Raw genomic sequence first — 72089 nt, forward strand, 5'->3', positions numbered from 1 at the left:
TATGACATTGATATTTTTCACATTCCATTACCTTCAATCACCAAATCTGTAATCAGCCAAGCATTTATGGGAAACCTGAGGCGTTTTCCATCACCATCAACCAAGCATCAGTTGAACAGTATTCGAAGGGTCAGACGGCTTCCCGTGCGGTGGTATTCTAACTACATCCTGGTTGCAGACGCCGGAAGCCCGAAATACCAGAATCCTGACAGGGCAGGTAAGTATACTAATCCTACCCTCCCTTAGGGGTGCCTAACCCTGTCCCCCAGGGGGGTGCCTAAACCTAACCCCCTAGTATTCTTACATCCCTTGTGGAAAAATGGTGCTCAGTGTCATGCCGCTTACAGTCTATACTGGGGACACATGGTGGACTAATGCCAGAAACATTACTAGAAATCTCTGGGCCCTATTGCAAAATTGTGATGGGATTCCCAATGCACCATTATTAAATCATACCCATCATGACATATGCCCCTTCCTAGTCTGAATCAACATAGGGCAAAATGCTTTGCATTAATACAATCTGTCACGTTAGTTTGAAGAATTATACATGCAATCATTATTTGCTCATTATTGTCCACATATTTACATTACATTGACCATAAATTTGATTTGGTGCTGGATCACCAACCTTAGGCACCCCTGCAAGAGTCCCAAGGAACCACCTTTTAAAAAAACAGAGCTATTTAGAGGGGGAATATTAGTGGCATACCAGAACCCAGAATTATCATCTATCTAACATTGTAATTGTCATGTTCCATAGTAGGTGGCTGCTGCCTATGGCAGACATGTGCTCCCAGTGTGTGTGTGTGAGACGCTCTCTAGGTCCAGGACTTACACGGAGGGGCGTGTTCTGCCGCTGTGGCCCCGCCCCCGGGAACAGATCTTATATGTCTCAGTGTGTGCTCCCTCCCCGGCCAGTAATATCAGACAGCCGGAGACGGTGTATGAGAGCCGCGCTGTGGGCTGCGCCTGCTGCCGGGACAGGAATGACTTTCAGACGCCTCAAGAAGCTGCATCTCAAGGAGGACTATGCTTTAACTCCGGAGCAGGCGATATACCGGGAGAGGAACAAAGCGGACCCGTACATGTCCCTGAACACCTACCGGACTGATGACATGTACAAGGCGCTGGTGGTCTCAGGCGGGACCCTTCCCAGAACAAAAAAGGTAAAGAAAGCAAATGACCAATGGCTGAATGCAGGAGCATAATGCGGCACAATAGTGGACATGGGGGCAAGTGCTGAAGGGTTACACGAAGGGGTCAGCACAATCAGTATTGTATACCTCCAGGATCATCCCCCCTGCAGTGTTACTGCACTAATGGGCTTATGGCAGGAACGTGTCTAGATCGCCTCCCCCTGCTCTCATAGCCTAGAAATATATATATATATATATATATATATATATATATATATATATATATATATATATTATAATTAAATGTGCACACGGTAACTAGCAGTTTGTTCCCATTGTTGTGTCTGCACTATGCCCCTGAGCCCTGTCTACCTAGTGGGTGATGTGTACCTGCTCTGTATATATCGCAGTGCATTGCAGATCACTCTGCACCTAGTTATCATACATACACTAGTTTCTGGTCATTCTCTATCAGAAGAAGGTTGGTGTTTGTATCTCCATCTATTGGATGTCTGACATGTACTTATCAAATTGAAACTAGAGGGACAATGTTTCTTATAGATCATGGCTCCTTTGCTAGTTCCTAGAATGTACTGTACTTAAGGTCTATTTTAACCATTATATAGGTTTCTTGACTTATTCCTGTAACATGTTAGACCTCATTCATCACAGTTATGTTTTGTGGTTCTCATGATACTTTTCCCCTCTCCTCTCTTTGCCCTGGGGAGAGTGTGCAGACTATCATTGTTTATCACTTAAGGTGAGATATGAGGGTCAGGATGGCTACTAGCCTGCCAAACATCACAACTACAAGGTCAGCTGTGTGTTTCATAGGATACTCTAAATGACAGCATTTTTTATTTTTTTTTGTTATGGTGTAATTACATGTACAGAGTTGGATTCGGTACTACTTGCTATAAGAAGTGCTTGACATGTAGTTTACTGTACTTAGGGGCATATTGACTAAGCAGTGGATTAACAAACCCTTGATATATTGCTGACCATATTTAAAAGGGCAATAATAGTAAATGCAAAATCAGACTTGTTTTGTATTAAGTATTTTTGTCCTGTGAAAATGAAGTGTTTTGTAAATATGTCCTGGAGTCCTGAGGGGGACTACGCTTGCCATAATAGCTGAACTGGCATGTACAAAGCATAATTTGTTTTTATGGTGTGTTCTCCAAATGGAAGCCTGAGAAATAATACATCTGTAGAGTATGGCTATCTGTTCCTTTTGGAGTGCAACATGGGCCATAGTTGGTGCTTATCAAGTCCTGAAAACTACCTCTAGGACACACATTAGAATCTGCTTGATTACTAACAGTTGTGCATCTAATTGACTTTCCTGTTCTTTCATGTGGATTGCGTTTGGATAAAGATTTATATGCTAAACGTTGTTTAAACTGTTTAGTTAAAGGCTACTGCCATTTTGCTATGCTTTTAACCTGAAAAGGGACTATGGGGTTTTTATACAGGTCACAGACCTCAGATTACTGGGAGGTGAGCATTATTCCTTATAATTAACAAATCATTTTATGACCAAATAAATAAAACATAATGTTTTAGTTACCTTTGTCAAAAATATTTTGGTATTTCCTTTCATTTTGTAACCTTTATTTTATATTGACTGAATATCAATTAATTTTCCATGCTGCTGCTTTCTTGTGATAGCCTGCGGCATAGGGGAGCTGCTGGGGTGGACAGGTGTTAGGCTGGGTACACACCTAAATGACCGGCAATCGTGCTGATGGTCAGGGCAATTTGCCTTCACCCTGGACATCACATGATTGCAGGTACACACTTAAAAGATTTAATGAGCAACGGAATAATCGCTGTACCATCGGTCATTAAAATGTACAGCTTCACATGCGATATCGTGTGATTGGATGTGTTGCACAGCCAATCACTCGATATCGCTTGCGGGAGCGTGCAAATCAGGCATACACACTGCACAATATGCCCGATTTGGCCAAATCGTGCCAATATCGTCCTGTGTGTATGCACCCTTAGGGGTTCTGTGTAATGTTTGGTTAAGGAGTTGTGTTTGTGTAATGTCTTGCTAATGTAAAGTTCATCAGTATGTAATGTTCCAATATAGCCTTTCACAAATGTGAAGTAGATAATTTGTTTTCAACTCTGGCATAGGTGAGATATATGTCCTAAACTAGCCACCATTACTGAAAGATATGTATCAAACTTTTTAAAGAGGACAGGCGGAGAGGTTACCTATAGCCAAGTGGCCTCTACGATCATTTATCTAGTACAGTTTATAAAATGATGGGTAGAATCTGGTTTCTATGGCTAACCTCTCCACCTATCATCTTTAGAAAGTTTGATACATCTTCCCCTAACTAGTCATGCAGTTGTAGATGTGTTGATCTGATTACTCGGGATGGTGATTACACGGGATGGTATACCACTTTCAGAAAGATGACCTGGGGTATACACGGCTTTATAAATCGGTGGGGGCAGTTCAATTCAGTGTGCTGTTTGCTTAGTCAGCAAATGGTTAAGTCGGAGAATGCCAGTTCTCGTCTGGGTGTTTAGTCGCGAGAACCGGCATTCTCCGCCTAAAGAGCTGGCCGCGCGGCTGTCATTGCCGCGCTAAGCAGTAAAACAACCACGCGGCTGGCACTTTAGACTGATTTCTCCTCTCATCCACAGAGTGTGCGAGAGGAAATCATTAAGTCCGACCAAACAGCAAGGTGAAGTGAATAGCCCCGGGAGCTCCCTCCCGGGTCTATTCAGCATTGCGCTGAATTGAATCGCCCCCAGTGAACCCGGGACTTCAACCCAGGTTGTTTGCATTCACACATAGCAAATTCCTGGGTCAATACGCATTCATGTGTAAAAACCCAGATTTTTGCTCTATGGTTATGTTTCAAATGTTGTAGATGCCCCCTGGTGGGTGTCTATACCAATAGGTGCCCAACGGAGCACTTCAATTGTTTCTCCAGGCACCCATCAGTATTAATCATGGCTACAAGCACCAGGTACCACGCAAAGCGGCTAAATCTTCTAAAGAAGTGGTTTGGGCTCCCAAACAAATATTAGAGTCCCCAAAAAAGGGGCTTTGAACACATTACTTTTCATCCAGCAACAATTGAATCTCCCCCTATGATTCCCGAATGTTTAGGAGCCTTCCACGAGAGTAGGAGTACTGATGAGTGCAGATCTCCTAATGATCTATAGATAAACCTTTTTAGGTACTTTTTTTTTTTTCCTTTTTTTTGCTACGTTTTTATTCCACTTTTGTTTTTTAATATTGAACCTAAAGGTGGCCACGTGTGTGTGTGTGTGTGTGTGTGTATATATAGATCTAGTGCATTGCTTCTTGCGTGTGATGCGACAACAATCAATAAAGCAGGGCAGAGAATGATTGATCTCAGTAATTCCCATATTAAGGGGCCTATGTACTAATAATCGTGGCATTGCTGTGATTAACACTCTGTATCGCTGTGAATCTTTTAATTTTGAATGAAAATAATCTGGCCATGTATTTATTTGAACCCGTAGGGCTAACCACTGTCCCTGCCAGTTACTTCCCTGGCATTTTGTAGGGGTCTTTCACATTTGTGAGACTCCCCCCGGGGGAATCTCACACTGTACATGCGCACAATGTCAGTTTCCTACAGGCCGGAGGCTGCAGGAGAGGTATCGGAAGATATTTCCTGTGAGTAATGCCTCCTAGGCTTAAAACTGTTACTACCTGGGCCAAAGTCTGACAAAGGGGTCAGATCGCAGTCCCCATTCATAATAATGGTGACTGTGACCTGCAGTTCTAATTGCCCTTCTGCAAATCTCCTGCATTAGGCTATTAGTAGATAGCAACAACTCATAAAACTATGTAGAAACTGCAGTTTCTGAATAATTTTATGAAGGGGGAAAAAAACTGCTTGGTAAATAGGCCCCTAAAATGCAGTTGGATGGTAGATATTATTGGGGTTAGGTATATCAGCCGCTGGGTGAAATACCGAAGCTCGATCATGAGAGATCCTGACAGGGGCACGTAAGTACACTGACCCTAACCCTCCCTTGGAGGTGCCTACACTGCCTAACCGTAACTCCCCTATCTTTAGTGCTGAGTCTGGATTTTGACGTCAGGATTTAGACAGACTGCTTCCCGGTTGTCGGTATTTCAACTACATCCCCTATTATTGCTGTGTGTTTCTGGATCTGATTAAATTGGATACAGATCTGTCCGCTTGACAATCTGTTGTGCTTGTGCCTTATCATGGAGTATAAAAGTCTAAATGTGCTCTGATGGAATATAATTATTTCAAGCTGGTTCCAGCATTTGGCACCTAGATAAGAAGCTGTCAGTTATGCAAACATTTTGCTGTTTGCTTAACATGAAACTGGAAAATCGAGTTTCTGTGTGAGTGAAGCAGGCTTCTCCAGGGCTCATTTTATTATCAAACTAGGCTCTAATTATTTACTAATTTGCATGATTTGAAGTCAGCTAAATACTAGCACTAGCATACAGACAAACATCTGTCAGTTTAGTTTCCTAAACCAATTCTGTTACACAATTCCCCTTATATCACGTTTGTGTGACTCTCTAACAGAGTAACTAACTGAAGCAATAAGTGTAATAAGGATTAATGACAGAAATTGTATATAAGCTTAAGCTCCTTGCAGGGAGCCCATGTCTTAACTGCCCATAATGAGTGAACCTTATGTTCTATATAACCTCATTGAACTGGCAGATTTTGCATTGTGCTGTCTTTGCAAAAGTTTTTTGTGAGGCTATTTAAATCCTTAAATGTTCCCGCCCAAAAATATATATATATTATTTTTTTATTTTCCCTGAAAGATTTTCGGTGTGGCTTTTAATTACTACAGTATGTATATGTTTTAGTAAGAGGGGTTTAGCCTTTCAGAATGATGATGGAACGCCAATGGAACAAAAACAGGAAAATATTCTTTGTGTGACCAAGCTGCACAATTGGAATATTAGCCAAGCCATCGAATGTGCCTGTGTGGTTACATTCACATGTGAATTTATGGTTTTATAAAGTTTTTCAGCGACTGGGGGAATGAATTATTTTGCATTTTTCACTTTAGTTTTTTCAGAGGTTAAATGCTAAGAAAATTGGCTGTCAATGCACAACGTATTTAAATGTTTATATTTAGTTGATGGTTTCTTTAGCTCCTTATTCTCAAAGCTAACCTGAGTTAACAAGTGCAATTGTCTTTGTGAGATCAACCTGTTACCCTCATAGGCACCTGGTCAAGCATAGCGTGCTAAGCTGTCCTGTGGCTGGTCAAGCATAAACATCTTGGAAAGTGTCTTCTCATGAAATAAGAGATGTAACAGATGAGCACAGTTCACTTCACTTTCTCCAGTTAATAATTGCAAAGTGTATCTTTTTAAAGCGCGTATGTGACCCTGAATAAGTAGCATTGCTTTATCATTGTGGGGTTCTCTGACTGCCGATTCCGATCATAAAGTGATTGGAATCTCTAAATCAGGTTGTTTGGAAACAGAATCAATATTGTATTTTTAGCACATTTAAAATCTGTTTAGCCTACTATAACTCATGGAAACAGCAGGATGTATCGAATGTGGATTATATTTGTTTTTCCTACACATCTGTTATTGGAAGCCGCTACATTCCACTGTGTAAACCAGTCCACACATAGGCACGTCTGACTGCTCTACCCAAGCAATTTTTTCCATCTTGTTGGGCCACATAGAAATGCATGGTTTGTAAGGGGCACTACCACTTTTTTCAGATGATGGCTACCGGCATAGTGGGAAATCATTGGTGCATTTCTGATCAGATGTTGATTGGGTTTGGCAGTCTATGCTGTGTTATTTAGTGACCTAGTACAGTGGCGGCTTCCTTCAAACCTCCAGCTAGTGAAAAAATAAGGAGGTAAACTATGATCGCTACAACATTCATGTAGGTTACTTATATTTGCTTCTACAAGGTGTGTATGCCATTCCTCATGTTTTGTGTTGCTTTAGTTGTGTGTGTGTGTGTATACGTGAGACCCTGAAATTACTAGCATTCTAATAGCCGTCTGATCTGACCTACTGCACGCCATTAGTGGCGAATGATGCGGAGACATTGTGCAGGCTTTGAAGTGTGTAAGCATTTCTGATTATCTGTCCGGCATTCTGATCAGAATAATATATATCACTAGCGTAGACCCTAAAAATTGGATATCCTCAAAATTATTGCATAACTGAGAGAACCATAAAGTTGCTCGGACTGTGCGTGAAGTTCAGGTGTGGACCTAGTAACATTTGTGAGTGGCCGGTTTGTAGTTTCTATAAGCAGCTGTTAGTAATTTGCTTAGCAAAGCAGTTTATTTACTTGTTTCTTAAAGAGTAGAAACATTTAATGGGTATTAACACCCGTTGTACTTATTGTTGTTTTCCTCAACAGTATCCATGCAAGTGGCTGATGTTTACAGGGCTAAAACCAACTTGTGTCATAGAGATGTTTGGGGTTCCATAGCAAAGGTTCAGTAGCTACATTAGTAGTTTGAATCGTTTCTTATGCTTTGACTTGAGACCTCCACACATCTGTGATTTTATTGGATTAATTAGGGCAATTTGGCATTTTGCAGATTGTCCCAAAAGATCAGCATTATATGGGGTTCTCTGACTGCCTATTTCAAACAAAAAGTGATTGGAATCACTAAATCAGGTTGTCCAACATGAATTTCAGCGATCCATAGGGGGCATTGCTAGCCTAACGGTCCCGCTAGGCTGTTTTAATGGGGCGCTGCGCCCTGCCCTATTTCTGAAGGGCAAAAAGCACCCTGCCCTCTGGTGAGGTGCCCCGCTGAAACAGCCTGTGGGTTGCAGTGTCCTGTTGGTGGGGAAAACTGGTGTAGCAGTCACTGCCAGTGAATGGATGCCGGGCACATGTGCCCGGTATCCATTCACACAGAGCAATGCTTGGGGCAGCCAGGCATGTCCGTAAGTGCCGGGCACACCCCAAGAGTAGCGAAAAGGGGACGTGGCTTATAGACGTGCCCCCTTTTCATTGGCCACACCTCCTTTTCAGGCCTGCACCTTCGGCGAGCGCAGATGTGCCTTTTCTCTAGGTCTGGCACCCTGCCCGGCGCCGGAAGTAGAGTGAACACTATATAGTCTATGGAGACTATCAGCCAAGTTACTAATAAAATGATGAGCCTTTCAAGATTGGCAGATCTGCGATTTGCAGAAAATTATCTGCAAATCACTGTAAACTGTAAACTATCAGTAATCTATGGGTGCAGATTGGTGGATTGTGGAATCTTTAAATCTGGGGAAAACAATCAGAATCTGAAATTTATTTTTGTTTTTTTTAAGATTGCTTATGTATTGGCCCCTTAAAATGTAATTTAAAAGTACTAAGGTTACATTTTTCTTTTCCTTTTTAGTAAAAGTAAATTATAACCTGTTTAAATTATTATACAAAAATGTTTTTGCAGCAGGCTGCCTGTGTGTACTTCAAACAGCTGGACATTTTAGATTTAGGGACCTATGTATCAAGCTTCTTTATTTATTTTTTTTATATATAAAATGATGTAGAAACTGCAGTTTCTGCATAATTTTATGAATTGTTGCTATGTACTGAAAACGCAGTGCAGGAGATTTTAAAGAAATCTCCGGCAAAGTGCTAATTAGCACTGCAGATAGCAGTCCCCATTATTATCAATGGTAACTACGGTCTGACCCCTATGTACCAGATTGGCTCCATTAGTTTGCCATATACAGATGGTGTAAACTGCTAAGTCAATGGAGACTCACAAACAGAGATCTTCCAGTGTCCTCTCCTGCAGCCTCTGGCTGTCGGCGGAAGCGGACACTGTGTGCATGCGCAGTGTCGGCTTCCAGGGGAGGTCTTTGACAAATGTGAAAGACTTTTTACAATATGCAGGGGATATAACTCTCAGGAACAGCGGACACTACAACCGCTATTTCTCTGAGTTTCTTTGTACATAGCGGGGATATTTTCATTAAAAATGACAATATCCCCTGCGATATGAATCCTTAATAATTGCAAAAGTTCTGCGATTATTAGTACATAAAACCCCTTAGTCACTTGTTTAATCAAATGGACAAATCGGCCAGGTTGGCCTCTCATTACCATAAGCTTTGCGCCATGAACACTTAATAAATATGTTGCGGTTGGTCTATAAGCTGTAGATGCCAAACAGGTGTCTGGTCTCCACATGTTTACCATTATACTGCATAAACAAAGCTTTTGGAAATGGTTACCCTGAGGTATTTACTTTCTACACTTAATTAGCCAATTATAGTTTTATGCAATGTTTTATTCACACAGAAGAGTTATTTTATTAATGCTATATTGGTAGTAAAAGTCAAGTTATATGATTTAAAGTACTTTGGGGTGAATGGCGCATCTGTAGACTGTCTCTTTGAACACATTTGGCACCACACTTATTCGTCAACCAAACACAGCACCTAATCAGCTAATTGTCTGTTCCTCTGTCACCGTCTATTTGCTGATACTTTTTGTTCATTCAATTTGTGCTAATTGTTCTGTTTTTGTGAGTGGCATTATGCATTAAACACAATGCCATGTCTCCATTTTTACCATATTATTTCCTGAGCTTATTCCCCTCCCCCACCCACCTAATTCCAATACATTCAAATTCTGCTTTATTAGCCGGTTTACTTTGGGGAACAGATGGTTCATGAAGTTGGGAACAATAAGATTGTCCTGTTGATAGTAGACTGGAGTTGGGAGATGTTTCAAGACACTATAAACATGTGCACACTTTGACTGTATAGTTTTACAGCTCTGGAAAGTGTATTTACTTTGAAGGGCATATTTTTTTTTTTAAATTTTCTCTAACAATCAATAATCATAATATATACAGTATCCTGCTCACCATATGGTAGCAATGTATGATATGTTGCTTTGTAGAATGTAGTTTTCATGGTTTTATTATCTTTTTAGTTCCTTATTTATCTATGAATAAATTGCTGCATGAGGATATATTAAACCTGATGCTGTGCACCTGTCACCTACATACAGATAAGGCAGCTGTCCACCTAGGAAGTCACTAGGAGCTAATCATGGCTAAGTGGTCCAGGCCACTAAATTGCTGCCTTAGTGGGTATACTTACAATTATTAAAGCTGCATACATGTATTTAAGCTGTGTCGTTTGACTGACTTGTTATATGAAAATGCTGCATATTATCAGGCTATGCCCTCCATGTAAGTATTCCTTTCTCAGGACCTGTGGTGACACTTTGTTACACTAGTTTTGGAGAGCTGAACTGGTTTAGCAGTGTAATAAGTACCTGTAGACATTTGCAAGATGGCCTGGAGATTTGGATTAGTAGCTGGCTGTCTCACATTCTTCAACTATTTCATCAGGAGTAAAAATAAATAATATGCATAAATACAAATATTTTACCTACCTGCAATCACTCATTCGTCATACTCCAGCTCTCGTTAATCCCTTGGTAAGGGGAAAGTCCTGTATACCCAAGCACCTATGTTAAGTGTAGAGGAAAGGAGTGTTTAATACAATTGAATAGTCCCTACAATAAGTATATTAAGAACGTTAGACTGCGGTTTATGATCAACAGAAGGCAGTAATATAAATTTGCTAACACCTAACATTCAGGCAGTATTACAAATTGTAGTGGTTGGTGACTAGAAGAGTTTGTCATTGACTTATATTCTTCCATAAACATCAGTGGTATAAAACAATTAAATCCATTTTTGTGCATATTAATTAAGCCTAATTGATTAAATGTATTTGTCCAACAAAATTAGTGTATCTAAATTAACCTACAACCATAGTGAAGCTAGAAAAGGGTTTAGACACTAATTTTATCATGTTTTCTACATTTGACACATTGGGTCAAATTTAATTCAGTGCGATGTTGAATAGTCGCAGGAGGAAGCTCCCACAGCTATTCAATTCAACGCGCTGTTTGCCTTGAAGGGAATGGGTTAAGTCTCAGAATGCCAGTTCCTAGCGACTTAACCTGGGTGTTTAAGTGTGGTAACCGCCATGGTCTGACTAAAGTGACGGATGTGTGGCTGTTAGCGCCGTGCTAAGCCGACAAACAGCAGCGCGCCTGGCACTTTTGTCGGATTTCTCCTCGCAACCCCAGGGGAGTGTGAGAAGAAATCCTTTAGCTGCCCAAACAGCGCGGTGTATTGAATAGCTGTGGGAGCTCCCTCCCGCGGCTATTCAACATCGCACTGATTTCGGCCCATTATACAGTACTGTCTACAATACAGGATAGAAATTGACCATGTAGTGAAACATACAAATTTGCAAAATAACAGAATTCTGTCTTTGCTTTAGGTTGTATGCTTTAACTAGCAACAATAAAACAAAACACTTCCTTATTAACGTCAAACAAACATATAAATACAAAACAAGTGTGCTTAAATACATGCAGTGTCTTCCCTTTTTTTGTGTGCGAAATATGAACAATAATTTGGTGCCTGTAGTAAAAGCAGAAGTAGTCTCTGAATCATCAAGAGCGAGCTGGTGTTTGGTACAGTTCATATTATCTGGTTCACATCAGTTTATTGGCTTACTTAGTGGGTTCCTCAAAATTCTGCAACAATCGTTCTTTTGCTATAATGTTCTGTCTCTTTAGCACTTTAATACATTTTTTACATTCTTGTCTGTGTGAAGCTTTGGCCAGTGACACTCTCACGTTTTCCCATCTACGCCTACTTTAAAGGTTGAAGGTTCCTGCTTAACTGTAATAGAGACTTGGAACAGGCCCCTTTCCCCCCTCAGCATCTGACGCTTGTTTCGAGCTGTGAACCACAAGTAACACAATGGTAGAAATTGTCTTTGGTAATGAATTGCAAGTTATTAAAATATATGCTGGCCAATATGAAAGAGACTTCTGTGAGCAGAGGCTGGGGAAATAATGGTTTTCCCTCATAAGCTTGTATGAAGGGCATGTGTTGAAGTATAGCGAAAGATGGCACAAACGCAAGATTCCTGCTTACGTTGAGCATTTAAAATGCAAGTTTCTGGGTCATTTACGTATGAAGCCTTTCCATTATTGAATATTAAACATTGACACAAATAACTGAATATGAATGATTGTCTTGTGCTTGATCTGTAAATGACAGTTTAGTTTTCCTTACTTCCTAGCATGACAGATTTATTTATTTTTGTTGTCCATTTATGCTGTGATTTTGAGCGTCATCATGGAGTCAGTGACGTGCGGTGAGGTCAATGGCTGGGGAGGCACACATGGAGATGGGTCTGAGTGCTGAGAGCCTGTCTCATCCCCTACTTAATGTAACTCTCCCCTCACTACATTAAGCTTAAGTGTCCATTTATTCTCTTACCTGCATCACTGTCTTCTCCTGCTGCTGACTGAACTCTGATCTCTAAACATTGCAGTTTACTTCCTGATCACATGATTACTGTGATCACTTCCTGGTCACTGTGTTCTCTTGCTGCTGCTGACTGAGCTGCGATCTCTAAACAGTGCAGTGTCCATTAATGCTCAAGCCATGCCTCCCCATATTCAGAGGCACGCCTCTTATCTCTCTTCCTGTGCAGCTTACTGCCAGTGGTGTAGCCTAGTTTTCACCTCTGCAAGCAGTGTTTGACTATACAGAAGCGAGGCTGAGCTGGTGCCTCATCTCTTGTCTCCCTGCAGTCCCAGGGAGCTTCACAAAGCTTGTGAGTATTTACTGTAAAAATGATTACAGTAAACAAAGATGTTTAAAAGTTCTAAATATCATCTTTGGAGTATTGTAATCATTTATATTTCAAATCTCGGGAGTATGACAGGGGAGGCTCTGCCTAAACTGACTACACATCCCTGCTGGGAGTACTTTAGCACCCAACTTTGTTGCTTTTTCTGTTACTAACAATACTAGTTCTACATTTCTCTAAAAGTCTGCCTTGCAGTGCTTGTAACCGAATCACGTTCCAATACAGATTACCATAAGCAGAGTTCCAGCCAATGGCTATTTTTCGTTCGGTGGAAAGTAATCTCCTGACGACCTTATAGTCTCCGTATGATTCTTCAGTGTTAATTTGCTCTTTTAATTAACCATATGACTGGAGACTTACGATTAGAAAATGTGTTTATTGTGGTTAATCCCTGATTAACCTACTGAATTAGTTATTGTCTGGGTGCTTCATTTAAGATTAACGACTAATTTCAGAATTCTACTCAATGTGGTTTTTATTTTTTTTAAGTGACAGATGATTTGTTACCATATTTAGTGTGATTGGCTGAACGTACTTACCGGCTGCTTGAATGTGCTGTAAGCCTGTCACAGCTGGTTTGCTTTGCCCTTTTTTATAGATCATAAACATTTTAGATGAAATCAATAGAAATGTAACGTAAGTAATTGCCACATCTAAAGGACCAAGTTTACACATCTGTATTAAGCGGTTGTTATTTACCTATTTAGTTATTTGCAGTGATAATTTCCATGGTATCTGATGCATTTTTGCATATTTTTTATAACCTTTGTACGCAGGGATAGATGAACAGTGTGACTGGTGTTACTACTGTGAGCTATTACTGAGTGCAAAGGGAGCCCATGTTGGCCTTTAGCTAATCTGTATCAGCTTGATGAAGCCATGGTGGAACAATATGACACTGAGGGATCATTCTCTAAGATTTCATGCAGTTAAATCCCCTCTATTAGCATTATTAGATTTGACTGAGAAAGCACTTTGTGCTAACTATTAGGGATAAGATGTGACTTGCTTGTACAGGCTGTTTCCTAAATTAATTACTGTAGAGTCAGCCAGTTTGTTTGATGCTGCAGCACAATAACTGTGTGCAATTAGATTATTGACAGTTTACATTTTTATGACATTTTGTTTTTTGCCTTCAGGGTACTCCTATGGGCTGGAAGAATGTGAGCCAGACATCCGAGCATCACAGGTAAGTGTGCCACATCTTCTTTTCCTGCCTCATATCACAGTTCTGTATATGTAACCTGTAAATGATCATGCACAAAACATGTTACGCTAGAATGTCATCATACAACCATGTTGCAGTACTGTTGTGCCTTAATTGCATTATATCCATTTTTTTATGTCTTTGTCCACATGGTTTGAACAATTACTAAAGGGTTCTATATAATTGATGTTGGAGTTAAGTACAACATTTGGCACCTGGTTACCATGTGCTTCCTAGTTGGCCTCTGCTGTTTCTGGGGGTTTGTTATGTGGTCTCTATCATGCAATCGATGATGAGCTAGTTGTGATTTGTAGATGAGCGTTTCTTTCTAGTGTAGATATTAGATTCTCTGTCTATGCAGTTTACCGCTACATGCAGGGGAAAGTGCAGGATGTTGACTGGGAGAGATCTACTTTACTTGACACCGACAAACATATTCATGAGCTATAGCAATGGATAGAATTGTACTACATCGCAGTGATGTGTGGTCAGGTGAGGCAGAGCCTTTCTTGTCATATTTGGGTATACACAGTTTTTACTATAAAAATTAGAAGAGAAATTTTACAAAAATATTATAAATATCTTTGTATTCTAATCCGTTTTATACTCAAAACTCTGGATTAAAAAGTGTATGGCAGGTGAGGCACTGCCTCCCCTGTCTACCTTTTCCACACAACTCTGATCAAACGTTCCAACTTTCCAGCACTATATCCTGCTGCACCTTGTATAATGCCCACATGAACCCTCAAGTTCCTATATGTATGTGTAAGTCTGGCTCTGATGCTAGCCAGTGCCTCCCAGGCCATTTACCTCACCGCACATTACTGACTACATGCTATGTATACCAGCTGCCCTGGGAAATGTATAGGTTACACTCCCCTGCAAATGAAGGGCTGGTGCTTTAGCATCTTTTGCTGTAGTTGTGTTTGTGACTTTATGCTAATGCTAGTATCAGCCCTTCTCCTGGTGTGCGTCTGACTGTGCAGGAGCGAGAGCTTGAGTATCTGTAGATGCTATAAAACTTATTGGTGCATCTTTAGATGCAACAATCAGTTGCACCAGCCCCATGCTAGGTGCGGGTTCTCTGTCAGAGTAGGGTCTTCAATCTGAGTGATTAAGTGGTCTGAGTTTGTAACCAGTTCAGCGGCACTCCATGACCATGCCCCTAAGATGGGTCATCTTTGTGTGTCTGAATATCTACCGCCCAGGAATGCCCAGCACATTTCCAATAAATGACAAGCACCTAAAGATGGGTCATTTTTGTATATCTCAAATGCAATTGCATACTCCTTAGAAATAAATCGCTCAACTCCATGGACACTGGCATTGTGTGCAAATCAGAATTGGGCCCAAAAGCTTTTCTTCCTATTTTAATCATTGGAGCGATTCAATTCAGCGGGAGTTGAATAACGTCGGGAAGTTGGTATTGGATCTATTCAACTCAATGCTCTGTTTAGAATACTTACAAGCTAAGGGGCGAATTCAATTAGAAGCGAAAAAGCTGCGATCAGCGGAAAGCGTTTGCCGATGCAATGTTTTCACCACATTCCCACATATCGACCTATTCAATTCCAGGACGTTTTCGCATGTGCGAAAACACCATAGGCGAAAGAATTTCACCACCCAAAGGCAGGAGAAAAGATGTGCAAAATCCTTTTGTCTAAAAATGTGGGGACTTGGTTCAGAACCCTTTGGATACCCGCTAATAATGACAAATTGGGCAAAAAAAATAAATCTGAACTCCATAAAGTCATTTTTTGGGTGAAGATGTAAAAAGCGTTTGAAAATGGGTACGAAGCACTGGGATTGGTATTTTGGGGTGCTATATGGATGGGACAGGCGTCTTTAGGATTGCAGGTGGCTGCAGCAGGTGTATTTTAAAGTTTTTAATAATACGTTATACAGACAAAAAAATAAACTAATACTCATTTAAATTTACCCCCAATTTAATTACAGCAAAAATGAGTCCCAAAAGAAATGGCTTTTTATCATTTTACCACACTCATGTAGATATGCTAATAACAGCCCTTTTGAACCAATTTAAGAACTCAAAATACTTTTATTAGGGCTATTAATAAACTTCTATATTGATTTCCTGGGTCAGTTAGGTTTTTTATGGGGTGCAGAGTGATTTCCCCAAAATTACCTGTCCTTTTCACTAGTTTCGCCATTCACTGCCTTCATACATCTGTGTTTTCGCCTGTTTTGCAATTGAATAGGGAAAAAAACGTGCATTGTAAAAGTACGCGATAACTTCGCCTACACACACAGACGAATGAGGTGAAAAGATTGCAGCAGCGAATGTATTTCGCTAGCCGCGACTTTTTGCCTCTAATTGAATCTGCTCTAAATCAGAGAATGCCGGTTCCCGCGTCTTAACCTGGATGAGAACCGGCTTTCACCGACTAAAGTGCTGTCTGCGAGGCGGCTAGTGCCGTGCTAAGCCAGAATACAGCCTCGCGGCCGCACCTTAGTCTGATCTCTCCTCGGGAGGATGCAGGAAGGAAATCATTTAGTCGCCCTAACCGTGCTCTGAATTGAATCGCCCCCTTTATGCCTATTCTTGCAGGGATCCCAGGCTCCCTGTGCTTGGTCACGGCGTATCTATTGTCTATGGGTGACTAAATATATACCCTTGACATGTTGGAAGACGTTATACATAGTGGTTATTGCAAATTTAATCTAATGTTGGTAATCCAGCAATTTTGCTTGTGGTTTTGCCAAAATTGTAAGATGGCATCTGCCATTAATGGTGACTTCTAACACAACATATGTGCAAATTTGGGCTTGTAAAGAGACCTCCGAATAAAGGACTATTGAATCATTGGTGGGTGTTTTGTAGCTTTGTAAATGAGGTTTAAAAAGAACAATGACTTGTATTGTGCAACACACACTGCATATGCTTTGTCTTGGGCAGTGACAGCCTGCTGTGAAGACGTAGGAGGGAACAGGGACACTAAGAAGAAAATAAACTTCTTTTTTCTCTCTCTCTCCAGAAAAATAGTCACTTTAGAAAAAGAAGATTCTGAAACTTTTGGATTTGAGATTCAGGTGAGTAAAGAACAGCTGACCTTATACAGTACCTGTAATGTTACAAGCAGATTGTAATCGCTGTTCTATTGACTTAGAAATAGGCTAATAAGAATATGAATGGTATAGGTGGTTAATAAATAATAGCCGCTTATTCTGTTCCCCTACATGGGACTTACATTGTCTGTTCAGTAAACAGAAGCATCTGTAGAGGGCTCATCCAGTTCATCCCCTGTCAGGGTTGCCAGGTAGGTATGAAGTGATTGCACATCATTCTTTCCATGCTTATCTGCCTGTATCATAGCTTGGTTTCCTTTGATGCTAAATCAAATTAGACCAATGCCCTATGAAAAGGTGTTGGACTGTACTTGGAATCTATTTAAAGTGACATTAAGGGCGGAATTCAATTGATTTCTGCCCCCATCGCGCCCGGCGGAGCTATTCAATTCTTGCTCCTGTCGGGCACGATCAGCTGACAGAGCTACATTTCAGCTCGCAGCCCCAGGGGGATGAGAGCTGAAATGTGCGAAAAGTACCATGTTTGGGCGCCCAAACATCACTTTTCGCGATCGCGCCCAGCGCTTTGGTCGGGTTTAGCTGCTTTACGCGGCTAAACCCGACCACTTTGGGTGCGATCAGCGGGAAGATTTAGAACAATTGCACAGCTGCCCGCGAACTCCTGTCACTTTAGACGGGAGATGCGGGCCGCGAAAACAATTGAATTCCGCCCTAATATGTAGTCAGCTAATCTACCAAATATGTTCTCACCTGGATACTTACATTTCTGGTTCATGGGAATGTTCTATGACTGAATGGCACTGTTATAGTGCAACAAATACTTTATTTCAATACTTTTGTATTGATGTATTTTTGTCATAAAGCTTTAATACAGTGTTTATTATTATTATAGTGTTACCTTGCAATACAGTGTTTCTGGATTGGTTTTAAGATGTTTGTGTTGATTTACCAAGGATAGAACACTTGTATCTGCCCATTGACTTGCGCTGATCCAGTTTTCAGGTGCAGCACCATATGGCAGACCAATCTGTTCTCTCTGAGAAAACAACACATGTAGAATTGGTGACTTCGCTCCAAAATGTATTTGCAAGTAGTTTTACTTGGACATTAAGTGTAATCTACATTCTGTGGCACTGAGTCAATATGTGCAATAGTTTGCCTTGCTAATGGCACTTTGGACCTCATTCAGGAAGTGTATAATTAAAAGCAGCTTCTATCCAGGTGCCTCACCTCACGTCTCTTTCTACAGACATATGGACTGCACCATAAAGACAAGAATACTGTGGAAATGTTCACATTTGTCTGCCGGGTACATGAAGGAAGTCCGGCCATGTTGTGTGGCTTGAAAGTCGGTAAGTCTGTTTTTGTCACGTGTCTCTGTACAATCATTAACTGTGCGGGTTTCACTTTAACATTAAAAAAAATATAGAATATGTATTTTTATCTGGGATTTCCGCATGTTATCTTTCTGCTGTCATCTGTAAGAAATGAGTGTATTTACTTGAAAATAGAACTTCCTGACACCTTCCTGTTAGTGAGATCTTGATAATGAGAAAAAGCTGCAAACCAATGAATGAATTTAATGTGAATACTAAAATCTATAATACAATTACCTTCATTGGGTGGGGAGGAGGTCTCCAGTTGAGTCACTGGTTATTTCAGAATTGGTCTCTGTACTTTGGTTTCTGTGTAATGTTACCAGCAGTCATAGCAAAGCGTTTTCTACTTCAGGGTCCATAGGGTATCCACAGGATACCTTGGGGTATAGGTGATGACGTCAGTCTTCAGGCACCACAGAGTTAAAGTTTTCAGCCTCCCAGGATGCATCTGGGTCCCTCTCCTATACCCCGCCCCCGGGCCAAGGCATCTCAGTTTCGTCGGTGCCTAGTCGGAGGCACTGTGCAGAGGGGGGCTATGAAGAGCCCCTGAAGTTTATTTTAAAGGCAGCGCTGGCTGCACATCTGGGAGTACAGCATGGACAGTCAGTACTGACGTCCATGCCGTCTCCCCTACACCCCGCCGGTACCAGAACGCCGGTACTGATCCGGGGATGCTGGTAGACATCTGGGGTCACGGCTAGCGGTGTCCCCAGATGTTTTGGACCATGGCCGGATCCAAGGGGATGCTGGTAAGCAGCGGGGTCCCGCTGTGGGTCCCTGCTGGTCACATGGTCCTGAGTCCCCAGGCAGGGGGCTCCCTGGGGACTGGCTGCAGCGTGGAGCCAGGCGACCAACCTGCGCTTCCACTACCCCCTGGGACAGCGGGCCGCTGCTGAGCGGCATGCGCTGCGGCGTCCCAGGGGTTAAATGCATGCCAGGGGAGCGCGCTTTCCCTGTCTCACAGCCGGCGCCTCCCCTGCTGCACACAGCCTCTCTGCTCTGCCTGATTGGCCACAGTGTGTCAGCTGTCCTCCCCAGGCCGGCCTCCTTCATCTTCTGCTCCTCGGTGGCCATCTTTAAAGCATGGTGAACACTGCTGGAAGCCTGTGAGCGGTGGCATTGCGGTCTGGGTCCCCCAGCATACCTCTCCTCTGTTTGTCACAGGTCAGTGTATGCAGCGCTGAGTCCTACCAGCCTGAGGGTCTGAGTAGTTGAGAATCAGCGCTAATAGTGCAGGGATTTGTTTCTTCTGCATTGTATGTGACTGAACTGCTAGCCTGCTGTCTGTACTTTCACTTTCTACTGTCAGCTTTATTACTGTCCCTGATCTTGCTCTGCTCAAAGCCCTTGCGGTGCGCGGTGTGCAGGGTGTTATTCACACTATACCAATACGTATAGGTGTGAGTGTCACATACTTACCATCATGTCTGAGACTGATTTTCCTCTCCAGCTCATGTGTACTAAATGTAAGGTACCAATAGCGGAGGGAGAGGGTAACGCGGAGGGGTTATGCCCCCAGTGCCTGGCACTGTCACGGCCGATTATGGTCACGGTCCCGGTACAGGAACCTCCCTGGGCTTGTTTCGCTAAGGGGCTTACAACCCTTGTGGGCCAGCTAGCTCCGCCACCTGCGTTGACCCAGACGGGTTTGTCCCAGCAGTCAGTGGTGTCGTCACCCATGCGGGAGTTCCCGAGACAATTGATGGTACCCCACAGTCTCCCTGTCCCTTCCCAGGTTTCTCCGGAGCCTGCGTGGGTTAATACTCTTAACTACATCGGTTCAGCATCTGTCCGATGTTTTACAGTGGGAGTCTGTGTTGCGGCCTCATAACGGCCGGTGGCGTCTTTATCTGCTCCTTATGGGGATGACGATGAGACGTCAGATCATGGGGAGATTCTGGATCTATCTGACCAAGAACCTCTCCGTACCAAAGAGCCGGACGCTAAGTCCAAGGTGTATATCCCTGGTCTTATTCGAGCGGTCCGCTCGGCTTTAGTTATTGAGGATATTGATCCTTTGGTGGCCACATTCATATATGCCTTTTTAAGGATATTAAGGGTGAGGCTACGGTGTTCCCTCTTTCTGATCAATTAGTGGATCATTTAGAGGAGGCGTGGAAAAATCCAGGTAAACGGTTCAGCCCCAGAGACGCTTAGCCGTGGCTTATCTGTTTGCGGTCAATTATTTTTCTAAGCGGGAATCCCCTACGCAAGTGGATTCACATGTCACACGCCTAGTCAAAAGTGCCACATTGCCTATGCCTTCGATGTCATCCTTGAAGGATGTCACTGACCGCAAGGTGGAGATCTGCCTCAAAGCCGTTTATTCCCTTGCAGGAAAGCATCCAGACCGGCTCTGGCCGTGTGTTGGGTAGCCAGAGCTATGGAGCGCTGGGCGGATAATTTGGAGGCGTCTTTGGACTCTGACTGTTCGGCTGAACAGACCGAGTTGGTGGGCAATCTCCGAGACTCGGCCACTTACATTAATGAAGCGGCCTTAGATATTTGTATGCTCACCTCTAGGATCTCCTCTGCAGCCGTGGCTGCTCGTCGCACCTTATGGTTGCGTTCTTGGAAAGCGGACGCGGATTCCAAAAAGGGATTAGAAGGTCTGGACAGGTACTATTTGGTCCAGATCTGGACAAAATTGTAGTTACGTTGGCAGCAGCAAAATCTGCATGTCTTCTGTCTGCTACGATTCTTTCTAGTGCTGGTTGGTCGTCCTTTTGGCCTCACAGGGCCCAAGGTAGGCCTAAAGTACAGTCCTGTCCACGGCAGGCTGGGGCCAAGAAATTGTCCAAGCCCAAGAATCAGGTCTGGAGTACCAGATGTCCGGCTCCTAGGTCAGATAACAAACCTGCGGCCTGACGGTCCAGGCCTCCTTTTGGGGGACCCCAAAGTGGGGGGCGCCTGCTTCAGTTCGCCCGGTGCTGGTCGCAGTGCATGTTCCAATTTCCCAGAGGGGCCTGGGTTTCTATTCCATTCTATTTTTGGTGCAGAAACCCAATGGGTCTTACCGTTCAATACTAAACCTAAAGGCCCTCAGCAAGTCCTTGAGGGTGCCTCTGTTTCGGATGGAGACCCTGCGGTCCATTATTCTGGGGACTACATGGTGTCATTGGACATCCAGGACGCTTACCTGCATGTCCCTATTTTTTTGCGCCATCAGCAGTTCCTCAGATTGGCAATCTGCAACGAACATTTCCAGTTCCGGGCACTGCCTTTTGGCCTGGTGACTGCTCCACGGGTATTCACCAAGGTCATGGCGGCTCTCCTGCGGACGCAGGGAGTCCGACTGTTGCCTTATCTGGACGACCTCCTGTTGATAGCGGGGTCTCCAGAGTTTCTTTTACACCATCTGGATCTGACGATTGCGGTACTGCAACGTCACGGCTGGTTGACAAACTGGCAGAGGTCCACTCTCACCCCGTCTCAGAGGATCCTGCACCTCGGGGCCTTATTGGACTCCAGGCAGCAGTGGATCTTTGTGACGGAGGAAAAGATCCTTGCTTTGTAGTTGAGGGTGCGCAGTTGTCTGCAGTGTCGTCGAGTGTCGACACACTTGGCAAAGAGATTATTGGGCTCAATGGTGTCGGTATTCGACATGGTGGAGTACGCCCAATTTCACTCCAAACCTCTGCTGCTATTGATCCAATGGATTGCCTCAGTGTCTCAAGTCCCAGACGATGGGGCTCACTCCGGATGTTCGCCTGTCTCTAACCTGGTGTTTGCAGACGCCCGTTCTGGGTGGCGAACTGGGTCCTGTTAACAACGGACGCCAGTCTCCGGTGCTGGGGAGCTGTCACGGGTCCACACTTGTTTCAGGGCAGGTGGACTCGGGCGGTAGCGGAGCTTCCAATAAACATTCTGGAGCTCCATGCGGTGTCAAGAGCTCTCCAGCGGGCACAGCCGGTTCTCCAGGGTCACCCTGTGCAGGTCCCGTCAGACAACGCCACCACGGTGGCCTATTTAAACCAGCAAGGAGGAACCGGGAGAGTGGTCTTTATACCAGGACGTCTTTCGGAGTCTGGTGGACAAGTGGGGTCTTCCAGAGATAGACCTCATGGCGTCCCGGCACAACAACAAGTTGCCGGTGTACGGGTCTCGAACATGAGACGAAAAGGCGTCTCTGGTGTATGCCCTGTCCGTCTAGTAGATGTTCCAGTTTGCCTACCTTTTCCCTCCGTTTTCCCTTCTTCCGCGGGTATTACGGAAATTCAAATCAAGAAGGAGGTACGCTACTGTTGATAGCTTCCGAGTGGCCCAGACGGCACTGGTTCTCCGACCTCCAGAGTCTGTCAGTAGACGTTCCTCTGAGGTTACCATTACGACCGAATCTGCTGTCATAGGGTCCTTGTCTTCACCCGGACCTGACTCGGTGTGGCTGTTGAAACGGTCATGCTAAGGTCCAGAGGGTTTTTCTAGCTCCGTGGTGCAAACCATACTAAGAGCTTGTAAACCTTCCTCGGCAAGAATCTACCATCGTGTGTGGCATACTTTCTTCCGGTGATGTAGACCTAGAGATTATTCCCTTAGGGAGTTCCGCCTGTCTAGGTGTTGGCTTTCTTACAGGCTGGACTGGATCATGGGCTTCGCCTGGCTTCTCTGAAAGTGCAGGTGTCTGCCCTGTCAGTCTGGTTTCATCGTAGGATTGCTGCGCTCTCTGATGTGCACACCTTTATGCGAGGTGTTCTTCGCATTCAGCCACCTTTTGTTCCACCGGTGGCGCCTTGGAATTGGGCTGTGGTCCTGAGAGTTCTCTAGGGACCGCAGTTTGAACCACTGGACTCAGTGGACTTTAAATGGCTTACAGCTGAAACCATATTCCTTCTGGCCATTGCCTCGGCCAGACGGATGTCGGATTTAGGGGTTCTCTCTTGTAGACCCCCTTTTCTGAATTTTCATAGGAATAGGGCGGTGCTTCGCACTCGTCCGGGATTCCTTCCCGAAGTGGTATCCAGTTTTCACATCAATGAAGAAATTGTTGTGCCGGCTTTCAATTCACCTGGACTTTCAGTGGGTGACGCCACTTGGGATGTTGTGCGGGCATTGAGAATTTATGTTGATCGCACTTCTTCTTTTAGGAAGTCGGACGCCTTGTTTGTCCTCTATGGCTTCCGTAAAAAGGGTTGGCCTGCTTCAAAGTAGACTTTGGCAGGCTGGATTCGTATGGCAATTTCAGAAGCTTATCTTCATGAAGGTCTTCCAGTTCCCTCCTTGGTGAGGGCTCATTCCACTAGGTCTGTGGGTCCTTCGTTTGCAGCTAGACGTGGTGCCTCTGCAGTTCAGATCTGCAAGGCTGCTACGTAGTCTTCTGTCAATACCTTTGTGAGGTATTACGCTTTTGACATCTTTGCCTCTCAGGATGCTTCCTTCGGGCGGCGGATTCTCCTCTCAGCACAGGAGCGTCCCCACCCTTAAAGGATACTGCTTTGGGACATCCCCAAGGTATCCTGTGGATACCCTATGGACCCTGAAGTAGAAAATATGAGATATGGTAAGAACTTACCCTTGTTATCTCTATTTCTACGAAGTCCATAGAGTTCCACAGGACTCCCGCCCTGTCGCACCTGTACTGCAGATGGGCTTTATTCTGGTCACCGTTTTTTCCGTCTCCCTATGGTGAGAATGTGATTCTTGTGAGTGTCCAGATTTTTTTCTTCTCTCTCTTTCTTCTCCTCCTCCGGCCTATGGCTTGTGACGTAACTGAGATGCCTTGGCCCGGGGGCGGGGTATAGGAGAGGGACCCAGATGCATCCTGGGAGGCTGAAAACTTTAACTCTGTGGTGCCTGAAGACTGACGTCATCACCTATACCCCAAGGTATCCTGTGGAACCCTATGGACTTCGTAGAAATAGAGATAACAAGGGTAAGTTCTTACCATATCTCATATTTTTGTTTTTTATTTCATGCAAATTGAGATGAATTTTGAAGAGTTAATATTTTTTGTTTACTAAAATCCCGTTCTTTGTGAGCAATCCAATAGATTATTTATGAACTTCATGATTTAAAAATGAGGTTTATAGCGAGAGAAATGTTCATCTGGGAAACATTGTGAGTGATGAGTAATCAACTATATGAAACATACGGTCAATATTGGGGAAAAAGAGTGGTGGCCGTTTACCATCTCAATATGGGATGTAGTAAGGATCCTGGTGGTGACCATCCTGGCGGTCTCAATACCAGCAGCAGACTCTCGACTGGCAAAATCCAACTATGAGGGTTAGGTTGCGGGAGGGGTGGGTAAGGGTCAGAATAGTCACCAAAATTCAGCTGCCGCTAGTGTGACCATCAGGATGTTCACTACCGGGATATCATACCCAACCCTCCAAACAGTGGTTTTATGCCCATATGTGCAGCTTTTTATGAAATTTGCTTATGTAATCTGAATAGAAGACTGAGAGGCATTCAGCTAATTACACTGTAACTTAATGCCATTTCCTCTTGGAATAGGCATTTTGAGATATGAAAACCGCTTCCATTTTCTAGTGCTCTTGGACTCTTAGGGCACTTTAGGACTTTCTTCAGCTGTCTTTTCCAAAGAGATGGTGGCAGATACTTGTTAAGGAGAGGCATTGTTGGTTAACAAAATGGGTTTTCTCAAATCTCCCATTGCCTGGCTGATGTGGTATTTATAATTTTTTTTGCTGATATGAGATGGGCAGAGGGAGAGTCAAAATGACAGACCAAGCGGAAACTACGTAGTTAGTTACAGCAAGTCAAAGTAGCCCTTGGTATTTACCGTGGTGCCTATGTAATAAGCAACTATTTATTTATTTTCTTTTAATTGAGGAAATTCCTTTTTCCTAAGTGGTGTCCGATGCTTTGCAGGATTTCAGGACTGTAGGCCTAATCCAGAGATGTGTGCAGTGCTGATCTTTATGCAGCTTAGTGACATTTTGCTACTGCCATAAGCTAAAAGTACAGAAATCCCTTAGTGTGCATATGCGAACCCAAGTGTCCTATGCCTATCGCAATTGCGTACGGTATTGCAGTGTGTGTGATCCCTGGGAGTATCTGGTTGCAGATTGGGAGGTGACAAGTGATTGCAAAAAGGGGCCGATTCATGGGCATGTTATGGGAGTGTCTGGGAACGCTGCTGCATCTACATCACAAATCCACAGCTTCAGAGGCCATGTCTAGTTGGATTTGAGGAGAGTAGCCAGATTAGACCCCAGGCTACTCTAATGCTGGCCATACACTAGCACAATTTCGGGCCGATTGCCTGATTTTTGACGCGTCGTACGATTAGTATTGTGGAAATCGTGTAGTATTTAGAATGTATTATTATTATATTTATTGCGCCACAAGTGTTCCGCAGAGCCTTAAACAGTACATAAACAAATACGTTAACCAGTGACTTACAAGACAGGATATGGAGCATGGATAATATACATTGCTACATTAGCGACCATAACATCCAGATAAGCAACAGAGCAAAGCGAGAAGGAGAAGGAGAAGCAGAGAGGGTAGAGGGCCCTGCTCGTAAGCGCTTATACGCTCCAATGCGCGTTCCCTCCGCTTCTAAAACGTATTGTCTAATCAGATGTGCAGCCCATATTATCTATCGTAATCCTATGCAGATCATGTGTTCTTTCAATGGGCACGATTCTATTCAACGCGATGTAAATAGCGCTGGGAGATGGCTCCCGGAGCTATTCAATTCATTGCGATGTTAGGTTGGGGAAGGCTCGTTCTCGCGCCTTAATCAGGGTGTTTAGGCGCGATAACGTGTATTCCCCGACCTAACTTCCCGGCGCGAGGCTGTTTTCCAGGCTCGAAGGGCAGAAAACAGCCTCGCGCCGGGATTTTTGTTGGATTTCTTTTCTCATCCCCGGAGGGATGAGAGAAGAAATCATTAGTCGGGCTTGGCAGCGCGGTGTATTGAATAGCTCCGGGAGCTCACTCCCGGAGCTATTTACATCGCGTTGAATAGAATCGTGCCAATTGACCTTCCCTCCTAAACTGCAGATAAGTATCCCCACCAGCAGCAGCTGTGCACCCCAGGCAGCCCGCTCCTACATATGGCAGCACCCTGATCTTACAGTCCCCAGCTCAGGATGCAGCTACTCAGAGTCTGCCTGTCTCACTGCATTTGGTGTACGTACGCTGTAGGCGCAGCTCCTTTCTGTGTGTACACACTGGGGAGGGTTCGGTGGGGTGTACAGCAGCATTGCCAACCCTGGTAGTAATATCCTGTACGGAGAGATGGTCAGTTTTTCAGCAGGCACACGATCGATGGTATCGTGAGATCGTATGTACATCATTTGTCCAAAGCACCAAATTGAGCTGCCAGGGAGATCAAGGGAAATCATAAGCTGAATCGCATCGTGCTAGTGTATGGCTAGCATTAATGTCATTGTTTATTTTCGTGTCACTAATGCCACAATCCGTCACTTTTAGCCATACAAGCTTGATAACAGAACAATAATGTGCAATCTGCCACAGAGCCAACACAGTTTGATTGTCACACATGACTGGTCCTGTTCTCTCAAGGTATAGGCAATATAAAAAAATAAAATGTATATTTATAGTCTGCTAAAATCGTTTTATTTCAATTAATTTTCTTATACATAAAGTTTGCGGAATGCAAAACTGTAATTGATAGTGCTTCCCCCAGTCTTAGTTTTGCCCATACCAGTAGCAGGTGTCGATGCTGCTTTTTAGTGGGTGGCGATGGCTGTGGTGACACATACAGGAAGTTCCCCAGCAGTAGGTGATGGCACGTTCCCATTCAAGGCAGGAAGCTATAGCTGATGCTGCTGTAACTGTTGATCTGGTTATCCTATTGTTACAGCTTAGTCTTTGTGCAACATCATATCTGGATTAGATTTGAGAAGGCAAGTTGGAAAATCTACCCATCCATAGAGTGCTTTAGTGACCAAAACCTAGGAATTGTTTTGTCTCCACTTGTTAGAACATTTGGGTTTGTTTAATTTGGTCACCTACTTAATGGTCCTCTTGGAATATCGCCCTCTCTGACTGACTAAACAGGAGAATCATCCCATGTGTGGATATCATTAGGTTGCAGTAAATAATGTTCTTCCATGTATTGTCCTGTCTTAATTTGCATTTAATCTGTTTGTGGGGGAATCCGGCAGCCTGTATTATCACAAGGGTCCTTGAGAATCTGGTCCTTGCTATAAACTGGTGGTTTGACTTCATAGCAAGCATTCCAGACGCATAGTGTGTTTATGCCAGTGCAGGAGAAGTCTGCACACCCAGGAATATTCACTCCTGTGTCATAACTGCCTTAGTTTAAATAAAATGTATCTGATGTGGGTAGAAGTTCCTTTGACATTCAGTTCGTGGTCATTCAAAGTTAATGTACTGAAAGCTGGCAGCTTGATGTCACAGGCATAAGGGGCGCATGCTCCTGCCAGTACATGGGATGTCCACATTCAGTAATACTCCATGAATATTCAGAGCTGCCCAGGAGGTGGAAGTTTTGAAGACTGTATACAGCTTTAACAACCTTTGCATTTCTTGAATATACAGTATATTTAGGGGCTGAATTGGGAGCAAAGCAAGTAACTTTGCACCTGGACAAACCATGTGCAATGCAAGGGGTGCCAATACATTTTATATTTTTTGCATGCAGAGCAAAATACTGGCTGCACTTGCATGCAGCCAACAAATGCTGGACAGCTTTCTTTTTACATTGCCTTTTAGATTTGTTTGAGCACAGCCCTCTCAAATGTGACCCTACCTATAAATTTTGTCTGCCCCACCTGCAGTGCAAAATGGTTTTACCTGATTATTTTTTTTTTTTTTAAATTGTTTCTTTGCTCCCATTTCTGAATCCAGCTCCTTAATGTGTATGCTAGAGGTTCCATAAAATGTGGCTGTGACTTTCCACTATACCTTTTATAGCAGCAGTAGGCAACCTAGACCTTCTACCCTATAGAGCAGGGGTGGGCAGTAAGTGGCTTTCCACAGGCTATAGAACTATTCATCCTGGGCCGTAACTAGGGGTGTACGATTGGTACCTCTGCACAGAGTGCAGGGCTCTGTGGACTGCAGTCTCCACCCCACGGCCCTTGCTTCTGCTAGCAGGTTACTTGGAATGGCACCCTGCAGCCAGGATTACTACTGCGGTGCAAACGGAGCTTCCTTTAGATGCTCCAGACAGGCACTTTGCAGTCTGTGCAGCTGATCAGAGTGTTGTCAGGACAACTCCAGTCAGCGCTGCACACGCCGGTGCTGCCAGACCTCCTCACAACATGTTAATGACGTTGGGCGCTAATGGGGCGGGCTGGAACAGGGTGCATTTAAGCTCTGTCTACGTTCCAGCATGCCCTTACAGCAATACAGTGGCAGGTCACACTGGAATGAGTGCATGTTGCCTACCCCTGCTTTATAGTTTTTAGATAAGGTAAAGTGTCCGGACTGTGTTGCTTACTTGTTGCTGATATCTAATGAAAAGTTTCTAAAATTTGTTTACTTTTCTGTATTTTCAGAAGGTAATCTACCATCCATAGCTATTGTGTGTTTCGCTAATGATTCTGTTTGAGCAGCAGTTTGTTAATGTGAAACTTATGTTTTGTGGGGATGTTTTTGTTTGAGTCCCTGTTGCTTTTCTACATTATACAACATGTTCTGTGCAGGAAATGAGTCACTTAAGCTAAAAACTTGGAAAGGAGCCTTCAATTGTGTCCACGCAGCAAAAGTCTGATCATGAACTTCTATCCCTGCTCTAATCAGAGTTGCCAAATTTCACTAAGATTCAGGGAAATCTATGAAAATTTGGGTCTCTTCCGAACATCCCACGTTATTTCTGTGCTGAGGAAGTGCAGAGGACAGTCAGTGACAACCGCTAAGAGGCTAAGGTTAACATTCAGTTTTAGATGGTTCTAGAGTATATATTTTTATATACTGATGGTAAATTGGGGTTCTAGTAAATATCTAGAATGGTTATACTTTTCACAACACAAAACACCAGCTCCTGTATTCTTGTGTATATTATTTGTCTCAAATACCACTTAAATCGGGAAGTCTGAATGTCCAATTTAATTTAATCTCCTAAAACTTGCCCAATCCTGTGTCCAATGTAAAATCTCTTATATACCGTAATGAGCCGTTTGTTTTTCCTTTTAGTGCCCATTAAATTCCAGAGGGAAATCAAACTTGCTTACATTTTTAATGAGGGTGTTACTCAAGAAGGGACTATTTGAAATGGCAAGGCACGCCTATTCAGTTATTGTACAGTGTATCAAGGGGTATTTTGAAAAGTGGAACATTTCTTAAAAAAAAAAAAAAAAAACTACATTCTGCTACAAACTTACACTTCTTATGAAAGGCACAGAAACAGACAAATCTCAGGTGCACAACTCCAAATTACTGATAATATTAAATAAAATTTTGCAATCAGTAGATTTTTAGCATAATCATGGCCAAGGTTATGGGCCTACCCACCACATCCAGGTAACATCTTTAGGGTAGGTCCCTAACATACTAGGGTTCTAATCCAGAGCGCAGAACACACCCCCCCCCCCCCCCCCAAACTAGCTGGCTAAGCCGCCCCAGGGCACCGCCATAGTTAGAAAAGTGCAGTGTAAGAGATAGTTAAGAGCAGCCACAGCTGCATATAAAGAATGAAAATAAAAAAGTGAAGTACACCGTGTGTGTGTATATGTATGTATGTATGTATGTATGTATGTGTATATATATATATGTATGTATGTGTGTGTAATTAGTGCATATGTATATTATATACACACACACTGTAGTGCAACTTTGGTTAATTTTTTAGGCGTGGGTCCCCCTGGATTGCTTTGGTTTATCTGTTTCAGGGCACAGCATATAACACATTTTTCTTTTGACACATTTTAACCCTTCACTGTTTGTTTATTATACGTGTACTTTTTTATTTTCATTCTTTATATGCAGCTGCTCCTAACTATCTCTTTACACTGCACTTTTCTTACTATGGTGGTGCCCTGGGGTGGCTTAGCCGGGCTAGTTTCGGGGTGTCCTACGCTCTGGATTTGAACCCTAGTAGGTTAGGGACCTACCCTAAAGAGGTTACCTGGATATGGTAGGTAGGCCCATAACCTTGGCCATGATGCTAAAAACAGAACGTAACATAGTGTATTTCTAAATTTGAAACGCACCTTTGTTTGCAGAACTGTTAAAATAAAAAAAACCTATGTTGGATTGCAAATTTAATTTTCTTTTGCAATCTTCCTACAAATAAGTGTCTTCCATAATCTCTGGTGAGACATTCATCATGGCTGCCAGTCATGCCTCACAGCATGTCGTGTAATGGCAGCATGTGGATGATGTCACACAGCTTCTAGGCATGTTCAAAGGTGCTTTGCTCACTGCATCGTGTACAATGTGATTTGCGGTTGCCATGATAGCCACAGGACACCGTGCAAAACTAAAAATTAATAGTGGTGTGAAAAAACAAACCAGGGTAAAATAATTGCTGAGTTTATGGCCGACAGTTACATATGTGTGTTTAAGTCTTACTAGTTTATGGAGTTCAGTTGATTGAAAGCAGCCTTGTTTTGAATTCTGTTACAAGGCTTGTGTGGCTAATCTTTTTGTGTACCAAACCTGTTTATTGCTTTACAAATGGTGCATTTTTTATCTTTTAAGGTGATATAATTGCTGGCGTAAATGGCTTAAATGTGGAAGGAATCCGGCACAAAGAAATTGTAGAGCTGATAAAGTCTTCTGGAAATAAAATGAGGTGACTAAAAGTTAAAAAACATGACTATATACATAGTTGTACAAAGATTTCACATTATGAACATTTATCAGTTTATCTCAGTGATTTGATAGAACTGCCTAGATTGCTGTAAGCAGACACACAAAGCAAAAACACTAAATAAAAATCAGGAAAATGTTGAAAAGCATCATATTACATAATGTGGCTTATGGTTCACAGGAGACCACTTCCAGGTACATCACACCCTTCTCATACATGCAAGAAATTCAGCATCTCTGTCCCCTGAGGATTATGTGACTCACAAGCCGTAATACTTCCATACAAGCTTTTTAATGTGTTTTGAACTAGCTGGGACAAACTGTAAAGCTGCCCATACACACTGCCATATAGCAGCCAATCCCACGGATCGGGGGGTGTCGGCATGTCGGTCAGCTGGTCACTGTGTGTGTGTGTGTGTGTGTGTGTGTGTGTGTGTGTGGACTGCCCGATATGTCGGCCATCGCAGCGCAAGGTGCCTATCGCACCATGTATGGGCACCTTTAGAATTTGCTTCTGCCATGTTCCAGATTAAATGTGATTCAAACAGATTGCTCTGGAATCATGGAGGCATTTGGATCAATGATCTGGCACTTAGCTGTTTACGTGAGCTGCAGTGCAAATCATAGGTCCATAGCAGAGACTCTCAGGCACTGCGTTCAGTCATCCTGATGTCTGCAACTTCAAGACAGGTCATACATTAATCTTGGACATGCACGGTAGACAGAAAAAAAGGCTGACATAAGTACAAATAGTAGGGTGAATTCTACTCACGTGAGCTTACAACCTAATGCTGATTAAATGATTGCAGCAAATGGCCATTTTTCTTTTTTCAATGTTCACCTTTTATATATTGACAGGCTGGAGACTGTTTATGGCTCTGCTATCCGAAGAGCTGAATTGGAGGCCAGGTTACAATATTTAAAGGTGAGTGACTGATAACCATGCTCTTGAGCAGCTCTCTTTTTATAAAGGAAATGTATTTTGTGTGCAAATGTTTTCCTATCTGTATAGTTGTACAGCAATGGTGCAGAGCTGCAGGCCTAAGAGCCTAGAGCGCCTTTTTGGGATCCTACCCAAAATTTGCGATTGGGTCCGTCGATACATTCGAGGAGTAGATGCTGCTGCAGAGTTCAACTTACACTGGTTGGCATAGCCTATATTGTACACATTTGCACTGTGTATGCTTGCAAAGAACGCACTCATGTGCCAATTCTCACTTGTGTCTATCTGGCATTTGTGCCTCTTTATGACTGAAGCGGTGGAAAGGGGTAGTGGGTAGCAAGCAGAGCTTACAAACAAAAGCAGCTCATGCAGACAGGAAGTAGCCCACATAACGGGTGCTTGCATGCTTCTGCATGAAAGCCTTTGGTGTAAACTAAACGCATAAAGGTGAAACACGACTTTATAGTATTACATTTATTAGCATTTATGAGAAGTCTTCCCCTCGCCCCTCCTAAACTACATTAAGCCTCTTATTTGGTTCTCTCCGTACTGCCCCTGGGTGCATATCCCCATTATGAAGCAATAAGGGACAATGTTGGCTCACTAAAGGCCCCCATACATCAGAGATGGAAACGCTGATTCGCTGGTCGGAAATGCCGTTGCAAGATTGGTGACATTCTACGTATTAAATTTCACCGATCTGCCAACCACGATAATTTTTTATCAGCAAATCTGTTAATTCAACATTTTGGATTTAACCGATCCGCCGACCCGGCATGTTGTGATCCGTCGCTGATGTATGGGGGGCCTTTACCCCTCTTGCTGATTTGTTTGTTGCGTTGTCCCCTTTATTTCCTGAGCATCTTGCCAGCATTACTATAAGGGAATGGTGTATGCAACTTATTTTCTCCCCATTCCAGAAGTTACATGTCATTTGTTTCTTGTCCTTGCAGCAAACATTGTATGAGAAATGGGAAGAATATCGATCACTTATGGTGCAGGAGCAAAGACTGTTACATGGTTAGTGAGCTTCTTGAACCCTTTGACAGACGTCATTTTGTTAAAGTAATAGCAGTTAACGGGGGTCACGCTGCATGTGGTTCATGTTGATGAAACTGGTAACCCTGCTTCGTAGATATTTGTGTTAATACACTAGTCAAGTACCAAGCATGTGTATGTATATAACATAATGAGATTATATATATATATATATATATATTATTCCCCCGCCCCCCATATTTAGATTCCTATTTTGACTGACATAAACATTGCTTACTGAATATGTTCTACTTCTTCTGAATTGTGTAACATTATGCTCTGGTGTAGGGTGGCTTTTTCTTCTGATCTTGACTTGTATCTTAGTCAGTGATGTTTGTTCTGACTATTTGGTCAGCTCTTTCTCTGTTCCTGCAACACTCTTTATATAACCTTTAGAGACATGCCTGACTTCTGGCCTTGACCTGTACAGGAGAACATTTAGTGCCGTGACAAAGGTTTCACATTAAGAAGTTTCTTTAGTGTTTTGTTTCTTATGGATGATTAATTTGGCGCATAAAATATTGGAAATTTTGCATCAATATAGAAGCTGAAGTCAAAGGGTATTTATGGTTTCAAAACACATGACTTGTTTGCATAGTTCCCCGTCACGCCTGAAAATACTGTTTTAAGCAGAACCAGACTCTGATGGTCATAAATAAGTTTTACTATTTGCATGTTTTCCATTGACTTTTTATGATCATCCATGGCCTGTGGCTTTTTAGCTTTATATTTTTTTACGCGTATGTATGTATGTATGTATGTATGTAAATCAGCCACTTCATTTACAACCACATTCACTGACCAGAGTGTCTGGTTCTCTAGGTATCGTTGTAAAGGACCCCAGTGTGTATGACACTTTGGAATCTGTCAGATCGTACATTTATGGGACAGTGCCTCAATGTACCAAAGAGATTCTCCCAAGCTCTTTGGCCACTGGAAGTATATGCAGCAGCGCCAGTTGCCTGAGCACCACGGAGGACAACGAGGATGCTGTGTATCAGACCTGCTACTTCAACTCGGACTCTACAGATGAACTTGCTAACGTTACTAATAAAAGCACAATCAAGCCTTACAAGTCTCCACTAACCCGCAGCTCTAGTGTAAAGTGTGCAAGCCCCACTACGAACTGGGATAAGCCAAAAGAACAGTGTACCTATGTGTCTCTACCCAGAAAAAAGCACAAAAGCTTTCGGAAAAGACTCTTGAAGTTTATCCCGGGACTAAACAGATCATTAGAAGAGGAAGCCAGTCCTCTTTAGCACATCTTTATATAAACCGTTAAGTTATTTATTTATTGTTTTTGCAAAAGAGTGAAAAGCTTTATATTTACAATGTTTGACTTTATTTCAAAACTACATTTGCATTTGTTTTTCATTAAAATGTTTGGCATGACAATGGCTGCCAAACTCCAGGTTTTTCTATGAAAAAATGTTCGTGTTCTTCTGATGACTCTGATGGTGGTTCAAAGGCTTATGGAGGAGTATCCAAGCCAGCAAGAAGCTACTTTTTTGTTCTGGTTCAAAGCAACATAGTGACACTTTCTTTATTGTACTGGAGCGGAGACACGGTAGCCACTCCATGTCTCCATTACTGCCAAGGGAACCTGCAGTGCACATAATGTAGTAAGTCTGCCGTTATGCATGTAACACACTCACCATTGTTCACTGGTCCAGGAAGTACTTGCTTGAGGATACACTAAATGGTTAATTTCCTGCACATTTAGTGAACACGTAACTGAATACAAGGCTGTTTATTGATGGATGTGATACAGGAACTTCACAAATTATACATTTTATTCTATGTGCAGTTCTTTGTGCAGGAGCCTAAGGTAGAAACTATATATACTAGGGGTGGGCAGTAAGTGGCCCTCCAGCTGCTCTAGAAATACACATGCCCTGCCACAGTTTTAGCATCCCCTGATGGCAAAACTATGGCTGGGATGTGTAGTGTAGGAGGGCTGCTTACTATCCTCCACTGCTATAGACACTTCTCAGAATTAGCAGTACCTGAACATGTGACTCGGGCAGTCCTGCCTAATTAGAGGGCCACAGCGGCTGCATCTTGTGTTTTCATTGGGTATCCTGCCAGGCAGTAAACATTTCATGGGGAGAAGAGAAGTTAGGTGGCTCATGAGTTGGTGTTTGTTAGGGCGCCCTGCTGTTCTGCTATTAGGAGTGATGTAGACTAGAAACTAAATTTACATATTTACTTTTTAAATGCCTAATCTAAAATTGAAGAGTAATCTACACTAAACTTTTTATCTCAACATTTACACAATTTTCCATACCATGACACAGCTGGAAATATTTGACCACATAGGTATTGAGTGTGATATTATAGTAGCTGTTTCTGACTCCAGATGTCCGTCTCCAGCAGTTCTGTGAATACAGCATACATAGGAAATAATGCTCGCATCACAACCTGATGACAAATAGACTTCCTAAAACAATTCTTTTAGATATTACAAACGATTACTTGTACTTGGTATATGATTTGTATGAAATAACCTTCATTTTAGGTTAAGGCTTGTCATTACAAAGTGGCAGATTTTTTTATTAAACTCCCACAGTATGGCCAGTCTTCCATGAGAAGTAATCGCTGCTTTCTGTCCTGGAATGACCCTTTGCTGCTTTTGGCTTAAGTTGTGTATGGTTCAGGCTCTGCATCTCTCAGCGCCCTGCTTTCAGTGTCAAATCTGCAGAGTAACTAGCTGAATAGAAGTTACATTTTTGTTCCATCCAGGAAAAACATGGTGTGCAGTCTTGTAAGGGATTTAAGTCACGTTGTTTAATAACAAACTGTATATCCCTGCAATGTTAATGACAACATCACACTCCTAAATTCCTGGATGCCCGTGTTATACTGCCTGCCTGTGTCAGAGGAATGTTCACCCTCCTCTGCTTCAGAATTGTTCCCATGTGTAGTTGCAGCTTATTACAAATCTCCTTTGACACAGTACAATATACCAGTCAGCAGCGTCCTGGCAGGCAGAACAAGCACATGTGTCGGACAAATGTTACTGCACAGTAAGGTCCCACAGCAGATCCAACCACAAGTACACATTCCAACATCTAAAGCCGATCTCTGCAGCTGTGACAAACTATGCACAGAAGTCCTGGTGGAGCAGGGAGCTTGTACACAGTGTGTGCTGTAGATTCCATAGAGACATGTGTATACCCTCGTACTGGGTCTACTGACCAGTGTGTGTGTTTAGAGACCCCTGCACGGTGTTTCATAAGTCGGCTATAGGTAAAAATCCAGACTACTGCTACATGCGAGTGTTGCAATATTCCCAAATCAGACTGAATACAGGATCACTCACATGGGAAGTACTCTTCCTTTCCAACCAAACTAATTTACACTCCTAATTTGAAATAATAGATGCTGGGAGCAGGTGCAAGCTTGAATTGTTGTTGTAATACACACTTTAAGGTACTTTTTTTTTTTTGGTCTTGTTTTTTACTTTTCAGATATGCTATTAAAATTCCTGTCCACTAACTCAATAAGATTAGTGTAGAATTAGTTTTTTCCTAATTGGAAACTCCAGGTTCAGGCATGGAAGGTCTGCATCTTGATATTTAGTCTAATGTTGAAACACCTTTTATGGTCTCCTAATTTCATGGTTCCATTCAGCTGGTCTGGTTATGACTTTCCTTTAAAACATTTTCTAGAATGTTACATAAGCTGTATTTGGTAACCTGGTTAGTTTTCCTTACGTGAATTATTCAGGTACCAATAGACTTATATTTTTGTACCTGCTCTTTTCTTGCAATTGAATATTCTTATTCAGCTGAATTAGTATTGTATGTTGCCATAGGACTGGCTAGATGTAGACCTGCCTAGTACTCTTGCCTGAGATGTAGGAAGCAGGCACTTGGCTCCCCATCATTTAGCATGCACTGAAGGCTGTTTGTGCTTACCAGACATGCTACACACATGCTGGAACAGCTGTGACAAATTGTATGAGATTTGTCTTTGTTACAGTAGTTATGCTTCAGATCAGCCTTAAAACCACTTCCCTTCATGGTTTCATCCCTACAGCCTTAATAATGTACATGCCACCCCTCGGGTATTATTAAACATGAAGGACCTTTTTTATGAAGTCTGTTCTTCATTCATTTTCCCCTTGGCATGCCCCTTCTAATGCAGAGGGTATGCTGTTCTTTACTAGAATCAGCAGTAGCTCACGATAGTGTTGCTCAGTAATGAGAACTGAGTTCTTGCATGTCTGCTGCTGCTGTTGGTGTCTGCTCCTTAAGGTTTTTAGTTCCCCTCCTCTCTCCTCGTTACTTTCTACTCACTCATGTTCAGCTTCAGGCAAAGGCTGCCAAACCATTAAACATAACTGTATAACTAGTAATCTCTGGAGGCCCAAGACCTCTTGTTACTAGCAAATGACTAAGGCCTCCAGACCCTCGGAATAGACAGGAAGTTCTCGGAGTCTGACACATGGTCACCTCCAGTATAAACAGTTCAAATTTGTGGATCTTCTTGAGTAGCATTTTGTAGATCATTTCAATAAATCAGGGAAATCACTTAGTGTAACAATGATTTCTAAATACATGTTCAATGAAGGTTACCACACCTTTAAGTTGGCAGTATGATTATAGAACTAAATGTATTCTGATGTAATCATTTAATTTATAGAGATACAAAAATATTCTGCTTTTCCTTTACCCTAACTTAATTGTTTGTTATTCATCCCTGTGTATAAGACTGAGAACTTTGGATCATGAATACATTAGTCATGCTGTAGGATTCAGCCTCCTTAATATATGTAGGTGTATGAATCCTATGGGGATGTGTGTGAATTACAGGATGCTGGACTTTGGTCATTTTAAGGATGGTGTTTATCCAGTTTGTGTTCCCTAAGAAATGTACACTAAGCTTCATAGAGAACATTAGCGTCCCCTACACGGTTACTGTTAAGGTGGCCACACATTGGCCAATACTACAGGTTATTCCTACTTACCATGGCTTTATTTGGCCACAGGTAGGCAACCACTCTGATGGAGGTACAGTTCACTGATCAGGTCTATTGGATGGAACATTCCTTAAAACTTATTTGTGGGTACACAAGATTACAGCACAGTCAGAAGGAGCTGTCCTCTTCTGGCAAAAAATTGCATCAGGTCTGTAAATCCATTAATTTTAAGTTGCATCATTATTGGACATAGTTTTTGATTTTTGGACATGTATTCTGTAATATCGAGTTTATTGGTGACAATGTTGCAACATGAGGGACCAAGTAAAGTTGTTATAAAATGACTCCAGAGCTAGAGATGGTTTTCTCTTGCTATAACAATGTGCACCACCTGCATATGGTGGTGACCTATCCGACCCATATCATCCACATGTTACTGCATCAGCTATCATTGGGATGTGGGAGGATGTTCTTTGCACTTATCAGACAATCTGATTTTAAAACCAATAAACTGCCCAAATATGTCCAGCATATAACTATATACGTGAGAAATCTATAATTTAGTTTGGAATGACCAGCTTACTTGAAGTAATCTGTATATGCACAACGTAGAAGTATTGTTTTATATTACCATTCATGTAGTAAACTCCACACTGATGGCAATAGCACTTCCATACTTTCTGTATAGGTGCTAATATAACTGCTACCTCATGTTTTCCCCCCTAATTAATGTTCTGTATCAACTTAGCCATATTATAGAAATGTTTACATGTACATATGCAACTCTTCCCAAGGGCTCTATATTTACTTTGATATAAATGTCTGATGTTGAGTAATACACCGGTGTTTTAAGTTTATAGAAGCCTTTTTCCCATTATTTCATTTATTTTTTTTTTAATATCAAATAAAAACTTTTGAGAACTTTGATTACTCTTGTCGGGGAAATACTGGCATTTAACAAGTTTGTTACAAAATAAAAGGTTACACCCACATATTTTTCTACTTTTATGCATTGTACTTGTTAACTGTGACTAGTGCCATTTCTATGCACATGTGGCCTTTACACTGTCTGACTTGTGATAATACACCACTGCTATTTTAATCCTTTTGTCAACACTGAGTCTTGATTCAAAGATAGCATCTTGTGGCACATGTGGACTTTGAGCTCCCTTTTCAGTTTCAGGACCATAAAGCCAGCTATGTATTGGTTTAGCAGTATCGTCTGGCTTCTGTCTGCTGTCATTGATCACGTAGTAGCTGAGATATAGATAGAGAGATTATTTATATGGGAAGATGGATGATGCGCCTGTGGGGCTGCCTGGACTATTTAATAGTTGTTGACATTTGGACCAGGGACAGGATGTGCCCCCGGGGTTGCATCGGTCCAATAGTACTTGATGCAGCTGTGTCATTGGCCGCCATGAGCAGGTAGCAGTGCAGATTCTGCGTCCAATCGGCTTTGCACAGTCGGTAAAGAATAGAGCATGGGGGATGTTGGGAGATGTAGTCCTCACACCAGTACCCGTAACTGGAAACGGCGAGCGTGCAAACTGCTACTCCCAGCATTCCCTTCACATATCACCACCTCTGGCTGCCCAGAACTACAATTCCCATGAACCAGTGCGGTGAGAATAGCTTGGGATCAGCCAGGTGACATGGGATTTTTAATACATCTAAACATGCAAGGGTTTGCTGCAACTCTATGGGTTTGAATGGATATACCCTTTCCAGGTATGTGTATGGCCTGTGTCATTGGGTTACCCCGCTGTCTGTACAGCATATCCAGGTGAACGGCTGCTCAGCAAGTAAGAACACAGGCATCGTGACTACAGTAGAAGAGCTGATGTTAGACAACATACATGTATGGGGTTAAATGCCCATGCAGGGTAAGATGGTTCAGTGAGTAAGATGGGTTATGTTTGTATATAAGGCAATAGGAGAACTATCTTGGTGAGTATGATATTGGACAATATGCATGTGTGTGTGGTAGAGGAGACACTGTCTGGCAGTTTGAGACCTTGCAGGAGGTTATGTTGGCTCAGTTAATAAAAGATCATACCTGAATGTCTGGTAAAAGAGGAACTGGCTCAGTGAATGTGATTATGGCAACATGTCTGGCAGAGGAGGTGATGTCTCTGGGAGTAGCTGGGCATACGGAGAGTAAGATGTCATTTTGGAGTCTCTGGATACTAGTAATAAAATAAGCTGACTTGCCATGCTGGGAATTGTTGTTCAATAACAGCTGGAGGACCACATGTTGCCTTCTTGACAATGTAACAATGGGCAACAAACTATCTGTATTCTATTCTGCACAATTTTATAATGTAGACTTTATTGAACAGTGACTTTTAATCACACTTTATGCTGTCCATCATTATGGTCTGATGTATGGATAAACTCTACCAAAACTGTTACATTTGTATTCACATTATTCCTCCATATGCTTCTTCCAGTGATTTGTGTTGTGTGTATGTATTTATTAAGTTACTTATATAGCGCACACATTCCCCAGTGCTTCATAGAGGCTTATCTAATTACTAGTATTTTGGACCTGTCATCTGCTGGATCATTGTGCCCGATGCAGTGTTGGAGGCTTTTTATGCCTATCTCTTCCTTCTCATCACTCTCCCCGTGTTCTCCCTCCATCTCTCTGCTATCTTATCCTGTTTCTCGCACCCGGAAATGCTGTCTGTGGCTCAATTCCTATGTGCTAAACTCTTACTGTTTCTGGTTTTGATGTGATGGTTAGTAGCCATCGCATAGACCAGAAGCCATTTGGTGCCTAAAGTACAAAAGTCAAAAAATATATATTTTTTAACTTAAAAGAAACTATGATCAATCTTGGGGGAGAACTCTGCTATTTACAGTAACGTGGTACAGAAAAATACTTTTTAACCTATTTGTGTGTTTAGTCTGGATACTGTGACATGCTCTGCCTACCATTACTTTGTAGCTTTAGCCTTGCCAATCACTAATGTCTCCAGGTATAGTGATGTACTAACTCTGTCTACTTTTGGTGTTTGTTCCGCCTACAGTTGACTTGGTGCGTGCCACCCACATGAGTCCGCTTTCCGAAATTTTTCCGGGGCCACGTTTAGTTCCTAATCCGCCCCTGTATGTAATTTATGTATAATGCATACGTGTGTGTGTTTTTTTTCCATCACAGGGAAAAACTGACTATATGGCACAAGGGGGTTGTGCATTTTCTGAGGACATTTACTATACCTGTACATTTACCATATGTGGTCTCTGGTGCTGAATCAAAATGCCTCCTACTCCACTTTAGGCATAAAACCTTCTAGAGTGGGCAAGTGCAGAATTTACCCATAGCAGCCATCAACTTCTAGCTTGCACAGTCTATATAAATGATAGGAAGTCTCAACCTCCACCACTTTTTCTATTTAGCAGGTTTGATACATCTCCCCCAACTCTATTAACCTGTGGTTCTAATGTAACAAATGCTAAATAGTGGTAAAGGTTGCCAGACACACACACACAACATTAAATGGAAATTTTACAGCTGTTTTTGTATTAGCCAAGATGAGAATGGCTTCTAGTTCATAGTAAGGGATGATTAAGTTATATCTTTAGTACCTCTCATTGGTACAGTGGAAATAGCTTACTGGACAATACTCCGAACATCTGACTTTGTAATACACATATGGTTAAATGATGGACCCCAAGATGGTAAAGCACACAATGCTTTCAATGTACAGTAAGTAATTCAACAATGCTTCAGTATAAAAATGTTTTTTAATGCAAATATTACAAGCCACAATCATATCATATTGTGTTTAACTGATATGTTTATATACAATCAGCCACTGTAACCTCATATTGAGGTGTTAAGCAGCAAAATACACAAGAGGTTCCCAAGATTATTTGAGTTGGGAGTAAACAAAAAAGGAGCAACTTTACACCTGGGCAATCCATGTGGCAATGCAAGTGGTGCACAGACATTTATTTTGCATGCAGTGCACAAATGCTGGACAGCTTTATTTTTATAATGTTTCAGTTTGGACACTCACCTCTCACGGGTTGGGTATGAATAGACGGCAGCTGAATTGCCGCCGGTTCAAATGCTGATGCAAGAAGCCCAAAGGTGCAGAATCCCGACAGGGGCGGTAAGTACCCAATGGTAAAAAAAAATTATATAACACTTGTAACTTGGACAAAGAAGATGGGCCCCCCTCAGCTCTGGGCCCCATAGCAGCTGCGCCTTTTGCACCTATGGCTGCTTACTGACAATCCGCATTGTATCTATGTTGCTTTATACAGAATGCCTTCAGAGCTTGGTATGATGGGACTCCTAGTCATTTCAGGAATCCAAACAACTTGAAGAATATTGGGCAGGACCCTATTAGTCCTGTATGGGTGATAAGAATGCCTGGTGAGCTGGGCCAGCCCTTCAAGGGAATCTGCACCTCAACAGGGCTTAAAAATTGTAATTGGCCAATATGCTACTTTATGAATTAAGGAGAGCTGGATAGACTGGATCAGGACTCTGGTTAGAATGTGACTAATGTGCTTCTTGAGTGTCAGACAGGGGGGGGGGTTTGCTCTTCAGAAAAACTGTGGATTTCTTCTCACATCTTTCTATAAATTATCTACACAGAGTCAGAATACAAATGGCCTGATGGAAGTTGGTTGCAAAATGGGCAGAAAAATAAAGTGCTATACACAAGTAGCGTCTTTCCGCCCATATGTAGAGCTACATACATATCCTGAGATGGATCCAGCTCTGCATCAGTGGCATTATTATCAGTACTTACATTTGCACCTGTCCTGTGTTTGCCTCCTTATTTCTAGAGGTCTGCATGAGGGGATGTAGTTATGAGACCGGCGGCCGTGATTCCCGATGCTGGAATCCCAACAAGGGATGTAAAAAAGGCGTTGAAATCCGACACCTATCTTAATTCTAATGCTGGAATCCAGGAGGACGCGTGCCCGAATGAAGGTAAGCTGGGGTGCCCTTTGTGTTAGCCGTAGAGGAGGGTTAGGTTCAGGTAAGTCAATGGGGTTAGGTTTTGGGGGGAGTAAGGGTCAGGCACCACTGAGGGGGGGGGGGGGGTTAGGCTACAAGAAGGGAGGGTAAGTATACCGCTGTCGGTATTGTGACTGAAGGCATCCGGACAAGCCGGCAGTACATACCCATTCCCTGCATGAGAACACACCTATACTGTACTTGGTCTGTGTTTGCACACCTATTCCTTCTCCCTTCTGCCTCTCCAGTCATAAGGAAAGTGCCAATAAGATACAAGTCTCCAGTGAGACACATGCAGTACAAGTTTGTGTATTTTACAGCTGGTGTCATTGCCTCAGCACAGGCCCATGGTGCTCAGGCTGATGGCAGTGCTAATTGTAACTTCTGCCCTTTTATTTTAATAGCACTCACTTAACCACCATGAGGGAGATGATCTCCTTTCAGCACCCTGAGGAACTATAACCTGGGGAAGGGAGAGAAGCAAGTGCTGTTATTGGTACGTTCCTCATGCCTCATGGATGTCACCGATTCATAGGGTGTATTCTCATGAATATTTGACCTTCTCCATTATGTGAAGGCAGCAGGTACACTTTAAGTGGCTCCTTTGCTTATTTTAGGCAGTTCTTTTGTATAAAAGTACAATGATGGGAGTGGGCCTGGTCCTCCGGCGTGTGCTTGGCACATGACATAGCAATCTCATTGTCTTTCAGAAGAAAGCTGTTTGCTCCCTGGGGTGTTTTGAAAAAACAGGATGATTTGTAAATAATTCAGAAGGGCATGGTGTGGATTAGTTCAGCAATCATCGGTGTGGCTACAGTGTATTGCAGGAGGAACAAATACATTTACTGTATATAATGCATGAAAAAGTAATTCCCCTTTTTGCCTCTTTCTTTTATTTAGCATATATCTTAACAAATGTATAGGAAACCACAAAGCTCCTAGTCTGACTGATCAAACCCCAGCGACAGTGGAACTAGATCTGAAACTCAGAAGCTGTACGATTAGGGGAAGTGGAAAATGACACTAACCACAGAGGCGTCACAATGACAGTGAAGCTCACAATGCTTGTACGTCACTCTCAGGCGGTGGGGTAGGGGCTTGGTGAGGACCTAGGACAACAGTTTGAGCAAGTTGCTATATTAAATCATTCTAACAAAAGTACACACACAATAGTTTTTTCTCAATCTGCATCAAAAAAATGTATTGCTCAGTCTAGACACCACAAAAGCATTTGACACTGTACTTTGGCCCCATTTATACTCAGTTTTACAATTTAGAAATTTTCATCTCTCCTTTATTTTAATGATTCGATACTTGTACACATCGCCCTCTACTACCCTTCATATTAATGGCCATAGTAGTAACGCAATATCTATGTCTCGAGGGACACCTCAAGGGTGCCCACTATCCCCACTTTTATTCACTATAGCCATAGATTCTTTATTACGCATTCTTCAAAATGACACTAGTTTTCAGGGGATTACAATAGGGCACAAAGTAATTAAACTAACTGCATTTGCAAATGATATTTTATTATATGTGTCACACCCCACAGAATCAATGCCTAAGATATTCCAGATTCTACAGCAATTTTGAGAAATTTCAGGTTAATTGGCCAAAATCAGTAGCACTTTGCCTATGCCGTTTCTCAAAAAATTCCCTGATCCTAGGCAATGTTAATTTAACATGGAAATCTGATTCCAACACTTACCAAGGGATTACTGTACCGAGACAGCCGGGTCTTCTTTATGACCTCAATTATACGTCTGCTATACATGGACTGTCCGCTGAGCTGGAGGGTTGGAAATCACTACCACTGTCCTATGTTGGCAGGGCAAATCTTATAGTTTCCACGCTTAATGTATCTGATTCAGGCCCTGCCTTTTATGCTAACTCCCAAAGATGTTCAGCAACTTCAATTTCTGTTTTGGCAATTCATATGGCAGGGGAAACTACCACGTATAGGAAAATTACAACAACCAGTTACTAATGAGGGTATTAATTTCCCAAATGTTCAATTATATTGTCAAGAAATCTTACCATATCTTCGAGAAAATCCACTTCTCTGGTCTGTTAGGAAATTATGGCACCTGCTGCGCCACAAGTATAATTTAAATGCTTACAAAACTTTATATCTCCCCTTTATTTCAAATCCTGATTTTCAGGAAGGACAAGCCAGGTATTCCTTCAATAGTTGGAGAATAGGTGGGGTGACTGCTATTGGTTCTCTCGTAGACATATCCAATTGGGCGTGAGGTAAAAACCTTACACCCCTCGCGTCCATTTTAGAAATACCGCCGGTATGCGTGCCCCCGATACCCACGGTATTCAATTCCAAAAATACTGGTCGCGGGGTTTTCAGTTCTGAAAACCCCGCAGCACATATTTTTTACAGGAAAAACAAAAAAAACACCACTTACCTTAGGAATCGGTATGATTTACCACCGGACCCCTGCCTGGCGGTTGGAATCCTGACACCAGGAGGCCGTCAGAGGAGGAAATCCCGATCGTCGAAGGTAAGTATTAGCTAACCTATTTCTAACACTAACCCTCCTTTAGGGTGTCTAACCCTAACCTTCCCCCCAGTGCCTAACCCTAATCCCCCCTCTAAGTGTCTAAACCTAACCCCCCTTCCCCGTCACCTAAACCTAAATCCCCCGGGGGAATTCCTAACCCTAAGTCCCCCCTGGGGGTGCATAACCCTAACCCTCCCTCCTCCTAGTCTAACCCTAACTTCCCAGGGGGGTGCCTAACCCTATGTCCCCCCCCAGGAGCCCTAACCCTCCTCACCACGCGGCTGTCCGCAGCGGCGCCCGGCATTACTTCGATTGGGATGCTGGGTGCCGTTCTCCCGGCGTCGGTAAAATGACAGGTTTCTAGATTTAGACGCCTGTCATTTAACCCTCACCGGGAGATTAGGTCCGCCGGCTTCCCGACTGCATACCTTACCTTACCGGGGGTCTCCAGTAGTCTCCGCGGCTCCTGGCTGCCTCCCCTCTCTCTTCTTACTGAAGAGGGGGCTGCTGGGAGGAGCAAGGGCTTCTGGGAGATGTAGTTTTCCCAGCTCCCATTCCGGGGGGGTCACACTAGCACTGCGGGGGCACAGTGACAGTGGGACACACACACACACACACACTTACAAACACCACACACACTGACATACCACTGCTGCAGAAGAGCCGGCTCCCGACGCAGGATGAAGAAGACAGTGCTGCTGGAGGTATGTAATCAAGCTAATTGGATACTTCCAATTGCTTAATTAGTCCTCAGGGGGGGCACTGCGGGGGTGTCAGAACAAGTGTCGGTGATTTAACCTAAAATCAACGGTTTTAAGAAAATCACGCTTTCTCAGGAGGTGCGTGGAAAAAAACCTCCTGACTCATGTTTAATTAAAAAAAAACACGCACCTAATAGAATAGCAAAAAACCCGCACCTGCAGGAAAAAGCTCGCAGCTGTGGGTTTTTTGCTAATCTCGCAGCCTAATGAATATGCCCCTAGGTCATGTAGATCGTTTTCATCTGTAATATACACGGAAATGTTTCTCAACATACACCATAGAACTTACCTCTCGCCACACAGAAGGTTTCAGATTGGTCTCTCCATGTCACATGCATGCTCTGTGGGAGTGTGGTGCTTCTCAAGCAGATCTGATTCACTGTCTTTGGAGGTGCCCCATGATACGCCAGTTCTGGGTCTGTGTTCGTACATACTCTGTGGATCACCTAACTATCTACCCTTAACACCAGATTGGGCACTTTTTGGGATCATCCCCCAGGACTTACGTGTAACTAGAGGGTTTCGGAAATTATTACTGGCAGTTAGTGCAGCGGCAAGAAAAGCCATATTACAAACCTGGATACATCCTGAGCCCCCTTCTATTATCCTTTTTAAAGCCAATTTTTTTTTTTATCTCTTTTAGGATGGAATGGGTGGGAACTGTGTTGGAAAGGGAGACAAAGGTCGAACATTTCTTTGCAGTATGGGAAAGCTATATAGCGACACTTTCAGTGGCTGTTAAAACCCAAATTCATAGCTATTTTCAAATATCACATGGTATAAGCTTCGCCTGGCGGACAGGCGAAGCTTATATACATATGACAATAGCTATGTCATTTTATATTACAATAATTCACTTATCTGCAAAGTTGGGGGGATAGTGGTTCAGGCGAGTGGGATTTTGTTCATGTGCTGTATTGATTCATTTTTATGTATTTTTTTATCTCATTTTTTTAGTAAACAAAAGATGTATTGAGTTATACAAATATATTTTGTTTAATTCTCAATGAAGAAAATTTATCTATTGGCAACAACTATTTGTTCTATCTATAATGTTTATTATAATCATATGTAACATTCATTGCTAAATAAAAATATGTTTTTTTTAAAAAAGTACGCACACAGCCCTACATCCTTCAGCACCAAGAGGAACTTCATAAACAGCAGATTAAAACAAAACTACAAAAAAACAGAGTATGTGTTCAGAGATTGTTTCAATAATGTTACCAAAGTTAAACTATTGTGAAAAAAGATACCTGCTTCTTTCTTAGGGCTGGTACACTACAAAGTATAAATTATCTCCAACTTGGTTGATCTCTGGGCCTACTTCAGACCCGCTCGCGAGCGCTGAGCACTCGCAAGCGGGTCGATGTTGGCCCAGTGTGCATGCGCACGAGGGAGCTGGCTCCTTGGTGTGCATGCGCGAGACCCGGATAGCGACAGCCAAGCCGTTGCTCCGGGTCTCGCTACAAAGGGGGCGTGCTGTCGATGGTGAGTGCCGGGGGTGTGGCTGCCCAGACGGAGGTGTTCCCATGGGAACGTCTAGCGTCTGGGGCCGGCCCCACTGACATCACAAGTGATGTCAGTGCTCTCGGCTCTGATAGAGCCGAAAGCACTCCAGGGCTTGCGGCAACGAGACCCTACCACAAGGGTCTCGTCGCAAGTCCGATGGTCGCGACCATCGCAACCATCTTTTTGGCCGCTCACTATAGCTGTGACTGGTTACCCACAGCTATGCGAGCGGCCAGGAGGCCGCTCTAAAAAAAGAGAAGGACAGCCCTGATTCAGAGCGAGCGCTCTGTCAGAGCGTCCGGCTCTGAATCAGGGCCTCTGTCAGATTAGGAAAAAAAAAATTACTTGATTGGATTGATGTGTACATATAGCTCTTTATACTTATGCTATTGAGTCAGCTTTAATCAAGATAGTAAATACTGTCAAGGCAAACATGATTTACAGAGTGATCTTGCTGTTGGGTATTGAGACTGGAAACTAGATTAGTACAATGTGATCATCCAAATAGGAACCCATATTGCTAAATATATATAAGTAAATCAGGCAGATGGGAGCTCGAAGGAAAACATTATTAAAAGTGACCTCATATAGGTGGGATCAGCCCAAAAGTAAGTGGTGTTCAAATACATTTTGCATTGTAGTGTACCAAAGAATTTGCAACCCAGTCACTGGACTACAATGCAGAGAGCATTCCTGTAACAATCCTACAATACAGGAACCATCCTAGCGACCACCATACAATACAGCAATAATCAGAGTTATGGTAGACTTACCAAGATAACGCCTTTTCTTTGAGGTCCATAGGGTCAACAGGGATACCATGGGGGATATTATGGTTGGAGACCTGGCACCAAACAGTTAAAGCTTCAGCTCCCAGGATGCCTCGGGTCCTCCTCCATATATACCCCGCCCCTCGCCATAGGACTTCAGTTTAGTTAACAAGCCTCAAGGCAGGAGAAGGAAGAGCAATCATACACCAGAAACACTCACACAAGAGGAGGGAATCTGTGACCGAAAGAAAAAAAAAATTACCCCTGCAGTCAGGGTGGTTGCCCTGTGGACCCTATGGACCTTGAAGAAAAGGAGTTATCTAGGTAAGTCTACCATAACTCTGATTTTCTTCTTCTGGGTCCATAGGGATCCACAGGGATACCATGTGGATGTCCAAAAGCAGTTCCCCTAAGGTGAGGGGAGCTCCTGAGCAGAAAGGAGAACTTGTCACCCAAAGGAAGCATCCTGAGAGGCAAAAGTATCAAAGAAAAGTGTGGACAGAGGACCATGTATCTGCCTTGCACAGTTATTCCGCAGAGGCACCACGACTATATGCCCATGATGGCCCTACAGACCGAGTAAAATGTGCTGTCACTGTGCTTTGAACAGGGAAATCAGCCTGTGTGTACACCTGAGAGATATAGTCATACGTAACCAGCTCACCAGAGTCTGGTCATGCTTGTTTGTGAAAGCCATATAATACAATAAGAGCATCTGATTTCCTAACAGAGTTTGTACGCTACACATAGATACGGAGAGCACAAACTACATCCAGGGAGGCTTCACATATAGAAAGATCTGGAGCCTGAAAAGCTGAAACAACAATTTCTTCATTCACATGAAAACGGGACACTACCTTAGGAAGATAACCTTCCCTTGTATGAAGAACAGCTTTACGCTGGTGAAAAATCAAAAATGGGGAGAAACAAGACAGCGCTGTCAAATCAGAGACTCTGCGAGCAGAAGAGATAGCGATAAGAAAGTGTCTTCGCTGTCAACCACTACAAATCTACAGAATGTAGAGGTTCAAATGGGTGAGCTTGTAGCCCCTTAAGAACCAAAGACAAATCTCACGGTGCTACCGATGGAACAAAAGGAAGCTGAACTCGCAGAACTCATTGGAAAAAAATTCTAACATCTGGTAATGAGGCAATCTTCCTCTGGAACCAGACTGACAGTGCACTCTCAAAGTAGCCAGACGGAGACCACGGTCTAAACCTGCCTGAAGAAAAGCCAGTATCCTGAAAATCTAATTACCTTAGGTTCATACTTCCTGTGGGAACACCATTGACCAAAAGAATGCCAAACTCTGTAATAGATGCGGGCAGAGGAAGGCTTCCGTGCCCTAAGCATCGTTTTCATTATAGTACTGGAAATACCTTTTGCTTTTAGGAAGGAAGGTTCAAGAGCCATGCTGTCAAAGCCAGACGAGGTGAGTCCAGATGCCGGCAGGGACCCTGCATTAGCAGATCTTGCCATAGAGGAAGAGGATAGGACTGTCTATTGACAGATTCTGTATGTCGGTAAACCAATGACGTCTGGGCCAAGCCAGAGCCACCAGTTTTACTGTTCCCCCTTCCTGCTTGAATTTCCTGAGAAGGGAGGAGGGAGATCGTAGGAAAGAGATACACCAGCTTGAAGTCACATCTTACTGCCAGTGTGTCCACGAAGGCTGCTGATGGGTCTCTGGGCCTGGACCCATACCTGGGGACCTTGTGGTTGTGACGTGACGTCATGAGATCTATCTCTGGTAGACCCCATTTGTTTACCAGGAGCTGTAACACTCTCAGATGGAGAGACCACACTCTGGCATGTATGTCCTTGCGACTTAAGAAGTCTGGTTCCCAATTGAGCACTCCCAGTATGAATATTGCCGAGATGGCTGGAAGATGACGTTCTGCCCAAATCAGAACCCTTGTCACTTCTTTCATGGTTGTGTAACTTCTTGTGCCTCCTTGATGATTGAGGTAGGCCACTTTTGTTGCATTGTCGGGCTGGATTTGGACCAGCTTGCCGTGGAGCAGGTCCTGTGCCATGACAAGTGCTTTGTATACTGCTCGCAGTTCCAGAATGTTTACTGGCAGATGACTTTCCTGATTCGTCCATCCTCCCTGAAAGGTGTGATGACCTGTCACTGCTCCCCATCCATGAAGATTGGCGTCCGTGGTGAGAAGCACCCAATTTGGAATCCAGAATGGGCGCCCTTTGTTCAGATGATTCTTTCTCAGCCACCACAGGAGTCAGTGACGAACATCTGGAGTAAGAAGGATCCTCTGGGACCTTTTTAGATGATACTGTCTGTTCCATTTGGAGAGAATCAATATTTGCAGAGGTTTGGAATGGAACTGAGCATACCGCACCATGTCAAAGGTGGATACCATTAATCCCAGGACCTGCATTGCTAACAGAATGGCTACCCTTCGCTTGTGTATCCGCAATGCTAGGACCACTATCTTGTCCTCTTGCAGAAACACTGTCTGTGCCCGAGAATCCAGAAGAGCTCTGAGATGTACCATCTGCTGTGTTGGAGATAGTGATGATTTCTTCCAATTGATGATCCAGCTGTGATTTTGTAAGCAGGCTATAGTCAGTTGAAGATGGTTTTGTTAAACAACCGGAGTCTGCTCTAATATCAGAAGGTCATCCAGATATGGCAGAATTCTGACTCCCTGATGCCTGAGATGGGCATTAATGACCAGCATTATTTTGGTAAATACCCAGGGAGCCGTAGATAGGCCAAAGGGTAGAACTTGAAATTGGTAATGTTGCTGAAGGACAGCAAACCGTAAAAATTGCTGGTGGGATGGTATAATGGGAACATGCAGATATGCGTCCTGAATGTCCAGGGAAACCATGTAATCCCACGCCTCCATTCCCAAAATAATAGTACATGGATAAACCCTGTTGAGGGTTTTTAGATATAGTATAGGGCGATTAGCCCCATTCGGTTTCTGAACCAGAAATAGATTGGAATAATAACCCTTTCCCTGTTGCAACACAGGAACCAGGATTATTACCCCCGCCTGCAGCATGGAGTGAATGGCTTCCTGAATGGCCAAAGCCTTGACCGCATCTGATACAGGATCTGTGCTAAAAAATCTTCTGGGGAGGATGTCTCCTGAAAGTGAGGACATACTCCTGAGAGACCACTTCTCGGACCCAGGCATCTGTTGTTGTTTGACGCCAACAATCCGCAAACTGAAGAAGTCAACCTCCCGCCCTGGGATCTCCAAGGAGGAAGACCGTCCCATCAGGCAGAGGGTTTGTCATCTGGCTTAGAAGCTGGACATCTTGCCGGGCCAGACCTCTTAGTTTGTTGCCTTAGAGGAAGGCTGTTTCCTTGCTCATCCCTGAAAACAGAAGGTCTGAAAAGAGACCTGCCTAGACTTTATAGTCGCCGTAGATTGCAGACCTGCTGACTTTGAAACTGCTAGCGTAGCTATTATTTTATCCAACTCCAAAAAGTATATTTCCATAGAAAGGTAAAACATCCAGCGCCTTCTCAGCTTTCCAGGATCGTAACCAAAGGGCCCTACATGCCACTATTGAAGCTGCTGATGCTTTAGAGCAGGGGTGGGGAACCTTTTTTCTGCCGAGGGCCATTTTGATATATATAACCTTATTTGTGGGCCCGGTACAGGCCACACCCCCTCAGTGTGATGTTACACGGGGGCGGGGTCACAATCGCCGGTGATTACAGCTGTAAGGTGTGACAGTCTGAAGTGTCCTAAGGACGCTCCTGGTGGCACTGCTGCATAGATTTTGCCGCAGGGTGCCATTACAGGCACCCTGCTAGCCAGATGAGGCTAGCAGAGAAAAGTTCTGAGGGCCAGACCAAATGACTCCGCGGGCCTTATACGGCCCCCGGGGCTAAGGTTCCCCATCCCTGCTTTAGAGGCTAAAATTCCAGCATCCACAGCAGCTCCTCTCAGATAAGAAGCTGTTTTCCAATGCTCCCATCCATTCTTCAACACCTTTGGCTACCCAGGCTCCAGCCATAGCTGGACGAGTAACAGCTCCAGATGATAAATATATTGTTTTAAGACATGCTTCAATCTTTTTATCCATGGAATTTTCAGGGAAGATGCTGACGGAATAGGCAATGAAGCATTTCTGATTAAATGCATCACATGAGCATCCACAGTAGGAAGTACCTCCCACTTAGTAGAGAAGCCGGGAAAGGATACAATGATGTTATTCTCTTATTCACATAAAAATGCTTGTCAAGGTTACCCCATGCCTCATTCATAAGCTCAGTGAGCTGTTCAGATATAGTAAACTCCATTTTGACCACCTTCCGGTGGTGACTAAACACTGAAGCCTTCTTACTCTGAGCTGGTTCATCATCCTGAATATCTAGGATTGATTTAACTGCCTTCACCAAACCTTCTGAATTATCTGATTCCTCTGATGATGAGTCTGAATCCATATGTTGAGCAGACTGATAAAAAGATAACTTGCGCTTAGGCGCCTTAGTAACTACTGGTCTGCTATCAACTTTAGATGGAGCAATACTCTGACTAGAATGGACATAAATTTCCTTCCAGGAAGGATGCATAGGAGGTGCAAACATGGCATGCTGTGGATACCCCATACAAGGAGGCAGTGTGGGAGCAGCCATGCGATCCACAAACTTCTTCATTACCTGGGACAAAGAGGATACCCAAGAAGGCTCTTGTTCAGGGACAGGTAAACTGGACTGGTTAGGTGGCTCTTTCATTATAACAGACAACACACAAACCATCTTTAATGTCCTGAGGGCACAAATAAGTCATACATGCTTTACATGAAACCAGCACAGAGGGCTTCCCCTCCTGTATGCCTTTATCTTTTGACATGTTCAGTAAAGGCAATACTTGCAATGTTATGTGACAGCCTTCACAAAATCTAAATGAATGTGAAGTACTCAGAGAAAAACCTCCACCCCAAGACGATGGAGAGAAAAAACAGTGATAGTTATAATTGACAGAAATAAAAGACAGTGTCAATACAGCAGCTAGCAAACAGTCTCATACAATGCATATGTAATAAAGTTACAATCAACTATACAAACACAAAGGAATGGTAGGATATAGAGCACTATATACCTTACCAAGGGAGAGGGATACAGGGAGACTGACCCAAATCCTCCTGAGACCAACAGCCAGGCCCGCCGAGAGCCGCGGTGGGCCCGGGTAACAGGGGGCGTGGCCTAAACGTGGGAGGTGTGGCCACGGCCCCTTCGGGGAAATAAAAAAAAATATTTGGCGCCACTATGCACTGGGCTGCTGTGAGGGAGGGGGGCGGCATCGGACCTGGGCCCCCGCCAAGCCCCTCAGGAAGCCCCTGGTAATTTGTACCCACTCCCCCCCTCTCGGCGCCCCTGCCAACAGTTACAGGGCGCACTGAGCGTGGACCGTGAGCGTCTCATACACACGTGGAGGGTAGGCAGAGCAAACAGATATGCAAAACCCTTCGTAGGGACTGCGTCTGGATCGGGGGAGGAGCTACCGAGGGAGTGCCTACATCCCCTATGCTGCGTTAACCAGCCGGGAACACTGGCCTCGTGGCAGCAGAAGCAAGGACTGCCGCACATGATTCCCCATAAGCAAGGAATCGCCTTACCGGAAATCTCTGTGCGTACGGTTGCAGTCCAGTTCGCAGTATTGCGGCTAGCAAGCTTAACCGCGACCAGCCGAAATCACCAGCCCAGTTACTGGTGTTGCGGCCCGGTGGCAGTAGATGCAGTCGCAGTATATGCGTCTTTCAAACGCTTAGTACTGCCAACCCAAAAACATAAAATAAAACATAAAATAAAAGCTTAGGACTGCCAGAGCAGTCCCCTGTTACAAAGGTGCATCTTGATCCTGCCGCACTAAACTAACGACTGACGTCCTATGGCTAGGGGCGGGGTATATATGGAGGAGGACCCGAGGCATCCTGGGAGCTGAAGCTTTAACTGTTTGGTGCCAGGTCTCCATCCATAATATCCGCCATGGTAGCCCTGTGGATCCCTATGGACCTCGATGAAGAAAATATTGTTGACTACAATACAATAAACAGATAATCCCGGTGGTAGCCATATTATATAAAGAGCATCCTAGTAAACACCATCAAATACAGAGAACATCCATTGACTTCCATAAAATTTACAAAGTACCTCATGTAACACTATAAAATACAGAGAACATACTAATGACCACCATACAAAAATCATTTTGGTGACTTCCATAAAATAGAAAGAGCAATCACAGTGACCACCATACAATATGGAGAGCAGCGCATTAACAGACATGCAATACAGATAGCATCCTATTGACCACCACATAATACAAAGAGCACACTAATGACCTACGTACAATACAGAAAGCATTTTGGTAACTGCTATACAGTACAGAGAACATCCCCGTGGCCAACATACAAAACAGCATCCTGGTTAGCATCATACTATCTGGAGGCATCCCAGTGACTATCACACAATCATTAGAGAATCCCTGTGACCACCATACAATACAGAGAGAATCCCAGTGACCACCAAACAAAACTTAGTAACTGAAAAACAAAGAGCATTGTAGTGACTGTGATACAAAATATAAAGCAACCTAATTTGCATCATACATTACAAAGAACCACTCAATGCCACAGACATTATAGAGCATCCTAGTTACTGCCATACAATACAGAGAGCATCCTAAGTACCAGAATACAATAAAGAGAACATCCTGGTAACCTACATTCAAAACATATCATCTTAGTCACCCCAACACAACACAGAGATCATACTAGTGATCACCATACAATACAGTGAGCATCACAGTGAAAACCAAACAATACAGATATAATCCTAGTTAGCATCATACAATGCAGACAGCATCATAATGACTAACATACAATACAGAGAATATCTAATTGAAATCCATTAATACACAGAACATTTTTTAATATTATGCAATACAATTTTGTGACTGCCAGATAATATCATGCCCTCATAATTAATGAACCACTCCACAAAATGATTAATTTCTTTAACAGCATCATAACTACCCCATTAAGCATAAGTAACCCTATTACATTCATTAAATCCCTCATCCCTCAATAATTAATTCATAGTCATTGATTATGTAATAATCTCCATCATCCATTAAAATAACCTTTTAATCTAAAAAAATTCCTTTAACCACATAATCAAAAGCAGAGCCCGCCGCTATATGGGAGAGAAACTGGACGATTTAGCAATAGGCAGCATGTCCCCTACAAGCAGAAGTACAGCATATTATTTGAGTGGCCATGGACTGGAACCTGCCCACCCACTATCCACTCACACGTTTTTGCTGGGTCTACCCGGGTCGCAGCTCAGTGTAAAAGGGTCAGTAAAAAAATAACCCAGGTAGCTACCAGAGTTGGACCCAGGATGAACCTGGGTAATGGTGCAGTGTAAACGGCGCAACCTGGGTTATCTGAGTAGTTCCATCAAATTTGGGGTGCTTGAAAATGGGTACTAGCTTATTTTTAAGTGAAGTTTTAGTAAAATGAAATTCCTCTGTCATACAAGTACCTGCAATCCCAGAAACACTTGGCCCCTTCTTAGAGCACCCCTAGAAGCTTATTTCACTAGTTTTTGAAGTTGTCCCCCCACTTTTTCCATTTTTTTTTTTTTTTGGGGGGGGGGGGGGGGGGGGTGTACCAAGGGTTCTGAATGGTTTCCCATCATCTGCACCACAAAATTTAGATTTTGCACTTCTTTTCTCCTGCTATTCTATGGAGAGAAACTATTTCAGTGCATTGACTTTTCGCATAGGCCTGGAATTGAATATGGCGATAAATTTTCAGGCAAAATTTTGGTCAAAAATGGCTTTTTGCTCCGAATTGAATATGCAGCTCAGCTATGTTTATTATTCTGTGACGTGGATATTTAGTCTGGAGTCGTGGACCAGCACTTTTCTGATTCAAGTACATTATCCCAAATGTCCAATAGCAGTAATGAGTAAAGTGTTTAGTAGGGGATGCTGCCAATAGGGCTTATTGAAAATCGTAAGGCAAAAGGAGAAGCAGGCAGGCCCCTGACAGAGGTCACACTTGTATATTATTAGCCAAATATATGTACTGTATTAAAACTTAACTTCTTTAATCATTATATGGGCTATATAAACCTATTCCAACTTGTTCTGTTCATTTTGATTTATTTGGAGTTTAAACTATGGAAAATAATTACCCACAATATATTGGCCATTCAATTGAACGGCTTATGGGTCAGTTATGTGGTGGTTGATAGGGCTGCGCTTCTGATTGTCCACATATTGTATGATTGACAGCCACCAGCACTGGTTTTGTCTACCACATTGACCATAAATAATTTGATTTAGTCCTGGACCACAAACCCATGGCACTCCTGCAAGTGCTCTACAGCACACCAGGGTGGTCACTACTATGGTTGCTTTATAAAGCAGACACACCCACGTCTCTAGCAGCTATACAATACATAGCCAAGATCTCTAGTAAGGCAGAACCATTAATACCCCTTTTTACACCAAACTCCCAGGTCCGACCCTGGATTTTGAACACTGGTCAATCCCGGGTCGAACTCGGCTTCAGACCCCGTTTACACTGCAACTCGACCCAGGTTATTCCCGGGTTTGCCTTGTTTACACTGAACCTGGGTAATCCCTGCTTTTCTCTATAGAAGTAATTAAAAATGGTCTGTTTTAAGGTCTGACAAAGATGGTCACAAAAGGCAACAAAAGAGAGGGGTGGGGACTGCTTACAGCATTGCTACAGGCTGCTGTTCTGGCTGTGGCAGGCTGTGGTGCAGGTTGCTGTTCTGGCTGTGGCAGGCTGTGTATCAGCCTGCGTTTGTGGCTGCTGGTCAGGCTGTGGTGCAGGCTGCAGTTCTGGCTGTGGCAGGCTGTGTGCCTGCCTGCTTTTGTGGCTGCTGGTCAGGCTGTGGTGCAGGCTGCAGTTCTGGCTGTGGCAGGCTGTGTATCAGCCTGCGTTTGTGGCTGCTGGACAGGCTGTGGTGCAGGTTGCTGTTCTGGCTGTGTATCAGCCTGCATTTGTGGCTGCTGGTCAGGCTGTGGTGCAGGCTGCAGTTCTGGCTATGGCAGGCTGTGTGCCTGCCTGCTTTTGTGGCTGCTGGTCAGGCTGCTGTGGTGCAGGAGGTTAGGCAGGAAGTGATGGCTTCATGTGAGTCTATGCAGGGCACTGACAAATTACATCATCTGCCAGTGCCCCAGAAGCTCCAATCAGCATCTTTCGGAGCTAGCCGGGTCAAATAAGCAGGGTAGCACCCGTTTACACTGCCTCATGACCCGGGAACAACCCGTTTTCAACCTTGCTCTCAACCAGAGTAAGATTGCCCGGTAAATTGACCCGGGTTTTTTTGTTGGGAGCCGTTCACACAGAGCCTCAACCCGGATACACCTGTTTGGTGTAAAAGGGGTATTAGTGTACTTAACACTTCTGTGGTCCTAGGATGACTCTATGGGGGCAATTCAATGCTTTTATGGGGCACCTTAAATAATGGGCACCTGACTGAGAAATTCAATTGTTGTTCCGTTCGGTCATGTAGATGCAGGTAGACACATTTTTGCTCACAGCCTCCTGAGGTGGCAAGCAGAAGTGTGCAAGAAGTCGGCACTATGGGCACCTAAAGCAGTACATTAGATGGGTTTAGCTGCTTTGCTGCTACAAACTCCTTCCCTTGTATACATCCATGCAGCTGAATGTGAAAGGATGGAGACACCCACTTTTAGCATCAGTGCACGCTGTAATACAGATTGGTGCATCCTTCTACCCAACTGAAACTTGCACCAGTCTTATGGCAGGTGCAAATTTACTGTCTGACCATGGCCTCCCAAGCCTGCATCTGTGCGTCTGTGTATTGCATTGACATGCCCACGATATTCTCATAACACCTACTGATCGGGCCATTTTGGTGTGCACTACTAGCCACCACCCAGTCACCGGCCAGGAACGCCCATCACCATTCCACAACATTTCTGATACCATCTGTCTTGATCACAACAGCGCCTTTGTGTGTACTCTCTGTAACGCATGCACTGTTGGACTTTTTTGAATTTTTTGCACATACATAGTTGCAAATAGCTCAACTACGTGTACATCAGCATTGAGTGTGACTCAGAATCAGGCCCTTAGGGAGTATTCACTCTTTTCCCAACCTAATGTCGAAAAATAGGTGATGAAAAATTCTCAGGAAGTGGCTAGTGCTTTGCCCGCTCAGGTTAGTGTATACATCAAAACTTATTCCTGAAATGTTTCACATAAAATATAATATATATAAGGGCAAAGGGGGAGATTTATCAACCAATCAGCTCCTGATTGTAATTGTTAAAACACAGACTGTATAGTGGCAGTTAGGAGATGATCGGTTGGTACTTTATCTCTCTCCAAGGCTTAGAACATGGGGCCTCATTCAGACCCACTTGCGAGCGGCTGTCCGCTCGCAAGTCGGTCGATGGTGTGCGAAGGACTTTCCTTCGCTCGTTGTGTCTGATCAAAGGGGGCGTGCTGTCGATGTTGATTGACAGCACGCCCCCTTTGGTGGGCGTGCCGGGGGCGTGCCAGCCAGACGGAGGCTTTCCCAAGGGAACGCCTATTGTCAGAAGCCGGCCCCACAGACATCACTAGTGATGTCAGTGGGAGTGATTTTGGCTCTGATAGAGCCAAAATCACTCCTGGCCTTGCGGTTGAGAAACTCAACCGCAGGCTTCTGGTCGCACTGGCGATGGTCGCGATGGTCAAGACCATCGTGACCATCATCCTGCACGCTCGTATAGGCTGTGGGTGGTGACCCACAGCTATACGAGTGTCCAGGAGGACGCTCCATATTTATGGAGGTGGGCCCTGATTCAGAGCGAGCGCTCTGGTCAGAGCGTCCGGCTCTGAATCAGGGCCATAGACCCCAAAGTACTGACCAATCTGCTCCTAACTGTCATTTTTCTAGCACAGCCTGTAAAATGGCAGAAGCTGATTGGTTGGTACTTTATCTCTCCAAGCTTTGATAAATATCCCCCATAGCTTACTGTATAGAGAGAAAATTACTTTTCTGTATACATAAATAAATTACATTCATACATACATACATACATACGGACATACATGTCTATGTAGATAGAGGTGCCATTGTCAGGCTTCTGTGAATTGTAATCTATTCAGAGTTTATACCCTTCAAATTTCTTTAGTGCTTTTCCAACTTAAATATTAGTAAATAAGTAAATATTAATATGTGTGTGTGTGTGTATCCACAATGTTGCTTGTAATACCATAGTCTACTGCTGACTGTTTGTGGTCTGTGACTGGACACATCAATACAAGAGGGCTTTTCATGTACAGGTTGAGTCTCCCATATCCAAATATTCCGAAATACGGAATATTCCGAATTACGGAATAATTTTGGCATGACTGAAATAATAAAACCTTTGATTTTTGATGGTTCAATGTACACAAACTTTGTCTAAGGCACAAATTATTAAAAATATGGTATAAAATTACCTTCAGGCTGTGTGTATAGGGTGTAAATGAAACATAAATTTATTTCATGTATGTACACAAACTTTGCTTGAGCCACAAAATTATTGAAAATATTGTATAAAATGAGCTGCAGGCTGTGTGTAAAAGGTGCATATAACACATATATGCATTTTGTGTGTATATTGGGGTCCCATTCCCAAGATATTTCATTATGATATGCAATTATTCCAAAATACGGAATATTCCGTTATCCAAAATACCCCTGGTCCCCAGCATTTTGGATATGGGAGACTCAACCTGTACTACCAGACAGCTGGAGATACTGATGTAGAAACGTGTAAGTCAGAAGAAGGTATTGTCCCTTTGCCGTTTTCCTCTCTCATAATGATAACTTCTGAAAATAACTTTTTTTTAACTTTCAATATACTTTGAATGTAATTCTGAAAAACCAATTTTACTATAATCTGATCTTCAAACGTTTCCTGTTTCCTCTGAAACCAAATGAAACGTGTTTAGTGTCAGGTGAGTGATGTAAAGCGTCATATATGCAGCTTAGCTATGTTTATTATTCTTAATTCCTACAATTTCTGACTTGATGTATGTTCGGCTAACAGAGATTTAATGCGTGTCATATGCTATTTTATTCATCATTTATTTATATAGTGCCACCATATTACACAGCGCACAGGCAATATTTTGAACAGAAGCAAATTACCCCAGCTTTGGGGGAGATTTATTAAAGCTTGGAGAGAGATAAAATACCAACCAATCAGATTCTATCATTTTACAGGCTTTGTTTGAAAAATGACAGTTAAAAGCGGATTGGTTAGTACTTTATCTCTCTCCACAATGTCTACCTCCAAGCTTTGCTAATCTCCCCCTTTGTGTTTTTGGACTGTGAGAAAAAATTGGAGCACTTGGAGGAAATCCAGGCAAACAGTGGGCCTGATTCAGGGCCGGACGCTATTTGCGAACGGTCGTTCAGAAAAAGGGGCCGGCTATTTAAATTGAGCGCTCGCTCTTCGCGGTCTGTTGACACCTCTATGTCTGAGCGAGCGAACTAAACATGCGCTCGCTATTTTGTAAAGACGCCCCCTGGCCATTCGCATCATACGTCATCTCCACTATTTATTAGATTAATCGAGTACAATGAAAGGCGTCTGAACTGCTTGCAGTGCTTGTGGTAGGTTTTACTTCCCGCAATCGCTGCCAGCAGTTCAGGCTAAAAGACAACCAAGTGACGTGGTCGATGACACTCCCTTACTAATTATGCACTCCCATTAAACGCCCGTTTTGACCGTTTGGCACGCCTGTGTTCGGATCTTCACTCCCCGTTTTCAAGCACCTTCCCCTGTTACCACCCACAAACGCCTCATTCTGTCACTCAAATTAGCAGGCCCTCCCTGTTTTGCGAGCGCACGTTTTCCGACCGTAATGACTGGTTGGCACATGCGCATTACAACCCATATGCATGCGCAGATGTGCGAACATCGCTCGGAGCGAGCGAGCGCCCGCTTACGAGCGGCTCTGAACCAGGCCCAGTATCCGGATGACGATAGACAGTACTTAGATAGACAGTCCATAGGTCCACACCAGATGCAAATAGTCAACAGGGTCAAAAGGTTGGCAGGATTAAAAGGTCAACATAAAAATGGTCAACACATGATATTTCATGATTTTTAGGGTTAGTATGAGGGTTAGGCTGTTGTAGGGGACAGTTATGGTTAGGCACTAGGGGGATGATTAGGGTGAGGATTAATGTTAAAATAAAAACAAAATGTGTTGACCATTTGTATGTCGACCTTTTGTCACCATAGACCTAAATCCATGTTGACCATTTCAGCATGTCGACATTTTGACCCTGTCGACCTATTGCATGTCGACCTATTGACTGTCTATCTATACACTGTCGATTTTTCAATCCACACCCCAGGAAAATACAGGAGAAACCTACAAACATATACAGATAGTGTCCTCACTGGAATTAAACCAATGACCCCAAATCCTGTGAGGTAGTAATGTTATATGTGGTACGATTATGCCACCCACATTAAGCAATTTACCAAATATTTTGGTGTGTATGGTCTGATGGTATGATCTTATGACTAAATAATAGCACAATAATTGAACATTCGCAGAATGGTTGCCCAAGTCTAAAGTGAGCAGCAGAGTGGTAACAGTGCACAATTGCGCCCTGTTCCAGCCCTGCCCCCTGGATGTGTGATGTCATGACGTTGCATGCATGATGTCATTACATTGCACAGAAAGGCGTGAACGGCAGCTCTGGTAAGTGCAGCGCTGACCGGGCTGCCTCGAAACGCCCAGTCGACTGCATTTACAGTGCAGGGTGCCTATCTGGAGCGTCCACAGGGCGCTCCGTGGGTGCTGCAGTAGCAATCCTGGCTGCAGGGTGTAATTTCAAGCACTCTGCGAGCCAGGAGCAAGGACCTTGGGGGCGGCGACAGTGCAGTCCACATCCACAGAGCCTCTGCGCTTTGTGCGACGGCATTGGTCGTCCATAGCTAGTTACTGCTCTGGTGAGCAACTTAGGCTTCTGGCTAAATTGGATATTAATAATGTTGAGTGGCATTTGCACCGATAGTTCCGTGAGTTATGGCTTTGGGGAAACCATGGTAAAAATAGTTTAAAGAGTTTTACTACCAGGACAGCTTAGTTTTAGGGAGATGATGACAGCGATGCAACTTATGATGGAAGCTCAAGGGTTGTAAAGTATCGTGACTGATCTTTTACCTATTTTACATGATGAAATAAGGAAACAGACTTTGGACTCCAATGACTTTGGAGCAGCAACGGCTCTAAGTATAGGAGCATACATATGTTTCATGATCTGTCTGGGTTGATTTGTTCACATTCATGGCTGAATTTAAAGTAGCAGAGTTCTGATGCACTCTGGAAGCTTTTGCATGAGTTTCTATGACTGTTATTAGTAGCTCTTATATATTTTGTCAGGCTAAGCGGTACTTTAATAAAGAACTTCTGCCTATGAACTTACCCTTAGGAAATTGGAAACATCTGTGTAAATGTGGATTTATATGACTGATCTGGTAACCATAACTTTAGTAAACTAAATACTCATCTCCATGATATGTTTAGTGTTTATGACGCACTGATAGAGATTGTTACGGTCTGTTGGTGATCTAATATACTTTATTCTGTAAATAAATTCAAATCCAGGGCATTGTACAAATAGGGCAGACAGATGTCAGCAAATAGGTCCTAATCTCTGCATATTATAGAACCATCAACGTTTTCATACATTTGTTGCTTTTTTGTGTTTAAGTCCTCCCACACCTGTCCCTCACAGGTTTATACTACAATTTCCTTATGCGCTTTTTAGGAGCTCGCAAGAATCATCCCAGAATTTTATTTTTTTATTGTTATAAACATCTTTGGCTGAGCCAGAGGTGGACGCAGCGTTCATGTTTTCAGTCTGCGCATGAATTTGGATGCAGAGAGGTGGAATGTCAGTGGAAGTTTCTGGGTGGTAGCCGGTGGGTTGCTAGCCAGATGCGGGCCTGTCATTGGTGTGTCATGGTCAGCGACTACCACTTTGCCGCAGTTGCACTGATTTCGACGACCTTGTTCAGATGGACATTCTGCACCTCTATACAGCTGGTGCAATGTTTGAAGGTGCGACTTATGGTGTTTCCTTTTACACAAAGCGCTGAATTAGCATCATAGTCGGTGGGCATCTCTACAAATTTCATCGGCTGCGGCATTAGCATAAAGGAGCAATCGCGCTGCCTAAAAAGTCACAGTCACAGCTGAATTAGCGTTGACCTCTGAATTAGGCCCTTTGTCACAAGCTGATACAATCCCAGTGATGTATCTACAATAGGTGCAGTTTGTGCCTTGCACTCAGGCCCTTGAGTCAAGGAGAACCTGCAATGCCCACACTGCACCCAGAGATTGGTCTTACCAGGTGAAAGCTGACGCCAGATTTCCATCGTTTTTTATATATGGCACCGACTTCTGTACAGACACAGCTTTCGTAAGGGCAGTAATGTGACTATGGGGGAGATATGCTAAAGCTGGGTACGCACTAGACGGCATGTGGATCGGACCGAAATATCGGGCACATCATGTAGTGTGTACCCGCTATGTCGCTGACGATGTGCGCAGGGCTGGCGGGTGATGTCATTAGTGAGGCCTATGCTGCAGAATGCAGCATGGCCCCCATTGTTGCTCCATCGCTGCCAGCATCGACAAGTGTTGTGTATGCACTTGCCAACGCCGGCTCCCCAACCGGGTCCCGTCGCTGAGGATGTCGGGCTGGGTACACATTGCTTAGTGTGTACCCAGCCTTAGTCTTGTAGAGAGATAAAATGGAGAGAGATAAAGTACCAACCAATCAGCTCCTAACTTTCACATTACAGGCTGTTTAAAAAATGAGTTAGGAGTTGATTGGTTGGTACTTTCTCTCCACTTTATCTCTCTCCAAGGCTTAGTACATCTAATCTTATGCGAGTTTACTGCCTCTTCAAAGAGCTATTGTGGACTGATGAAGGCAGAGTCTTTATAGTACTTTTATAGTAGTAAAATAAATATAATGACAATCTGGCAACAATGATCACTGCCTTGATGACCCACTAATATGACCCCTTTCTTCTGGTACAGAAGGTTATTACCAGGCCTATTACTGATTTCTGTTTTTGATTAAATACTGCATCAGTTTCTATTACTCATATATAGTAAATTTCAACAGCTACAAAGTTACTTTAAAGTTTTTTTTTTTTAACTACTTTTTTTTTTTACAGAAAAGCTTTATATACTTAAGTTTTGTATTTTAATAATTTGTTAAATATAGACAAATATTTTTGCCCTTTGGTTAATACATTTTTGTTGATCTAGCTGCTAGGCCCTCCTCATTTTTTTCCTGATGCAGGTGAAAATGAGTTTACACTGCAGCGGTGATAAAAAGGCTTTACACAGGACAGTATGACAATTCTAAGCATTTACAATAAAACAATTACAAAATAAAAAACATTGTCATTGAAGCACATGACAGTGAATATCATTCATTGTAATACAGCATAGTTCAATATAATTCCGGGTCAACATAGAAAACACGGTTATCACAAAAATTCTACCAAGAGTATTATTTATATTTCAAAGCATGGTACACAGCAGAATAGCTTAGTGTAACATGCTCTGGGGGAGAGAGTCAACCACTCAGGAGAAAAGATATGATAGGAATAGGAAGAGTCTCGCGAATAACCCTGGGAAAAATACAGGACTTTGTTGCTGCTGGAGTTGGAGTGAATAGGTTGGTCTTCTGACACCATTCTAAGCTTCCCATGTTGTATCTGATGTTGGGTCTTGGCATACACAGGTATGACTTGCCTATATTGAAAAGGTGTCCAGTATATATTTTGTTTCTTTAATAACGTCTCCACCCAATCCATTCTAAACAGGAAGGACAACTTTTCCAAAAATAAGGACAAGTGTGAGGGTCTAGATCCGGTCAGTCTTGTCATATATTTTTCCTGCCTGCAGCACTGATTGCAAATAATAATAATTCCCTATACCGGTTTGTCACTCTCTGGCCCTTTGGAAACACCACAAAACTGCCCAGTCAGGGGTAACTATGATATAGTTTATCCAGTATTGCACCACATCCTGTTTGACTAAGAAACACTCTCACGAACAGTAAAAATATGTCTGCCTCTTCTCTGTCACATTGTAGACACCTATGCAAATCCGGCATGAGAGGAGGGGGGGCATGGTGCCCCAGGCCCCCCTCTCTCAGGGGGCCCCCCAGGCTAGAGCACATTGCTGCACTGTGCAATCCTGTTCAGACAAGTGGGGGTAGGCAGGGCCGAAACTAGGATATCTGTCACCCGGTGCAAGGCAGCAATTTTGTGCCCCCTCCCTTCCTGTACCTGAAGTTTGTCCTTGCTCGTCCATGCGGATGGCTGGCATAAACCCCCTGGCAATGAGAATAAACCCCCCTGGCCAGTAAGGACCTCTAGCATTTGTCCCCACTTTGGCGGTGGCCATTTTTGGATTGCCATTTTCTGTCTGCAGCCCCCAAGCCACCTTGAGTCAGCTTTTTTCACCCCCTGCAATCTGGCTCCCGGTGCACGTGCACCTCTAGCCCCCCCCTAGTTGCGGCCCTGGGATAGGCCAAGTGATGAATGGGGGTAGGCCGGATGACAAGTGGGGTTAGTACTGACTAGAGGGGGAGGGCCAAAGGAGTGGGGATGGGTCCCTCTGTCTTAAGTGTCCTGGGCCCCTCTGTCTTAAGTGCCCTGGGACCCCCAAAGGTTAGTAAATAGACCCTTAATATGGAACTGCGCATATGGCAGGAGGCGAAACCCATCTGGAAGCACCTTAGTAAGTATTGTGAAAAACAATGTATTTACCAGCAACTGCTACTTTCTGCTGCCGTCGGGTGGGGGGTGCCACCGGGCTGCCCCATCACTGTGACCAGCACTGATTGACACAAGCTGGAGGATAATCTGAAGGTGCGGAGGGACCAGAAGGTCCCTCTGAGTATTGGCGACTGCTGAAATCTTATATTCAGGCAGTCGCCCAGTGGGTGTTTTTGACTGGTCACATCAGATCTTGGACAGGAGTTGATTGGACTTTCCAGTACACCCACCAACAAATAATCCATCACAAGCAGATGTTTATTGAGATTGCATGTAGATTGGGGAACACACCTGCACCAATTATAGAACAATTTGGTCTAAAATGACCAAATGTTCAGACAAATTACTCTGTTTATGGGCAAAGTAAATTAGCAACCGATTATACATATCTTCTCTGTAATCTTATCCCCCTCCCTCTATTTTCACAGCGGTAAAGTGATATCTCTGTATGCATACAATATTATTGACTAACAATATAGATAATGAGTTATTTTCAGCATATGATTTATTTAGTTTAAGAAATGATCTCACTGGAAAGAAAATGACAGTCAGTTTCCTCTATAAAAATATCTAGAGATGATAAAAAGGCTGGTCTATCTCACAGACCACAATCTGGGCAGGGTCTCTGTTCACCATATACAGAAATAAATGCAGAGTTAGCCAAGCATGCAGATGTAGGAGGAAGGAGCATGAAGCAAGACACATTCAGATCATCCACGTAGCCACCTGTCATATTCACAGCAAATGTGTTATTAGAAAGATAAGGGTCATGCGACATGTGACTAACTTGGTATTTGGACCCCATCATTAGCATACTGATAAAGTATCTGCCTCTAACTGCTGAATATTGTGTGAACCAGCAAACAATTAAGGTTATAATCATTTTGTAGGAATTGGTATGGCCGGCAGTTCGATTCCCGTCAGCGGCAGCACGACAGAAGCAGAGTGCGACGCAGCGGAAGCCCGACAGCGCTGGAAATCCCGATCGTGGATAGGTAAGTATCCACTAACCTAACCTAACCCCCCTAACCCTAACCCTCCTTAGGTTTGCCTAACCCTAACTTCCCCCCCAAGTGCCTAGCCCTAATCCCCCCTCTAAGTGCCTAACCCTAACCACCCCCTTCCCCGCTGCCTAAACCTAAGTCCCCCGGGGGGGTGCCTAACACTAAGTCCCCCCCGGGGGTGCCTAACCCTAACCCTCCCTCCCCCTAGCCTAACCCTAACCCTCCCGGGGGGGTGCCTAACCCTAAGTCCCCCCTGGGAGCCCTAAACCTAACCCTCCCCCCCGCGGCTGTCCGCTCGCGGCGCCCGGCATCACTACGATCGTGATGCCGGTCTCCCGGCGTCGGGGAAATGCGGGCGTCTATATCTAGACGCCCGGCATTTCACCCATGCCGGGATAAGACAGTCGGGAAGCCGGCTGCCGGTATTTAGGCAGTCGGCTTCCCGATTGCCTCCCATTTTGTAAGCCGTGAATAAAACGACATACTAAATCAAATCATGAAAACTTGTAATGTGATGAGTTAAAGCCACTATAACCTAATGAATTTGCTTAATTACATCTAGTAGAGGGATAGGCATATTTTAGTTTGATGATACCATTTCTGCAAACTATAAACAAATGTAAGTGTAACCCCATAGGTGGTTCCTAATAAGACATAACTCATATTTTCACTAAAAATACCTATTTTTGTGTACAACGGGCAGAATGTAGATCCCTCTACTGTGCGCACTTCCTACTCACTAGCACTGCAGCATCAGAGCAGCATTATTGGCAATGGCTGGTGCCAGGAAGGTGTAGCCAGCGGGGGCTTGGCGGCAGAAACTGTCTCCCATTGGCGGCCACGGCAGCTAAGTCACCGGCGCCCGCCGAGACGCTATGATTGACGGCCGCAGGGCGCGGTACAGAGCATAGTTCCACTTATAGTAAGCGGAATTGGGCTTGTTATTTTTCCAAGTTGCTAGTTTGTTTTTTATACGGTAGTTGCTTGTTTTTAGGTTTGTTTTTCTTAAGGTTACTTGTTTTGTTTTTTTGTGTGTGCATTGCCAAAGACGCCCCTGCAGGTAAGTTAATGTGTGTATGTTTTCGTGTTTGTTTTTTACACTGGTAGTGACTGAGGGAGGGGCAAAAGCTTGTGTCTAGAGCAGGGGTAGCCAACTCTGGTCCTCAAGAGCTACCAACAGTGCATGTTTTCCAGGTTTTCTCACAGAATCACAAGTGAAATAATTAGCTCCACCTGTGGATCTTTTCAAATGTGTTAGTGAGTAATGACTGCACCTGTGCACCACCTAGGTGGTCTGGAAAATGTGACCTGTGCTCTTGAGGACCGAGGTTGTCTACCCCTGGTCTAGGGAATAGAGGGCAGTAGACAAAGGATGAGGTAAAATTGATTAAGAAAATGAAGCCGGTTCATGGGGGGGGGGAGTTAAAATTACTGAGACTGTTAAATAGAGGGGATAATGGAATTAGACAGGTGAAGGAATGAGGGAGGTAAAGAAGAGTGGTGAAGGAATGGAGGGGGGGGAGTTAAGTCAGGTAAAAGAGGACTGGCAGGGAATGAGGTATGAAAAGAGGGAAGAGGTAACCTTATGGAGGTTGGTGTAGAGGGAGGATAAAAAGCAATACAGGTGGATAATAAGGCTGTGTACACACTAGGATGAAGGGCAATCGGCAATCCTATGAACGACGGAACGATATCTTGTTCCGTGCTTCATTGACTTGCACCACATTGTACACAATTCTGATTGGCCTTGCAACGCAGCTATCCAGAAGATATCTTATATGAACCTCGGGAGCGTGCAATCGAGCGTACACACTTAACGATCCGCGCAATATTAGAATAGAAAAAAGAACAGGGATACTTCAACAGCGCTACACACATAAAGGGGAGCTGCTCTCTGTCAGATATTCAGTCTACCCAAGACTAAGAGAACCATAAGATGCAAAAAAGTGAAAACTGACAAAGGCGCTCCCTCCGAGAACCGATGGTAACGTGCTCTAAGGATTTCCAATAATAATGAGCCAATATGGTAATGGTGATGTCTATGTAACTATGTCTGGTACACTACATAACAAGCTTTAGACGGTAAAATGCACACTATTTATAGACATAAACATATAGACAATATCACAAACAAACAACTCATATAAAAAGTTCAGCTCGGTGACTCTAATGTCAGGTGGCTGTATTACCAGAAACTTGAAGGTATCAGGCAAGGTGTTATATCTGCAGAGAGGTAGTCCGGATCCCTCAGGTCCAATTACTCCTCCAAGGGCTGGTGTTACAGCGATGATGTGACATGCTTCTGAAGCAATGCTGACAACTGCAGAGTGCGCATAGTAGGTGGAGAGTTGGTATTCACACAGTATAGATGGTGATATTGGTGAGAACGCACAGCAGGCGGATTGCTGACATTTGCTGGATGCACAGGTGTTCTCTGAAAAGGGCGTACAGCAGGTGAGATGCTGGCATTTGCTGAATACTGCACAGATGCACTGGTGTTCTTGGAGAGAGCACACAATAGGTGAATTGCTGGTGCTTGCTGATGCACAAGAGCAGAGGTGTTCTCTGAAGAGCAATACAATCACTGAGGGGCCCATTTATTAAGGATCGCATTTTGCAATGCGATCAGGGCATGCAGTACCGCCCATGATCGCATTGCAAAATGCGATCATACCGGCCGAATGTATCACCCGGCACATGCAGGGAGACGGGCTCCGAAAAGAGCCCATCCCTGCGATGTGGCCGGAGCGCATTCCGGGCTGCTGCGCATGCGCAGTCCCGCGGACTGCACATGAGCGGCGCCCATTGCTGGCAGAGGGATCTGGGAGATCCTTCCGCTGGCTGAAAATGCGGTAAGTGCCCATAGGACACAGCGGCTAACGCTATCTGCAGATGGCGTTAGCTACTGGGGTCAATATCGGGAATGTGAAGCATTCCCGATATTGATACATTTGGCAGCATCGCATCCCCCATAGAAACCTATGGGGGAGGCGGCTGCCGGCGGCAATGGAGGGATCGCAGCAGGTATCGGAGATACCTGCTGCGGTCCCTCCTTCATACATTCGGGGGATACTAAGTATTTGAGGTAAACCCCCGAAAACAGGTGTTTTCGGGGAATTTACCTCAAATGATCTTTGATAAATGGGCCCCATAGGGAGGACAGGAAGCTTTAGAAGCTGCTGAGACTGGAGCCAGGTAACCAGTCACAAGTGAAGTTGTTCTGGCAAAGAACTACTGCATCAGGGGAGTTGAAGTAGGATTGTTCAGGATCAGGGGCTGGCTGGCAACTTTCAGCCTGGGGGGCAAACCAGAGCAAGTGGACCTGCTTTTCTACCGGTGAGTGCAATTTTAAAAACGGGCATGACAGTAATGTTGGGGGTGTGTACCACAGTAAACTACTACATGCCTGATTTTTGAACCTATATGATACACATCTTAATTACCTTTATTCACTTCAATTACATTGAATATATTACACTATAAGGTGCTTGTTTTTCACCTTCTGACAAAAAAAAATAAAAAATATATATATACATTGCTTGAAGTGTGCGGGTATGAAATGGTATGTCATGTCGTCACTTCACTTCGGCACCCGTCCGGCACTGGGACTGTCCCAGTGCCGGTCAACAAGCGGCTGCTCTCTGCTTGTTTAAATTTATCTCCGACAACGAATCAATCATGGCTCGCGGAGCAGCAGCCAATCAGGGGAGGCCGGGGCTGGGACTATCACTCTCTCAGCGCCGGTCACCAAGCAGCTGCATGTTTAAATTTGGCTCCGGCCGCGAGCCAATCACGTTTAACGGACCGGCAGCCAATCAGGAGCGGCCACGTGGCCGCCCAATTGGCTAACAGTCCGCGAGCTGTCATTTGCTCACAGCCGGCACTGAATTAAAAATGCCAGTACCACCAAGGAGAAAGATTGGGGAAGGGCCCAGGGAAGGGAGCGCAGCGACTGCTTTCACCAGTGCAGAGCAGGGTGAGGTGGGCAGTGTGCTGTGGCGTGAAGTATGCTATGAGCTATGGTGTGTGGTGTGCTGTGACTGTGAGGGAATGTTTGCGGTGTTTAAGAGGACGTGGGGGTATGGAAATATCAGGGGGCTCAGGATTTGGGCCTACCTACGTAAAGCCCCCCTGATATTTCCATACCCCCACCTCAAAATGTCTACTTGCCACTCACAGCTTTAGCGAGTGACCAAGAGATGGTCGCGATGGTCGAGACCATCGCGATCATTGGGGCTTGCGACAAGACCCTTGAGGTAGGGTCTCGTCTGCCGCAAGCCCCAGAGAGATTTCGGTGCTAACACAGCCGGAAGTTCTCCACTGACATCACTCATGATGTCAGTGGAGCCGCCCCCAAACGGCAGGTGTTTGCATGGGTACGCCTTCGTTTGGCCAGCCACCCCCCCTGCCCGCCTACCAAACGGGGCGAGCTGTCGATCACCATCGACAGCCGCCCCGTTTGTAGCGAACCCGGAGCGAGAGAATCTCTCTCTCGCTCCGGGGCTTGCGCACGCGCAGTGCGGCCTCTGCACGTGCACAGGGCACAACATTGACCTGCTTGCGAGCGCTCAAGCGCTTGCGAGCCTGTCTGAATGAGAC

The 72089-nt window shown here is 43.8% G+C and overlaps 1 protein-coding gene across 1 annotated transcript; it reads left to right on the plus strand.

Moving 5' to 3' along the window:
• The first annotated feature begins 910 nt into the window (after positions 1 to 910).
• On the plus strand, positions 911 to 35041 carry TAMALIN (trafficking regulator and scaffold protein tamalin). Its single transcript, XM_088446167.1, has 8 exons — positions 911 to 1169; positions 13968 to 14017; positions 17032 to 17086; positions 18333 to 18435; positions 31066 to 31159; positions 32035 to 32101; positions 33073 to 33139; positions 33980 to 35041. The coding sequence occupies exons 1-8, from the start codon at positions 948 to 950 to the stop codon at positions 34414 to 34416; spliced, it is 1095 nt and encodes a 364-aa protein (XP_088302293.1). The 5' UTR covers positions 911 to 947; the 3' UTR covers positions 34417 to 35041.
• The last annotated feature ends 37048 nt before the right edge of the window (positions 35042 to 72089 follow it).

Source organism: Taudactylus pleione, unplaced genomic scaffold, assembly GCF_031769625.1.
Source record: "Taudactylus pleione unplaced genomic scaffold, aTauple2 ptg000005l, whole genome shotgun sequence".
Lineage (NCBI taxonomy): Eukaryota > Metazoa > Chordata > Amphibia > Anura > Myobatrachidae > Taudactylus > Taudactylus pleione.

Bases quoted from the DNA above. Each gene is read 5' to 3' on its own strand.
- TAMALIN (XM_088446167.1), top strand. From the start codon at position 948: ATGAGAGCCGCGCTGTGGGCTGCGCCTGCTGCCGGGACAGGAATGACT. The intron at 14,018-17,031 runs GTAAGTGTGCCA...CTCTCTCTCCAG, and splicing joins CAGACATCCGAGCATCACAG to AAAAATAGTCACTTTAGAAA. The intron at 17,087-18,332 runs GTGAGTAAAGAA...CTCTTTCTACAG, and splicing joins CTTTTGGATTTGAGATTCAG to ACATATGGACTGCACCATAA.